The sequence below is a fragment of the Phragmites australis genome, chromosome 4, assembly GCF_958298935.1.
Source record: "Phragmites australis chromosome 4, lpPhrAust1.1, whole genome shotgun sequence".
NCBI classification, from domain to species: Eukaryota; Viridiplantae; Streptophyta; class Magnoliopsida; order Poales; family Poaceae; genus Phragmites; species Phragmites australis.
In genome coordinates, this window is record NC_084924.1 from 41,227,718 (window position 1) to 41,297,759 (window position 70,042).

The window sequence follows — 70,042 nt, forward strand, 5'->3', positions numbered from 1 at the left end:
TAAATATGATTTCGAGCATATGTTCCTACTGCCAATGTTCCTCCCTATGGAATTATCTTCGCTAAACTAAACAATCAATATTGTCACTATCTAATAGATCATCAAGGAAATAAAGACCATCGTGACGAGTTCTAGTATGCACTAATATCCCATTCGATAATATTTTAACTCTTCTTTTTCCAAGCAGTACATTGTAACCAATTGATTCTAATTGAGAAACAGAGATTATATTTCTTCTCATTCTAGGCGCGTATAAAGCATCTTTTAACAACAATTTTCCTCTAACAGGGAGTTTAAGGATATAATTTCCAATTCCAAGTATACCAGCTTTAGCATTAGTGCCTAAGTAGATATATCTATTTCTCCTTGAATTTGTTTGCATGAAAGTAAAACACTTATGATCTCCAGCAGTATGAGATGTAGAACCAGAATCGACAACCCAACTATTTAGAAAAGTAGTAGTAAATGAAGATTTAGTGCATAAAAAAAGCATAATACATACCTCTAGTCGAAGGGTTGCTTTTATTATCACCCGACTGACTGTCCTGCTTCTTTTGATCATTATGCTTATTGTTTTTTCCTGCAGTCAGCTCTGAAATGCTCAATCTGACCACAAATGTGACAAAAAAACCTTCTTGTTCTTACCAGTCCTCTTAAATGAGTCATAACTTTCACGATCATTATGATTGCATTTCCTATTAAGCTTATCTCTAAGATCACCTCTAAACTTCCTCTTTTGCCAATTCCTTTTGTGCTTTTCCTCTCCCAAGTATAACTCAAAATTATTTGAGTTTCTTTCCTTTTCTTGAGAGAGTTTTCTATCTTCCTTCATAAGGAGATGATGCCTCAAATTACACATATTAAGCACACGCTCAGAATGGCACAAAGAAATCTTGAATTGCTCCCATGAATTTGGCAAAGAGCTCAAAATACCCATAACTTACACTTCTTCTTGAAAAAGATAGCATGCGGTCTTTAATTCCTCTACCAGAACAGAGAGTTTATTGATATGCTCATTAATAGAACCACCTTTATTCATCTTGGTAGAGAGAAAACGATTAATAAGACTAAGCATTTTTACGAGAGATACATCACCAAAATCCTTTTCCAAACTACCATAATTTTCCACGCAGTTTATTGACCCTCATACTCGGCAGCTAAAGAATCAGTCAATCCTAGTATAAATATGTGAGCCTTTTATTATCTTTAGTCCAAGTTTCATGTTTTACTATAGAACTTTCTTTTTTCAACTGTAGCATTATTATTTGGCTTTTCTGATTTAGATATGTCAATAGCATAATCAATGTTGTCAACAGAAAGTAAAAACATAATTTTATGTACTTTTTTATCTAAATATAAATCATTCTCAAACTTTTATGCATTTTTTTCTCTTCTGTTCTCTTCTTACCCTTGTCTAATAAATACTATCACTCTTACAAATAAATGAGTTATCTTTTACAATACAGAATAAATAAAGAGCAACAAGATCATTTGATCTACTTTTTTAATCTCTATGTACAAATCTAAAACAACTTATATTTGCAATCAGAGTATATACCTGCCGCCCTTGTTGGCTTGACGTGGTGTGCCTGCCGCGAGGAAACCCGCCGCACCCCCGACGCAGCGTAGGAGATCCGCGTGTGGATCACGGCGACGATTCCCAAGCAGGCTGTGCATGGCGGTGGAGAGATCAGACCGGAGCGCGGCAGCGCAGATGCGATCGACAGAGAAAAACAAAACGTCGTCCGGCTCTGGTAATAATGTAGGGTCCGTGGGTTATACTGTCTATTCTCCGTTCCTTATTTTATTCGTGATATCGCTCACAATATATAAGGTTAGAGGTTAGGAATCTATTCGTAGATTTTACATTTTTTATAAATTGTTAGACTCCTACGCTAGGTTATAATCACGATAAGACAAATCAGTTATATAAATCTTGTGTATATATATATGTGTGTCATATGCTATGATCATATTATGTATAAGATTAATTTCAACATGATTATATAGACTAACAGCCTCTAGAGCAGATCTTGCAAAGCAAAACCAGCTATTCCACTGTGTATTAAGTATATTCAGACTAAAATATGTACGTACATATAAATTCCAATAGAGTATATATTAATCAATTCTATGCACGTACATATAAATTCCAACATAGTATATATTAATCAATTCCTCTATTGTATTCCAGTACGATCGTACTTGGCATCTCAAATATTAATTTCTCAAGTTAAATTCTACATCCAATATTCCTCTTCACATATATTAGTTAAATAAATATTTCCACATTGAGTTAAATAGTCAAAAATCATAATATATATAACGATGAATAAATATTAAAAGCCACATAAAAATCCAACATACTGTACCCGTGCTACACTGCATGTACCTCCAAAGGGTCCTTAGCCTCGAGCAAGGGGCTGGCACCCGGAAGGTGTAGCATGGGACATGTTTAAAAATATATATATATATCAAAATTCAAAAATTATAGAAATTATCATAAATAATTCTATTTTTTATAGGATACTATGATCTAACTCTAAGAAATTCAGACAAAAATATAATATGTACAATGAGAAAACAAAATAGATAAATTTCATTGTACAGAGTCTCATTATACAAGTATTTGTTCAAGTTGAATTTTTCTGAAGAGATAGATCTAGGATCTTACACAATATATTTTTACATTTTTTTATGATTATTTGGATAGTGTTTTGGATTTTAAGATTGTTAGAATGCGGTATTTTTTGGCACCATGTTAATTTTTTAAAGGCATGAGTCTAGGTGTGTCATTCTTCAAAACAGTACCCTTATTTTTGCAATTTCGATTTAAGAAATATAAAAATAAAAAAAATCATGCTCCCAACTCCCATGCACTTCGATATGCCAATAGGCTACGGTACCAGCAAAACAACTAGCGAAGATATGGGCCGACCTCCAAGCCCATGACGGCCTGGCGGTCGTTGCTCGGTCTAAGCCCACTCGCTATGGGCCAGAACGGAAAAAGATAATTCCTGCCCTGCTTCCGGCCTGATCTCACGTTAAGATTAAAGACCAGACCGTTATGGAAGTAAAGCAGCCAGTTGGAAACGATGGGCTAGGCCACATTGCTCAGCCTAAGCCTATAGGCCTACGGCAAGCAGCTCAGTCTTCAACTCGACCGGTTCTAATTCTAATTAGTACTGATTAGGTACATCAGGAAGATATCTAAATCATTCTTTGTAGTCTAAATTACGGACGCTGCTAATTCACCTACGCGAGCAGTCCAACTTGCGCCCTCTTCCAGCAGCCCCCTACAGAATTTTTTTATAGAAAAAATTTAGCTCAAATCTTTTGCGAAAAATTTTAAGAAAAAAATTAACTATAAAAGTTTGTATCCGAACATTATTGAGCTTCTATTGGTCACCTTACTCCGACGTGTGACTTAGGCTGTCACGGGCCACGCGTCGTGCGGGAGCAAGGATTTTAGGCTAAATTACAGTGGTCTTGGTCAGTAGTTCAGTACAAAACCTGATCGAAGCATTACTCCAAAGGAGAAACGGCCATGAGCAAAGCTCCACGCGAAGACAAGGCTCCACCTCAGCACCCAGCGAAAAGGCCTCCGCCCCTAGCGATCAATGCGTGGACGAGCGCGAAACGAAGGCAGAAGAGCAGGAGCCAACCAAACGGCACCTCGGAGCTGAGAAAAGCGGCCATGGATCGATCGGCAGGCAGCCAGTTCACGTTCAGCGCGCGTCTCGACAGCCTGCTGCCCCGGGATCAGCGCCCGGGCAGATGGTCCAAAAGGGGGAAGAGAACGGTTGGCGCCGTTGGGTCCCCCGCTGTCTTCTCCCCTCGCCCACCACCCCTTTCCCGCGGCCGTTTTCGGGTTCGTCGCTGTCCCAGGCCCAGACACCGCATTCACTCTGCTGACCGGCTACCATCAAAAGCAGTAATTACTCTTTTCACTTCAAAATAAGTGTTATTTTAAATATTGATATAATTTTTAAAATATACTAATAAAATATAGAAAATATACTATTATGAAAATATTTTTAGATAAATCTACCGTGTCATTTTTAATTATCTAAATTTAATATATAAAAGTAATGTATAGCTAAAGTTTAAAATAATTAAATGCACGCAATTCAAAACAACGTTTATTTTGGAGTGAAAAGGAGTACTAATTACATCGTGATTTTACTGCATGGTGAAAGGCCATGCAGCCGTTGGAGATAGGAAAGAGAGCGCCGTTCGTTAGTTGGCTCAACGGCTCGGCAATCAATCCCGCATTGAAGAGCGGGCGCTGCATGTTTCACTTCGGTCGTGAGCTGCCATGCCCGGCGGCCATCAGAAACAGCACAGTGCGGAGCGGCGGGGGCTCATCGGCGCCTTCCTCCTCCCATGGTGGCATGGTCCCGTCCGCTGCTCCCAGTCCGTTGCGCCGACCCCCCTAAATTCCCGGCGCTTGCGTGCGCCAGTGCGTCGCACAATCAATGGCACTCAACTGAATAGCTCAAGCTCGCAGTGATGGTGGTGGTACTCCTGCATGGCTGCGTTGCATGTTTCCGTTTGGTACTCTAGGGTACGTACCTTATCATCAGTTATTCTGCCGCCTCGTCAGATCTGAATGTATCTGGTCGTCTGATCATCAACTGGCAGCGGCCACGTTAATCTTGAAGTGCTCATGCACGGACTGGACCAGATTTGTGCATTTCTTAGGCGACACTCTGCGGATAAGATCTCGCTGCCAAATGACAAATGCGATTATGCGAATGCTATCCGGTTTTGCAATCGAACCGGCGGCCGGGCTGGGGTGATCTGCTGGGTCAGAGGTGACCTTCACACAGCAGCGCTAGATATGCTTGCTACTGGTAGTAGTGGTATGCAAGGTTCACAAATACTTTTGGACTCCGAAAACCGTACGCCGGCAGTAACCGTAGTAGCTGCACAGTAATTCAGTGAAATTTAGTAAAAAATAGTCAAAATTTTTATTTTTAAAATTTGAATTTTAGTTTGGTCAGTACCGTTCAGTTTATGAATACGGTGCGGACCGAATCATCCGGTAACTGTAATAACCGAGTGGTTACCGATAATAAATTGAACCCTGGTGGTATGTGCTGAGCGAGTGAGGCATCAAGAAATGATAAGTTTCTGTAGAGAGGAATTTACCTGGATTCCGCGGTAAAATGCTGCGTTTTTCACTTGTGCAGTGGAGGCGACGCAAGAGCTGTTAATGCCGGGTAAGAAAGGGTAGTTGGGTGAGACATGGAGTAGTGCAGTTGGGGCAAGTAATCCGATGTGTTTAGTACGAGAAAATATCTTGCATTTTCTTTGATACACTCGTATGGGCCTGGGACTAGGAGAGTACTCTGTACGATTGCAACCACTGCACACCGCTCACTCGTAGTACGTCTCACTGCCAGGTAGGGATGACAATCTGTACCGTATCTACCGATTTTTTTCACCAAACCCGTCACAAATGGGTGGTGACGCAGGGGGCGGTGGGGGCAATACAGGGCGTCGTCGTCTTGGCAACCGGGTGAGCATGGGTAGGGGGAGGGGGAGGGCGGGGTGGCAGCACAAGACGACGGGGCGACGCGAGGTGAGCTTGGGTGGGATGGCACCGTCCTAGTAGCGGGGTGAGCAGGGCAAGGAGGGGAGGGCGACGCGAGACAGCGGGGCATAATGAGCAGGGTGGGACGACGGGGCGACACGAGGTGAGCTTGGGTGGGGTGGCACCGTCCTGGTAGCAGGATGAGCAGGGCAAGGAGGGGAAGACGACGCGAGACAGCGGGGCATAATGAGCTGGGTGGGACGACGGGGCGGTGAGGGGCGAGCTAGGGCAGGGCGACGGGGATGGGAGGGCAGGGTGGAGGCACGAGATGGGACGACAGGTTGAATATGGTTGATTAGATGTATAAGATGTGCATATGTACGAGGGATTAGGATTTTAGAGGAAAATCTCATCTATCATAGATCTATATGAGTAAACAGGCATCACGAGTATGAGTATATTTTATCTATACCGTAACTATATAACCGTTGAGTAGTATTTTTATCTATAAATATACTTATAAATAACAAATGCTATTTATATTTTATTTTATTAGGATATTTACATGCCTGCTGCCAGTGCAACTCCCAACTTCCATGCCCGCCTCGTCCAGCTCGATTCACACTCACACAGTCACACTACTGAAAAGCTAGCCCCTTTTCCAGCCCATTCAGCTAGAGACAGACAGCACGAGGAACAGAAGCGCGGCTCGAAGCAGAGTGCAGAGCAGAGCAAAGCAGCAGCGGCGGCCAATGGCGTGTTCGTTCCTCTCCTTCATGGGCGTCTTCTTGGCGGCGTCCGCGTGCCTCGCTGCGCCCGCCACGGTCGAGCAGCTTCTGCCCCGGGCCGCGACGGCGCTCTCCTTCGGGGAGGGCTACACGCAGCTGTTCGGAGACTCCAACCTCGTGCTCCACGGCGACGGGAAGAGGGTGCACATCTCCCTCGACGAGAGAACAGGTTCCGTCTCGTTCTTTATTGATCGATTCTTGTCCCTCGACTCTCGTAGTGCAGTATGTTCATCGTTCCTCTGTTCCATTGCAGGCGCCGGGTTCGCCTCGCAGGACGCGTACCTCCACGGGTTCTTCAGCGCCCGCATCAAGCTGCCCTCCGACCACACCGCCGGTGTCGTCGTCGCCTTCTACGTAAGCACCAAAAGAAGAAAAAAAAAACTGCACTTCTTGCGCACGAACCAATGTTGTTTGCGTTGTCTGTATGACGAGATCGGGTGATGCAAATTGCAATGCAATGCAGATGTCGAACGGGGACGTGTACGAGCGGACACACGACGAACTGGACTTCGAGTTCCTGGGGAACGTGCGGGGCAGGGAGTGGAGGGTGCAGACCAACGTGTACGGCAATGGCAGCACGGCGGCCGGCCGGGAGGAGCGCTACGACCTCTGGTTCAACCCCACGGAAGACTTCCACCAGTACGCCATCCTCTGGAGCCGTGACAGGATCATGTAAGAACAACCACCCACATCTCCTCACCCTGATTACTCATGAATCATGATAACGTAGCTAGCATGTATATATTGGTTGCAAATCTCAAACACAGTTTTAGGCTAGTAACAAGATTTTGAGGTACACAGGTAACTTACAGAATTTGAAGTGTATAAGAAATTTTGGGCACTTGAAAGTAATTGTCTATGATTAGAGGATAAAAAGATTGTTAAACCCTTTGATGTCATAGTATCACTTTTTCAGTACTTACTACTTAACCTGTTCTTCATGATGCTAGACTGCTAGTAGTACTGAACGGTGCTGCATATGGGGGTGATCTGATTGCTGTCTCTCTACTGCTGTGTGCTGGAGCAACTTGTAATCTTCATTATTAGCTTGACGTGCTTTTTGTTTGATCCATTCCTACCTACTTTTTTCCTTTCTTTTGGCTCTCATGGATCATGATTGAGAGATATTGGCCTCCTCTTCTTTACAGCTTGTAGATTCCTCTGCCTGTTGCCACTTTAATCATGTAAGTCCCGAGGCCCCAAAATTGAGTAGATGGCATTGCCACAAACGGTATACATCCAAATAACAATGCAGTTGAAATCCTGACGAAATACTATGCCTCAGGATTAAACCTGAATTACCCAATGCAAAAACAGGTTTAGCCAACCAGTGATGATTTCTTTCTCCTCATTAACAACAGTTCTTCTCTGCATTGAGCATTCCCAATCATGTGAAATTTTCCATTGGGATTGTGCATCCATTAAAATGGCCTGTAAAATTTGACAATTGTTTGGCGCTCCAAATTACAGATGCCTTCTGTACTGGAGTACATACATCTATTTTCATGTGGAAAAAAGGTTAACATCCCAAGTGATGAATTTACTCCAAGTTGCAGTTCCCACCAGACCTTAACATCTCTGATCCTCCCACCAAGATGGGCATGCCGCCTTTACTTGCATAGTTGCATTTCACACCTGCCTTTTCTCCTCTATCCTGCAAAACTCACAAGCAACCTTTTGGTTTCTTGGAAGCATGGAGAAGCAAAAAGGCCTACACCATCATCCACAGCTTACTTTTCACCATGCGTTTCCCCATGAACCCTCTCTCTCTTTTCAGGTTCATGCATCCTCCTGTTGCCCACAAACAAGACACATATCAGTCGGCACTCAGTACAATCCCAAAGTCTGAACTTTCTGAAAACTTCATCCAAGTGTCAATCACTCAACTTCAAATGCTTAGAACTAAGAGACTAAACTGTCATATGCATCCAGGGTTCAAAGGCTCAGATTAACTGTTCTCTTTTGTTCAAACTTGCACATTTGCCATGAATATTTCACTCGTAGTCGTAGCGGAAGAGTTGCAGTGCAACGAAGCTTACTTTGATGATGTTAATACCTTTTTGTAGTGCAGCATCACTGACGTTTTTGCTTGTTGTACCACCTGCGCATTCTGCAGATTCTACGTCGACGAGACCCCGATCAGGGAGGTGGTGCGGAGCGAGTCCATGGGCGCGCAGTTCCCGTCCAAGCCCATGTCGCTGTACGCCACCATCTGGGACGGCTCCAGCTGGGCCACCTCGGGGGGTCGCTACAAGGTGGACTACAAGTACGCGCCCTACGTCGCCGAGTTCACCGACCTCGCGCTCCGAGGCTGCGCCGTCGGCCCAGCCTCGGCGCGCGGGGCGCCGGACAGCAGCACCGACGACGCCCACGGCCACGCTTACGAGATGTCGCCCGCGCAGCGGTCGGCGATGGAAGCGTTCCGGGCGAGGTACATGACGTACGGGTACTGCTACGACCGCCTCCGGTACCCGGCCCCGCTGCCGGAGTGCAGCGTCGGCGCGGAGGCCGCGGCTTTCCTCCCGTCCGGCGACGCGAGGGCGTCGTTGCGCAGGCACGGCAAGCGCCACCGGCCCCGCGGCGGCGCGGGCTCCGCCCTCTGACCGGCGCCGCCGGTGTGCTCGAGCGGTGCCGTATGCAACTGTGACGTGATGTATGGTTAGCTTGTGGATTTCTGGCGTGCGCCGCCGTTGTAGGGCAACAGTAACCGGAGTTCCACTGATTATCCCTTCTACTATAGTCTCAGCAGTTTGTTCTTCGCTCAGCACAGAATTCTTCGTAGAGGAGCCGTATGCACGCCATTACTGGAACATAAGCTTCGCCGACGCCCTCAATTGGAGTAGAATCCAAAGATCGCAGAATGGCTTGTGAAATCAATCAGTCATGTAACTAAGCTCAGACTAGCACATAACCCTCAGGGTTTAGGGTGGGCCCGGCCTATGCCGCCTTCAAAAGGGTTCACAATCTGGTGCATAAATCTCGCATAAACAAGGTCAGGGCTTGACAACGGCAACATAGGCACATAGCCATCTTTCCTCCACATTTCAGGTTGAAGGGTAGGTTGCAAGGTTACACGTGCATATAAGTACATCTGTAGACCCAACCATCAGCAGGGAACAATTGCCATCAGTAGTCTGCTACAGATGCATCAAAGGTCACAATGCAAAGTGTTACAAGGACCATCAGCATGCAAGAAGTTCCCTTCGCATTTTTTCCATTTCTGATACATTAGGCTGATAAGATTAAATGTACCAGAAATGGTCTTACTGCCCAAAGAACACATTATGGAAGATCTAGCCCCACATTTTCGAAATGATGGCAGATGATAACTTAAGGCAGCGTGAGAAATCCAGTTTTGCTACAGAGCAGCTACAAAATTTAAGACAGCACTCAGTCTTACGAACTCGACATCGAGGTTTCTTGTCAAGGATAAGAATGTTGCCAATGAAGACCTCAGTAAAGCTCAGCATGCTCCCGCAAAATCACAGTCCAAAAAATTTAAGTTTCCTCGTGTCTTCATTTTGTGTTGTCTATTTACTATACTTTCCCTTCTATTTAGTGGCATTCGGCTGGACCTTGCTGTTCCCAGCATTCTTCATACCACCATTCTGCTGCTCCTTGCCTAAAGTTAACTTTTCATTCACAAAGCTGCCACCACCATTAGAGCTCCCATTGCATTCTGGTTTCTCCTCAATGGTATCGGATCTTTTTGTTAGCGAGTTCTTTGAAGAAAGATTGCCGTTAGCCATCTCCATGCCAGTGCTCTTGTTATGCAGATAAGCAGATGAACCTTGTGGAGAGATAGGTTCAGCATGACCATGAGAAGCTGGCATCATCTGATGAGGCAGTGGGTGACCTGATCCTGGAGGAAGGAAGACCCCTGTACCTGGCCCAGGGAATCGAGGTGGAGCAGGCCTCGGAGTAACTTCTGGCATCCAAGCTGCTGTTGTGTTTGGCAAGGGAACAGCTGGCGGAAAAGGTATGGCGGCGGCAGCAACAGGAGCAGGCGCTACAAATAGTGGTTGCATTCCATCAGATGGAGGGATGTGATGAGGTCCAACGGTTGGTGCTGGAAATACACCACTGTTGGGAGCATATCCAAAGTGTTTAGGACTTGGGGGATGACGCAAGATGTTACCCGGCCTTGATGATGGACCCCAGGGCATAGAAGGAGGTGTTAATGGAGGAGTAAACCGTGAAGCACTTTCAGCTGGGATGTGCTTTCTTGCTACAGACTTTCCAAAATTTAGTAGGACTCGCTGCTTTCGTGTACCAGGAATAGCTCGCTTGGCAAAATCAGCACTTTTCCCATGCAAGAGTAGAAGAGACCTGCAGTTGAGAGAAAAGAGACAATAATGTTCAGGAAGTCTAGTTAACAAATATGTATGTAGTCATCTGATTTGCTCATTCAACTACACTTGCTATGACAAAGCAAACTACCTTAACGAGAACCATGCTTGCTATAGATGCACAACTAAAAGCTAACGGGAACTATACCACACTTATTAATGTATGTTTTGTTACAGAATACCGATTCCATATGATTACAGAGTGCCTATATTTATGTCTTCTATTCCCATTTGACCAATTGAAAAGAAAATGAAAATTATCCTTGGCCCAGCTCAGATTTGCCTTCTTACTAATAAAATGCATCACAAAGTTTCCCACCCCAGTTCTAAGTACTAACAAGCCATATGGATATGTCCCTAACCAGAAAATTAAAATACAATATATCACAGATGGTGAAGGATCAACTATCAAGTAGTGCAAGTCAACAGTTTAAGCCTTTTTGGAGTATCAAGTACGTAACAGGAAATAGAGATTACTGGGGAAAGGTTTACCCAGTTGTGAGCGAGAGCTTCAGAGGACCTCTATGATCACCTCGTTCTCCTGAAATAACTCGGCCAAACACCATATCACAATCTGTCAGGCAGAGCATACAAAGAGGTCTACCATACCAAGGAGGGGAGTGGTGAGGATGAGAATAGTCTCCCTGAAAAGAATCATTTATTGATCAAAACTATGGTCCATTTTCAACCAAAAGAGTCATGAAAGCAAATTACCTCATTGAAGAAGTCGATAGCACAATAATCTGGTTTGAAAGGTATAATTTCCTGCTGAACCAAGCGATCAAAGAGATCATGGAGCAACCCAGGAACCGCTTCCACCCTTGCGTCTGAATTCACATTTAAAGGTACAAAAACATCATCAAAATACGAGACTACCATGAGGTGCTGCAGTACAAGCTTGATTTACCTCTTTGATTTTCATCATCAAGAGGGCCTTCGATGATAGGGACACCCAGCTGAACAATTTCCCTTCCATGCCCCTTCATTGGTCTTTTACCAATTATAACTGTCTGCCCAGCTGTTTTATCAAATAAAAATAATGGAAATGTGACAAATCAGAGAAATAACTCTGGTACATAAAGACTCCAGGCATTTTCTGTTAGCATCAAATGCTGAAACACCAACTCGAGATAAATGGCCAGACTGACCATTGTAGTGCAATATTTCCAGTGTCAGGGGCCTTATGCGTACAGAAAACCAACATTTTCCTAGGTGGCACACTCAACACTGGTTACGCAGATAATCTACTAAGCTCTATCATGGTATGCATTCTACATGTAGATTAAAAATTGGATATGGTGAAAGTGAAACAATAGACAGATATACTTCCACAAGGGACACTGCATGCACATAAGGTCATAAGCACACAAACAAATAACTTTTAATAGACAAGTGTCACCAAAAGGAAATAGCAAATATTTAAAAGTTTACCTTCAAGCCCCACACGTCGGCAAGAAGCTTTTGTTTCATTAACTAAAGAAAGAATCTTATTTGTCTCGATCACATTTACCAACCCTTCATAAACCTTGAGCCCTTCAACAGAATTAACCTAAAGAAACATAAAAAAATTGTTTCATCGCGCCATGGTTAGTATAAGATAACACAGTTATACAAGCTTTTGAGATTCCAGGATGACATGAAAGGGAAAATGAATATGCTCTTCAAAATTCTGATTTGTTGGACTAACATACCGTCTTGCCATCAATGATTTCATTGGTTGAATGCTCTACAGGAGTTGAAATCACTTTGCTGCTTCCTTCAGAAACAGCTTGCAGATTTGGGTGTTTTCCACCTTCTACATGATGTATAATACAAGGACATGGTTTAGCAAGGAGAGTAATTTGTTTGATTCTCTCCCTTTCAATCATTTTTTTTAACTTCATAAGAGAGCATAAGCAGAAATAGGGTAACACAGTTATCTTGTTTGAATAGTAGTTGCTGCTACCTTATGTGAAGCAAGAGAAAGGAAAGGAGGTCAAGCTCAGGTCCTATTTGTCATAAATTGATCTCCTCTCACCCAAAATTTGAGGTTAAGAATTTCAATCTAGCAATTGCTATACAAATGGTCACAATCCAGATGTGGCCGTACGTAATTAGTAAATATAAGATGGACAAAAAAATTGGTGTTCATAACTTATTGGCTTGTAAACCCAGTCATTTGAAAACTGTCATAGCAAAGCAATGCCAGGTCATATTCACATAATGATGTTGGATTAATTAATTCTTTACGTCTATATAAATTGCAATACAAGAGGCATGAAACCAATGGGGAACTGAACAATGGATAAGTTTACAGAAACAACATATAAACTAGTTACTTTGTGTGGATAACAATTGCAGTTTCAGCAGTTTCTTCATCACAGTACTGAGTTGTGGTTGCTAAAAATGGTTCAGTTACCAACAGCTTAAAGCTTGAAATATTGCGAGCCACGAGTTCAGTAGTCTATACACTATCCTAAGGGCACTCTGTTATATACGAATAGAAAAATGGCTTTCCAAAATTAGTAATTGTCCATAGTTATACATGGAACTTTTTGAGCTAACTAGGCAACTTATACCATCTCAATTAATTTTACAGATATATTTTTAGTAAAAACAATAGTGAAGCTTGCATTGGGAACTGTGGAAAGTCAAATAAAGGCCCTATGTTTAGAGACGGAGGGAGTAAATCTGAATCTCATTTTTTCAGCATGCAACACCTTTCCACTGAATAAGTAAAGACTACATGACACAACATGCTACCATTAAACATATGAAAATTTAAAAAAAATGCATGTATGTATAAGTTTGTGCTTGTGTACCATCAGTTACAGGGGAATCCAACCACAAGCTTTTAGTATCGACCACATTCTCCACTTCTTTCAGCCCCTTCCCTTCCTTGTTATGAACTTCACGTCCTAGAAGGAGTCAAGAGCACATGAGAGACTATTTTCAAAACTAATTGCTCATGATTTTGCCACCTTTCTCAAGGTTACATGATAACAGGGGACAATAATGCACAAATTAAGAAAGTAGCATGGTAAGTGCACTAGCATGGATAAAAGGAAGTTCCAAATCGCAGAACAGTCACAGTTTAAGCGCAAACAGAATAATATGACCTTGTCCTTCCAATACAAATGCCTGAGTGTAACATACAACACAAAGTTTCAAACATTGCATATTTACACAAACCACAACTTTGAGCTAACAAGAAACGACAAACTCATTCAACTGTGAAATGAGGATTAGGAAATGCTCGGAAAGATATGGTTTCCCCATGAAGCAACTCTAAATAATTTTCACGTGCCTATACATACCTTAAAACTGGAAAGCTATTTTTGGATAGCATTAGCGGTATCTTTAGGGCCTCCCCGATATGCAATTTCTATAGTACTACAAATGACAGAACGATAAAAGCTTTCCTTTTAAGACCTCAACATTAATTAAAACACAAAGGAGAAAAAATACCAACTATACTTCAGCAACTTGAAATGACCACAGTAACATGTACTCAATGGAGATCAGCATTTTGGCCACAAGCACATCATTAGTGGAAAAAAAAGACCCTCGAAGACATGATAAGCCAATTAGCAAACACGTAACTCAAACACCACAAATGCATTTCATGGATCGTACCATTTTGGGACCCAACCAAGAAAAGGAAAAAAGCATTCTCTTTTGCAACAACAGAACAGACACTGCACTACCACCTAACAAATAAACGAAGAGCACGCTATCACACCAGAGATCTCATCTCACCATCTTTCTCGGATCCAGCCGCCGCAACCGCGCCGCCCCCGCGCGTCGGATCGTGGCGATGGTGACCACCGTGGCGATGGTGTTGGTGGGAGTGGTGAGACGGCGAGAACGCTGGCCGCCGTGGTGGCGGCGGCGGCGGAGGGGACCGCGACGCGCCAGCCCCGAGCGCCTGTGCCGGTGACGCGCGTCTGCGCCACCCGGCCTGCTGGAGCGCGAAGGAGACGTCGGCGACGGGGAAGAACTGCTGCATGTGGATAACGGGAGTCCAGTGGTGGCGGCGCTGCTGCACGGCGGCGGCGACGTGGTCGTACTCCCCCGGGTCGCCGACGGCGCGGAGGTGGACCACGAGGAGGTCGATGATGGCGTTGGCGGCCGCGAACTCGCCGCGCAGCCAGGAGATGAAGCCGTCGCGCTCGTCCATGAGCCAGCCGGCGGGCTCAGCGGCCGCGGCGGCGCCGGAGACGGCGGAGGGGATGACAGCGGCAGCGGAGGCCATCGCCGTGCGTCGTCACTGGGAGGTCGCGCTCATAGAAGGGCGCAACCCAATCAGCAATGCCGAGAAGAGAAGATCTAGGGTTTAATGTATATTTTTCTCTCCAAAGTTGTTTTTGTCTCTGGTGGTGGTGTGGGAACGGAGAAGAGGTGTGTGTGTGAGAGAGAGAGAGAGAGAGAGAGAGAGCGCGAGCAGGGGGGGGGGGGGGGCGGCGAAGGCTCGACCTCGGCTACTGGCAGCAGTACAGGTAACAGTGAGATGAGAGGAGAGAGGAGGAGCCGAGGCCGGCCGACATGTGAAGAGCGAGGAGAGGTAGGCGGATCTGGGCAGCGGAAGATTCCCGAAACTAGAGGCGAGCGGGAGGACGACGCGTTGTCACGGTGGAAACCTAACGACTATGTGGAGCAGCGTGACTGACATATGGGTCCGGCATCCACATGTCGGCGTGCGGGATTGGGAAGTGGCAGGTAGGCGGCAGCTGGAGCCCGGGCGGTTTTGCTTTACGATTCGTGAACTGGTCCGATGCATCGATGCTGGTGGTAACGGGACGTGGAGTTAGTCGTTGGTTCGCCGTTGTCTCCGTGATACTGGGCCAAGGGCCCGCTTGTCAGAGTCCTGTTAGTGTGATTTTGCTGCGTGCTTCTGCTTTAGTATTCGTGCTGGCGAGACTATTTCGCATTGAGAGATAGGGAAAAGCGGAACAGAAAAACCCCTGCCGTTACGACCTTACGGAGCAAGGCAGCTATTGCCAGTGCCTGTTCACTTCTCATCGTCCGACACGTGGGTCATCCCCAAAATTGACTTCTTCTTCGCTCATCAGCGACAGCGCACAAGGGCCAGCCAATGGGCGTCGACCGCTGCGGCGGGGGCCAGGGGCCTTGAGATCCTCGTCGCTCGCGACGAACGGCAGATGCCTGCCGAGCCCGTGGTGGGTGTCGGTTCAGCGGCCCCACATTAATGCGGCGGGTAGGTGCGAGGTGGGGTACGTACGGGGCACGGGACGGGACGGGTGACCCTATACGCCACCCGCCGTCTCACATGGCGGGCACCCCACCCGTCAGCCACGACGAAAGCGCGCGCCCCCATGCTGAGCAATAGGTGGAAAACGGAGCTCGTTTCCAAGAGACCAAGAGGGAGAGAGGGGGAGAGGAAATTCCGTGCTGACTCGGGCAACTCGGCCGCGTCGTTTTCTCCTCCTCGGTTTCGGTTTGGCGCGTTCCCGTCTGGGCCCTCCGCGACGGCACGTCACGTCGCGCGGAAACCTTAACGAGCATCGAAACGGGAGCCCGTCGGTCCGATCGGATCAGCAAGCGACTCGTGTCATCGTGTGGGGTCCACCAGAAACAAATAGACGGTCAAGCAGAAATTCTACCCCGTTACACAAATAAGTTTGTGTAACTGACCAATAAAAAAACTATGTTAAAAATCCAAAAAAAAAATAATAAAAATATAATGGTACAGAGTATGCTATCACCTTATAAATTTTAAGCTCAAACAATAACTTGTACTGTATATAGAGTTTTGGTGCGTTGATTCGTAGAATTTTTCCAAGCAGGTGTGTGCTCACGCAAACCTGGTGGCGGTGGATTCGTGTACGATCCGTGAACAGGACGAGCTTTTCCTCAGCAGGGGCAAGGAAATCCTCGGCACGGCAGATTTGGCACGGTGGGGGGTGGCTGCTGCCTCTGCCGGCGATGAGTGGCACCTTTGCTGTGGAAACTGGAAAGCGTGGTGAGGTTGCTTGAGGAGCAATCTTGTTTTCTCGTTTGCTGAAGATGCACGGAACGGAGCGGAAACCTTTTGTTTTCGGGGTGTCGATCGAAGTCAACTTTTTTATGGGGTCATCAAAAAGTCAGTTAAGTGACTGCCATTACTGCCGTGCAACAGATGTGGGCATTGACTGGTGCCGAGAATGGGTTGAAAGATTTGCCAGTCCAGTAACGTCGACTAGTATTACTGATATGGATGGCATTCAAAACACATGCTTGCAGACTTGCAAACAAGTCAGATGGGAACGTACCTGAAAAACGAGTTTGCTACGAGTGCCAAGACTGCGAGACACGCACGCGTCGGAATGCGACGTGGCGTTACCCGCTCATACAGTCATACTACCTGTTTTTCTGTTCAACTGTTCTCCGAATGGCGACGTAGGAGTATACCGTGGTCTTTGATTGTGGCCGAAACCTAAACATCCAGTGAGGATTAACCAGGCACGCTGCTTTAATTTGGTCCTAAAGATGCTTTGTTCGTTGGTGGCTGCTCTCGTTACTGCACAAGTGCACATAGAGAAAGTTTCGGTTCCTTTTTTTTCTGAAGCCTATCTGGTTTTAGAAATGTTAAAGTGAGAACTAAACCAGGTGCGGTGACCACGGCTGGTACTTAGGTACATACGTATGTCGCATGTGCTGCTAGGCTCCACACCAACATTCGTTGATTCGAAAACTGACCAATGTTTCTGGCCTAATGCATCACGAGAACAGATCAAGAACAGGGGAGAACACGTTGCCGAGAGAGAGATGATGATGATGACTGTGTGTCCAACCGTCGAGTGTTGGGCAGGGAGGATACATGCCATCGTCCTCCACTTTACATAGCTACACTAGCAGAATGGACATAACCTTAAGCAGTATGCCTGAGTAACGGGATACCCAATAGCAGTAACCACATATATCCACATGGCTTTGGTCCTAGGATGCTTGGTGAGTTAATGGCGGCAGCATTACTACACACCAAGAAAGTGTCGGGCCTTTTCTTCAGTCCTCAGGTTTGGGGAGGACTGAGATTGATGACACCGCGGCAAGAAATCAAGTATGATATCGAACCCAAAAATGGCAACACGCGTGTGACAAAAATCAGAACTAAACCATTCACAGTCCACTCTCCAACATGCAAAGGTGGGCTGAATTCAAACATACGCGCGCGCATGGTTCCACATAGCATGGACAGTTGGGCTCCATGCCTGAAGAGCGATGCTTCGAATGTTGGGATCCTTGCCCGCAATTAGGGGTGCCAATGGGTGAGCCACGTCGTTAACCCTCAGTATCAGCCTGTATCGTAAACCCACATGGGGCCGCGCAGCAAATCGCCTTGTTGGAGCGGTTTTTGTGAGCACAACCGTGGGACCCACCGGCGCCGCAAGCAAGCAAGAGCAACCGAGCAACCTCGAACAACCGTCATTGAAGCACAGCAAGCCCTGGCTATGGGGCATTCTGGCTGCTGCGTCCGGCACCACTCCTGTCGTCCACGCTCACACCACTTGTTGCCCCATTATTCATGACCCCGCTGTCGGCACCCCCTCGTCCATGCGTTCTGCTCCTCGGCCCGCTCTAGTGCAAATGGAACAAATCAATCCGTGAGCAGCAGACAGCCTTGAAACAGAGACGGCGACAAGTGAAGACAAGGAGAGCTCAATCGTCTTCCATCCCCTTCCCTCTTTTCCAATTGATTGAGTAGTTTTCTCAATTTTGATATTTCTTTCCAACATAGATAAAGAAAACTCTACACGCAGTAGAATACTAATCTAATGCTAGTCTGCTAGTAGTAGCAGATGTAGATTTTTGTTGGCATTCATTTTTAAGTATTGGTTGAGTTCTTGTTTGGGGGAGAGATTCTTAGAGAAGGCAAAGACGAAATAGAATTATGATATGTATAGATCACCTTGTCTGTGGCAATGCTTTAGCGGGCTGCCACGAAGCCCACAAAATGCTTGCGGTGGCACGCGGGCTATCGATTGAACCTGCATCAGTTAGAGCATCTAGCCAAGTTGCTAAGCTGCTTGATATCGCTAGATGTAGCGATTCGGGTTAAAAAAACAGACTCCAATTGGTTCTTTACCCCTCGTCATTTTCACCGACTCGCTATCTCCTTCACGCCGTTCATCAAATCTAGAGACTGCAAACGAGCTTGCCAAATCGGGTGGGTGGGAGGAGACAAACCACGAGAGGGGAAGGTTGTGGCGGGGGATGAGGCGAATAGGGGGCAGTGCCGTGTACCTCTCGACTCTCCTCATTGACGATGTCGAAATTAGGATCATAGACCTGGTCCCCACAGGCAGCACAAAAGAGCTCTGCATGGTCAATGTCGACATCGATCTAGTGGCAGGAGGCGTAAACGGAGGCGTGGAAGGGGCAGAAGACGATGGCACAGGAGAGGCAGGTGTAGAGACAAGAGGGCGAGGAGGGGGAGGCGGCGACGCAGGGCGAGCAATGCAGGAGCTCGCATGAGTCACGACAGATCTCGGGTGGCCGAGCAGGTAGACACGAGGAGAGGCGGTGCACGACAAGGTGTGGACAGGACAACGACGCAAACGAGGTGGACATCGATGAGCAATAGCGGATGCAATGAGGTCTGGGAGCTCGATATTAATAAAATATAGATGAGTGAAATTTATAAAGCTAGATTTGAAAAGTCAATTAGAGCATGTAGATAAAAAGAAAGAATCTTTTAAAGACTCAAGAAGCAAGGTTTAGAGAAAGGTCGAATATACTCTTAGGGCATGCTTGGTTTTCTTGCCCGCGTCGCTGGCCTTGCTCACCCAGCAAGGCTAGCCTTCCTGGAGCAAGAGAGCCCAATCGGCTTGCCCGAGCGAGTGAAGAAAAAACTTGCTTTCACACACAACGAGGCAACCGGCAAGAAAGACAGACACGCGTATTCTTGGCTGATGCGCCAGCAAGAGATCCAAAGGCGCTCAGGCCGAGCTGGGTTCACATTGGGCTTTGAAAAACCTTACCAAGAATCTGCAAGTCCGAGCCCAGACATATATTTGAAGCCCGAACCCACCCGAGGCCCGACGCATGCAGCAGAATCATGAAGCGGTACCTTATTTTATAGAGCAAAATATAGCTATGAGATTTAAAATTCTGCAGAAATAAGCATATGGTTCTATCACAGTGCACAAAATCACAACTGACAAGTTGAATCCATGTCACAAGTCAAACAATTCACAAGTACAGTCAGCGGTTGATCTAAAAAACAAAAACGAAAAAAATATTGTCATCGGTTTGTTCCACGTCTCCAACTCTCCATGTCCCAGTCACATATTCGTATGCTGGATCAGTGATTGATGACCTTGTAGTTGGATCTGAGACCTCGAAATGGAGCTCGTGTTGGGTGGGTGAGCGGCATGCGTCAGGTGGCCGAGCGACAGAGAAGCCAAGAGCGCAGGTCGAGCCATCGTCTAGCTAGGACTACAGGAGGCGCACTCGACTCGCCTAGTCGGAGAGGATGACGCCCAGGGTTCGCCGAGCCGCACACGTCGCAACGATGGCTAGATCTAGTGGCCGCCATAGCCTAAGAACAACAACGTTGGAGTGGAGATTGGACTTCCGAGAGTAGTTGGGGTTAAGGGGAGAGGACTAGAGGAGATTGGTTTTGTATGGCTGCTGCTGCGGGGGAATGGGCCGGGCCACCTTAGGCTGATTCCAGTGAGTTTTTTATGGGCCGGACCACGCTACCCGAGGAGGCAACTGGCCTAAATGAGAACGCTAGGAAGGAGTATAAGTGTATGCTAAGCATGGCAATGTGCACAGCTTACTAGTGAGTCCGCCGCTAAAAATCTTAATGGGTGTGAGGGTAGGATATTAGGGTGTGGGTGTGAGTTTGGTATTAAACCTAATAGGTAGAGAGAAACAGGGCATAAAATAATTGTACCTGTGCACGTTTTGGGTCTAAGTGCGGGTTTGATATTAAACCTAATGGGTGGAGAGAAACAAATATAAAATAGTCGTACCAGTGCCCGTTTCGGGTCTAGGTGCTGGTTTGGTATTAAACCCAACGGGTAGAGAGAAACATGCATAAATTAGTCATACCAGTGCCTGTTTTCGCTCGTGTACCCGCTCTAAACATCTGACATGTGAGCTCAAACTATTTTGTGGTATATAAACTAGCAATCCTTAGAGTTTGTCTCGGCTCATTCCAATCCTCGGGTGCCACACCTCCTGAGCCACCATCCCCTTCTTCCTCTCCACCTCTATCCGTAGGTCGAGTAGCCCCTTCTTTCTCCACAGCTGTAGCTCCTCCTTGTCTCAATCCATTGCAGATCGAGCCGCTAGGGTCTCCTCTCTTGGCTTTGGTGGTTGGCTTGCCTTTTCTCCCGCCTGGAGCTCACCGTGGCATCCATCTTCTCTAGTTCCAACCACGACCAAGCTATATGTTGAAGCCTCTCCGCCACCACCAAGCTCCCTAGTGATGACCTCTCCACCACCACCAAGCTTCCCCACTAGCCACCATCGGCACTCTGTGCCTCGATCCACATCCAGGTACCCTCACCTCACTGGCCACCATCGCCCTCATCCAGGTACCTCACATATAAGCATGCTCGCTAGTATGTAATGCCCGCGGGCGACGGGTGTGCTAGCTCTTATCCGTGGTGGGTAATAGGTGCGAGCGCGGGTTCGAAAATTAGCTTGCGGACACGAGCTTGTATAATTTCTACTCCTAAGTATTGTACATGTTACTATCCCTACTGTATGCACATACGAACTCTCAAATATCAAAAATAGTGATTCATATAAAAAAGAAGTATCTTTCTATAGATAATAGGGTTCTAGTGGTATTATGATTCCAATGAGTTTTTTAATTTATTTTTATGGTATTGTTGGGCTATCCACACTACCCAAGAGGCAAATTATAAGACCGAGCTCGTCTCTAATGAGAATCATAGGAAGAAATATGACTGTATGCGCATACAAACTTCCAAATATCAGAAATAATGATTCATATTAAAAGGAAATATCGTACTATAGATAATAGTGGTTTCAGTAATGATTAGACTTTCGTTGTAACTGCATTATCTTGTCGTGGTATTCTTGCTAAGTGTGGAATAATAATGTTAACCATTGGATCGAGCGTTAGACTTTACATGACCTTTGACTAAATTAAACTATAACTCTAAGAGTTGCATAGCTATTTATATAATTAAGCATTAGTTAACTAATGCATCTTTGTTTGGAGGGCTAAATACAAAACCGGTTAGGTCCTAGGAGGGCTAAATACAAAACCGATTAGGTCCTAGGTCAATTAACGCTATATGAAGTGGGGACAGATCTACTACCTACGGCTTAATCATGTCATTAGCATGGGTTACCTATTACCCTCAACAAAACACTATTCAAAATTAATCCGGAGAGCGTATCTAAAGACCAATCCACACCGTCGGAGATCTCCCCGGATAATGATCAAGCATCTTCACCGATGAAGAAGAGGATGGCTTCGCATAATTCAAGTTCTTATTACTAATTCCACTGTAATTAAGCGCTGTTCTGCACCGAAGTTTTAATCCTAACACCTGCATCGCTCCTCCTCAGGGGTCCCACCCGTCGGTCTCCCCATACGTCTCCCGCCATGGCCACTACCACCACCTCGACGCCGTCGACCCCCGCCGCCGCCGCCGGGAACCACCCGCGCCACCTCCTCCGAGGCTTCCTCTCTCCCGAAACCTGCAAGGTGCACGCCCTCCCCTCAATCCCTCCTCCTCCTCCTCAGCCACTCAAAGCGCTAAACCCTAGCTTGGTGCGGTTGGAATCGTTTGACTTACGCGATGCGTGCGCGCATCAGGAGCTGGAGTTCGTGCATCGGAGTTGCGGTGCCGCGGGGTACCGCCCGTCGGTGCTGTCGACGTCGCTGCCGCACCTGGCGGCCACCGGCTGCGGCCACCTCCTTCTCCCCTTCGTGCCCGTCCGCGAGCGCCTCCGCGACGCCGTCGAGTCATTCTTCTCCTGCCACTTCGATCTCTTCATCGAGTTCACCGGGCTCATCAGGTGCTCAACAATCGTGTTGCGTACATGTTGCATCCTTTCTGCTCGATTCTAGCAGTTTAACATAAGCATGGAATTGATGCCTTCAGCATTTCAGTTAAGAGTAACGAAGTCGTACTTGATGTAAGGTTGGGTGGTAAGTTGCAGCTAGCTTAGTTTAGTTGGTCTAAATCGACTTGTTATTGACCGGATTTGTGTGGAGGGACAGCAAAGGGGCTGTGTACACTTAATTTCCAGGTAGCTGATGGCACCAACTATCAAGTGGAAATACCACTTTGGACTTATAGATTCTGACTAATATGTAGCATTGGGGTTGCAGAGCCAAATGATTTGATACCATGCCAATTCATTTGAGCGTTATCATGATAAGTTTCTTCAATGTACGATGGTTTGTATAATGAGATTGCATGATTTACATGTGCAACTGCATGAGAATATATGTTATATCATCGCCTTATTAAGAGTACATAGGCATCCTTAAAAGTTGGAACATTGCATATGAACCTCCTTATAGTAGTTGACACTACATGCTCCCCTCATTGCATATGAACCTCCTTATAGTAGTTGACACTACATGCTTCCCTCATTGAAACCCTGTATGTTTGCTATGCAGTTGGTGCAAGGGAGCGTCTATTGGATGGCACAGTGATGACAATAAGCCTTATCTTAGGCAGAGGGCATTCACAGTGAGAACCTATCTTTTTTTTCCCTTGGAGTTCAGTAAATCCAGCATAGTTTATTTATGTTTATATGTTGAATTTATTATGCCTGTAGATATTTGTGAAACTTCATGCTGAAGTGCTTAACGTCTCTGTTATCTGGCAACTTCTGCACTATGTTTCAGACTATGTCTGCGCGTTGCATATATCTAGGCATCCAATGCAGCGTTATGTCATATATGTACTTCGCGATTTTCTTGTCATCTTCTTATGGGGGCTCTTCAAAAACCTAAGTAGATTAAAGTTCACTGAAGGCCTTATGAAATGATGTAGCACTGCATTTTAAAGCTAATTGAGATACTTCAGAAGCGTCTAATGCAAGCTGTCATTTTTGGGACTTCGGTTCCTGTGAACAGCTTGTGTGGTGCCATTACATGCAATGGTAGATGATACAATTCCATGTTATATATTACCTCAAGCAATCTTCTTTAGGAGGAATAGCTTGTCCCAGTTTGCAAGCCTATTCAGTTTGTTGAAACTTGAAAGCTACTTTATTGTTTACCTTTCTTGAATAATCTACTTAGTATTTTACCACCTTAATCACTAGCTCTTTCTTGTATTATTTCGTATAAGTCTACATGTAAACTTTCTTGTGCTCACTTAAAAAAAAAAATCAATTTTTCATCAAATACATCATTTTCATCTTTCACTCTAAAGGCAGTTTGCTACTTGAACGATCATGGAAAGGACTACGAGGGTGGAATTTTGCAGTTTCAGGATGGTGAACCTTCCTCTATTGTTCCAGTTGCTGGTGTAAGCAAATCTATTTGCACTTTTCATGCATGAATTTTCAGGATACATTTGTTTATGACGCACATATAAGTTTTTGACTGGTAAATGAATTATTGGGTAAGTTCTTAAGTTTTATGACAACTAGTTTTGTTTTCGTTTCCAGGATGTCGTCATCTACACCGCTGATAGTTGTAATGTCCATTGTGTAGATGAGGTACATTTCTATTATCTGCACGGGTCAGATGATTGTTATATATTTTTTATTGATATTTGAATGATACCGATTCTTCTCACTTGCATTGCTATTTTTTTGTTAAACAACAAAGGATTTCTGTTATTATCAGTACTTTCATTTTCATGAGCTGTATTGAACAGGTAACTGTGAACTAACAACATTTCATTATCAATTGTTATATCTTAAATTCTCTGCCTTTGCTTTGTGCTTTTTTTTTGTGTGTGTGTAAACCTCAATTCAGCCATGTTTTTATCTCATCAAGGATTTCTAATCTTTGACTCTTTGTGAAGTTTCTCGCATGCCCTTTCATGTTTACCAACAAATTACAGTGTGCTTTTACAGGTGACTGAAGGCGAACGGCTAACTCTGACTCTTTGGTTCACCAGAGACAGTGCTTATGATGAGGATCCAAAGCTCCTTACTTTTCTCTCTCAGACGTCAACGAGCTATGAACCATCTGATCAATACTCTTACATTCCTTTGCCAGCCTCTGACAACATGTATTGGTTTTCCTACGATCAGTCTGGTTTTGACATACGATGGGCTAGAGTGCATGTTCTTGGATTTAGTTTCCACACAAGTAGTAGTGAAGACAGTACATGCGCGATACCAGCTGAAGATGACCCAATAGAATTGCTTGGGAAGCAACTGCGGCTCAGGAAGGGAGATTATGTCTTTGAGAAAATATTCGCTAACAGTTTGCATGCTCTTCAGGTATCCTTCATTTTTTTTGAGTGACCTTAATGTTTGCAGTCAAATTAAAAGCATCACAATTATATTTCTATACTAGTCTCTTCTGACCACTCCCAATGCGGACACCACAATTATTTTAATATTTTCTAGGATTTGATGTGTAAAGTATTACTTCTTTTTTGGTGTTTGTTTGGTAAAGCGATAACCATAGTTGCACGATAATGCCATGACATCTGACATGTCACATGTCTGTGGTTATCCTGGAGAATAACATTATCACAAATATGACAAACAATCTTTTTTAGAATATAGACCAAATGATTGTGCCTTTAATATTTCAAGTGGTTTGGATCCTGTTCTGTTCTGTCAACTGAGTTGCATCTATTGCATTTCTCGTAAATAGGTGGTGCAATTCTACTACTGGAAAGCACCTGAGCTGGCATCAAGGAGGGGACAAACTAATGGTGGTTCAGAAACTGTCTGCCATTTCGTTATACACCATTCAAGAGGAACAGAACTACCAATACCATGCAACCATGCTCTTGCACAAACCATATTCAGATCATACAACGATGCAGAATTTGCCTTTGAATGGAATGATTTTGCATTAGCAGTTGCTATGTGGGAAAATTATTCAGAAGAATTGAAGAGAAAGTTGTCAGCATTTTTGCCATACTGGCTCTCCAATGAAACAATTTATGCTGTTGATTCCTCTGAGCTCCAGGTATGTAGCAAAGGGATGTAAGGAATGGTTTGGTAAAGTGGAAATGAAACGATGTACTTGGCATGTCAAGTTGCTTTCCTTGAGTTCTTTCTTAATCCATGAACATTTGATGTTAGCTATTGGATGAGGCGCAGATTCCACACAGAAATTTTGCCTCATTTGGATAATCTCTCTTTTAAGAACGGGTTTTCTGGTAGCTAACGATAAACATTCTGGAAACCAGTTCTTGATATTTGCTTCAGATAGCTTTCATTTGGCATCATAAAGATTCTCTTATCCCTCTCTTGTGAAGAATGTACAACGTGCCATTTGAACTTTCATCGTAAAATTGTTCTGTTGGATGTAATTTTCATGCCTAAGGTAAACTTTTTTGCAGTTCTTTCATCCAAATATGAAACTGCAGCTAGCATAGATGATGGCCCAAATTTACCGGAGTGCCTGTTAGAAGAATATCTCAAATGGGCTGAAGCATTGGCAGGCTATTGGTTGATTGTTTTTGGAAATAATAGTTAAGTACCAGTCAAAAAAGATATCATTCATCTCTCTCACTGTCTCATACAAACACAAGAAAGCACATGGTCCTTTATTTGTGGAATCTGTAGAAATAGTCTTACAGTCGAATCCTGAGGCCAGTGTGTAGAGATCACTACTTAGATACTAGAGTTGCCTCTCTCTTTTTTCCCTAAAAAATTATATATTGCATAAATACTTTCCAGTGGCTGATATGTTGTGAATCAGAAGGCAAAACCAATGGTCCTTGCACATTCACACTGAACATCTCAACCACTCTATGTTTCTTTGGCAGATGAATCACATGCCATACTTAAATACTAGCATATTTCCTTTCTAAACCACTTTTGCTGCTTACCACAATGTCACAGTCAAATTTTATACAGAGAGCTCAACCAATCTAATTCTCCAGTGGTGGTTTGGATCTGCCTCATTCTTCGGTGACATAGCTGGGGTGCTGGAGGTATGTTTTTCTCAAGCTCCATTGGGAACACTGGTACAATATATTCCCATCGACATCGTAAAAGATGAAGTCAGCTTGGCCCTTGTGTAACTGGAGGGATGTGAACCCTTGCCTATCATAAAAGAACTTGAGCTTATCTTCATTTGGCTGGAAGACTCCTCTCCATGCTTTGGAACCGCCTCTGCTTCTGAAGTATTGTATTGGACTGGAACAACAGAAGCGTGTGCACTATACAGGTTAGACAACTTCACCTGGTGTGCATATATTGCCATGCATGTTCAATTCTAAATTACTGTGAAAATCGACTTTATCTCAAATGGATGTTAACCTGTCTTTGCTGCTAATGTGTTCCAGGCAGTGATCATGCCCATTGATGTAGAAGTCGATGCCGTTGACCTGGAATGGCGTGAAATTATTATCAAAATATCATTTTCTTTTTGTATATTTTCGGAGGCTAATATTGTGGCTACTTCTGAGTTACCTTGAGGATCGGAAGTAGATGCAGAAGCTCGGTGGTGTCACCATGGTCACTGACACTCCTCATGTTATGGTGGCCAACCCTTGCATTTTGCAGTTGATTTCTTCATTGTTTCGTCCAAATCCTAGATTGTAGAATCCACAAAAGAATATTGAAATAATTTTGGTAACATAATATATTTGTTTGTCACTGATGAATACCATATATTAAAGCTCCAAGAGTTGGAGGGATTCTAGGTCAGGGCACTGTAGCTACTGTTCATATGGGTCCTACGTATGTATACATATGTATATACATAGATACGTATATGTGTACATATATGTATATATATGTGTATACATATGTATATATATATGTATGCATATACATATCCGTATATTTACATGTATAATATAATTTTTTGGAAATTTTAGAAAAATAGCGAAAGGTATAATAGTTATATTGATAAATCGATTGAAATAATCTAAAATGCACCGAAAAATATCTAAACTCAAAAAATATGAAACAAATTTTGTTAGGTTCGTATTATTGCCGTTTACATATTAAAATTATGTGTATACATAAAAATAATACTGTTTTCTTTATAATTAAATGAATGTGTTAAATATTAATATGTTTATAAATAAATATTGAGATGTCCAAAATTGATAAATCTAATTTTTTTAGTCTTTTTTTTGTCATATCCTGTAAAAAAAATAGACGTGATGTAGGTGCACCAGTCCCCCTAGTTCATTCTAAATTTGCACCTTAAGCAAGTTGGCTATGTATTTGTCTCGAGGTGCTACTCCTCTTCAGTAATTATGATCGCCTTTAAGGTGAGTCCAATACTTGAGATGGAGTGGTGCCAACAAAGAAGAAATCCACAATTTCTGACAGGATCAGGAGTGATGTTAGTGTTGTTGGAATGATGCAACGTAGATCTATTCCATATTAGATGTACAAGGTATATATGTAGAAAACCCCTTCAATTAGAGGGAAAAATACAAGCTTCAAATACATGTATCTAACACTACCTTTAAACGTGGATCTACAACACTGAGTTTGGAGAGAAAATAATTATGTTGTGTCCTCATCTATGCTTTTCGTGAAAAAATCTGCTAATTGAAGCCCTGAAGGCACATAGCAAAGAGAGACAATCCCGTGCTGCACATGCAATCTTATATAGGAAGCATCAACTCCAATGTGTATGGTAAGTTTATATTTTACGGGATCCCGAGCAATAGTGATCGCACTGATGCTATCAGAGGAGAGAGGAGTCGGTGCAGTAACCGTCATACCAAAATCCTCAAGGAGCCATCGTAGCTAGGTGACCTCAACCGTCAGCGTTGCCATAGCCTATAACTCAGCCTCAGGACCCAAACGGAAAACGACTATCTGCCTCTTGGTTTTCTAGGCAACCAAAGAGGATCCAAGGAAAACACAATAGGTAGAGAGCGAACGACGATATAAGTGATCACTAGACTAGATCGTATCAGAGTATGCCTGAAGCTAGAGTGAGCTGTAACGAGGAAAGAAAAGATGACGAGAAACGGTGCCATGAAGGTAGCGTAGAACACAAAGAATGTGGGTGTAGTGTAGCTGAGTGGGAGCAGAAACAAACTGACTGAGGATGTGAAAAGAGTGAGAAATATCAGGACGAGTGATCCCAAGATAGACAAGACTCCCATCTAGGTGGCGATAGCGAGTGGGATATGCAAGAGACTCACCGGCAATGAGCCGCAAGTGAACACCAACCTCCATAGGTGTCTCAGCCAGTGGCGGATCCAGACAAGCAAAGTAGGTAGGGCGAAATTTAAGAAGAAATTAAAAAAATACCTTAATTAAGACAATTGGTAGGCGAGGCGAAAAGATCCCCAACATAAATCGATAAAACCATATGAACCTGCAAGATGAAAAAGAACCGAAGGTAAATATATATGCAATTATGCAAATATACCAAATATAACCAAAGACAATAGAAGTAATTAAATATAGAAACTTACGGAAACACAACCACTAATTATGTCTAGAACTAGAAGGCTTAGGCAAATTCATCTTCCTTGTTTCCATGTCTTGAAACCGGTTTTTAATGGCATTAGAATCTAGTCTTCTGGATAAATCCCGCTCAATATAACACAACATCAAGTCATTGAGCTAATCATCGCATATCCTGTTGTGCAAATCATCTTGATGATGTTCATGGCCGAGAAGACTCTTTCAACAGATGCTGTTGCAACTGGTAGCACCAATGCTAACTCAATAAGGTGGTGCACCAATGGAAACACAATATGTCTTTGGGTTTCTACCATTTTCATTGCTAGACTTGCAAGATCATGACAACCATAAATCTTCAACTCTTCGAACATGAAGAATGAATGTTTCAAGTTGATCTTTTATAACTGCACGATCGCTGATGGAGAAATCTATGTCATATATCTCCGTAAGTCTAGTAATCTTGTGCACATCAAACTTTGAGAAACTATCTCTTGGATCAAGACAAGAAAAACATATAAGCAACTTTGAAGATAGCTCACTGAAACGATGTGTCATCTCTGTGTTTATAGCATCAAGAGCTACATAAAAGGTGTCAACACGATAATGATGGTCTTGAGTGACACTGATCTTACTTCGCCTTGATTGGCCCCATCTTGGTACTATTTCATCCATATTTGGAATTGGTATCTCATTTTGTTTACAAAATATTTTGACTTCCGTAAACAATGGCTCCCAACCATGATTCCTCAAGTTAAGCAAACGTGCTTTCACATCAATCAGTAATGATATGGCCTCAACAATATTTTGGTCCTTTCTTTGCAAGAGTAGAGATAACTCACTTGTAATATGAAAAATTTTCAACACCATCTTCATAATGAACACAAAGTTGAAGCTCTCCATTATTCTCATCAAACCACCCACTGATGTTGGATTTCGGGCATCTTCCTGCACAAGCCCTAGCACCTCTATTATTGCAACCCACATGGATTAAATACGGATTAAAGTTTTGTAATGAGAACCTCATCTAGTATCCCCGGGTCTGGCCAAGTTAGTTTCTTGATGTTTCTCTCTCCCAGAAAAAATATCACTGCTATCTAACTTGGCCAATAAGTTCTCATGGTGCTTGCTAGATAATAAATCCTTCCTCTTGCAAGATGCACTAGTTGTGGTCACAATCATATTAACATATTCAAAGAACTCATGAATAGATGTGCAACTACCTACGACAGAAACGACTACCAATTGCAATTAATGTGCAAAACAATGGACATAGAAAGCATATAGGTTCTCATCTCTAATGAGTTTCTGAAGACCATTGAATTCACCTCTCATATTCGAAGCTTCATCATACCCCTGCCCTCGAACTCTTGCAATGTCCAAACCGTGTATAGAAAGCAACTCAAATAAAGCTCCTTTCAATGCATCTGATGTTATTTCTGTGACATGCTTAAGACCCAAAATTTTTTCCATAACCTTTCCTTCCTTATTCACGAACCTGTGCAACATCACAAACAATTATTACAACATCAGTATATCACACACCCCACAATATCACAATTTAACAAATAAATAAGATCACTAACCTCACAATCACGGCCATCTGCTCCTTGATTGATATATCACGAGATTCATCGATAAGAATAGAGAAATAACCATCACCAATCTCTTTCTTTATCTCTTTGGTTATCTCCTGTGCACAACTCTTTGCAAGGTCCTTTTGAACTGATGGTGCAAACATACGAACATTTTTAGGATATAACTCCTCAAATGCAATCCTCACTTCCTCATTTCTTTTTTTTACCAATCAATCATCTCTAGAAAATTGCCCTTGTTCGATGAAGAAGAAGATTCATCGTGTCCACGGAATGCATGATCTTGCATTAGGAGATAGCTTGCACAATCTAAAGATGCAGTCAAACGGATTTCATATTTGGCTTCTGATTCCTTGCTATGAGTCATCACCTTATATGACACACTAGCCTTTTGATTTTTGAAATCTTCGCATGCTGTTCTAGCTTTATTGTGGGCACTATTAGGCCCACCAACATGTTCAGGTAATGATTTATATGCATTCTTCCAATTTCTAAATCATACTTTTGAAAATACATCATACCCAAAATGAGACTCTGAGAGATCATATCTAAAAAGATTGCAATAGAAATAATAAGCTGCATCCTTCTCCACACTATATTCTAGCCAATCATATTTAGTAAACCATGCTACACAAAAAATCCTTAAATCTTTACCAAACTATTTTTTGGGGAAAGTATGTCCAATTGGTTGAGTCGGACCTTTCAACACATAAGCTCTTCTAACTTCATCTCTAATATCATGATCAAATTCATCTATTAGAACACGAAGTCCCAGATCGGCAATAATAAACTCCTGCCTAAATTCTTTAATACCTTTGTATTCTATCCGAGAAGTTACAGGAGCAGGAGTGACAACTACTATTTCATTTTCTGCATCACAGTCTTCACTAACTCTATTCTCCCTCGTACTTTGGGTATTCAAAGATGTTGGTTTGAAAAATCTCTTCATTATTTATATCTTGATAGTCTGCGAAAGAAATGCTGATGTTATTGGACAAAAATACAAAATGGAATTCACCTCCATGGCTCAATTAACCTAAATGGCTCAATATTAAAATCTCAATTCACCATTTCTTTTCACCTCACTGTGCTGCCGGCCGCGGACCACCCCTGCACTGCTGCACAACGCCTGGCGCGGTGGCCTGCCCGCCCGCCCGCCCACACGACCTCATGCACGGCCGCACGCACGGGGCACGGCCGCAGCCCGCACGCACGACCGCAGGCCGCACGGCGCACGCACGGCCGCAGCCTGCCCGCAGCGCGCGCGCTCGCCCGGCGCCCACCGCGTTCACGGCCGCAGCCTGCCCGCCGCACGCCTGCCACGCTCACGGCCGCCCGCTCGCCCACCGCGCGCCTGCCCGCCACGCTCCCGCCTGTCGCGCTCACGGCTGCCGCGCCCTCCCGTTGCGCTCCCGGCCGCCGCACCCGCCTGCCGCGCGCTCGCGAGTCGCGGCCGTCGGCTTGCCCTTCGCGCGTGACGCGCCTGCCCGCCCGACGCCTGTCGCGGCTGCTGCGCCTGCCCGCCCAGCCCGCGCCCGTCGCGGTCGCCGCGCTCGCGCTCGCCCTCGTCGTGGCCGCCGCGCTTGCGCCCCGCCTGGCCGCCCACCGCCGCAACACGCACACGCCCAAACAACCAAATTGGAACACCATAGCAGGGAGATTAGGGTTGCATTCATTTGCATTTGTGGGCTGCGAATTGTGTGGGCTTGGGCCACTCGACCAGTGGGCCTCACGGGCCAGAACAACACCATGCTGGGAGCTTGGGCGGCCGCCCAGGCTCGCCCTAGCGGTGGATCCGCCCCTGGTCTCAGCCATGCGACGATTGGTGAGAGCAGCACGAGCAAGAAGGTCTTGAATGTACGTCTCTCTCGAGAGGTAGATGCCATTAGGCGTTAAAGAGACCTCGATCCCAAGGAAGTAGTGAATGAGGCTCAAGTCAGACATCAAGAACTTGTCATTGAGATGCTTCTTCACAAAGTCAATGAATCGAGAGTCATCATCCGTGATAATCATGTCATCAACATATAGAAGAAACGTGCAACCACGAGGAGAAGTGTGAAGAAAGAGAGCTGGGTCGTGGTTGCTAGGCTGAAAGCTAGCGTCAGTAACAATAGAAGGGAAGCACTCAAACCAAGCCTGAGGAGCCTATTTGAGACCATATAGAGAGCGATACACACGACATACCATGCCATCAGGAGTAGAGTATCCTGGAGGTGGCTACATGTAGACCTCCTCACACAGCTCACTATTGAGAAAAACATTCTTGATGTCTAGCTAAGAGATGGTCCACTGACGAACATAGGCAACAAACAAAAGATTCCGAATAATGGTCATGCGAGCAACTAGAGCAAAAGCCTTATCATAGTCACAACCGTGTTCTTGCTGAAAACCACGAGCCACGAGATGAGCTTTATAGCGCTCAAGAGAGCCATCAAAGCGAGTCTTGACCTTATAGACCTACTTGCAAGTGATGGGAGTGACATGAGATGGAAAATGAACAAGATCCCAAGTGTCAGTATGCTCTAAAGTAGCAATCTCCTCAGCCATAACTTGCTGTCACTCCTGGTGAACAACGGCCTCTTGGTAGGTCATGGGCTCGGTAAGACCAGCAACTGTGAAGCAATAGCACTCAGATGGCTGAATAGTACGACGATCACGTAGATCATACCGAGGTGGAGACTCCGGAGCAGGTTCGAGAAGGGACCGAGAGGAATCAGGTGGTGGAGGATGTCGCGGACGACCGAGCGTAGAAGTGGGTGATATCACGAGAAGGAGGCACCATCAGAGGAGGTGGTGAACCAACTGAAGGTGGAGCGGAAGGTGGTGAGCATGAAGATGATGGTGGCAGTGACAAGGGAGCTAGGGAGAGTGGTAACGGTGTGGAGTAGGATGGCAACAGAAAAGACAAATCAGGAATGGTCAGGAAAGAGAGAGATTCTGCTAAAGTGGATGGAGTACTGGTGGAAAAACGGGGATAGTAAGAATGGGATTCGTCAAAGGTGACATCTCGAGATATCCTCATCCGACGAGCAACAGGGTCATAACAACTATAACCCTTGTGCTCCATATTGTACCCAAGAAAAACACACTCAACTGACTGAGTAGTCAGCTTAGTGCGCTCACGAGGTGAAAGAAGAACATAGCAAACACAGCCAAAGCATCGAAGATGACTATAGTCAGGAGGTGTGCCATAGAGACGCTCATAAGGAGTACATCCCTGAAGAACAGAGGATGACTGCCTATTAATGAGAAAGACAGCCTCAACCCGCAGCTTAAGCATCACCTCATCAAGTGATGGGCACAGACGACGAGTCAGGAGCTGTGATCTAACGGTCTCAAACTCAGGGTGAAGCCAGGAGAGGAACTCGTGAAGACTAAGAGTCTCTCTCTGACTCCTGTGACAGTCACAACACCTACAAGTGCCAGCGCCACATAACTCTGCACCGAAACTATCCAAGCGGTGCCAAACTACGAGCATCCGATGATGGAACTCCTCCACAGTGGAGTCCAACTGGCGAAGTGACTGAGACTCCTCCACAATAGCAAGGTACATCGCCTCATTACAAATCTCATAACTACAACGAAGGTGAGCCCACACCAGCTGCATAATGGCAAGACCCTTGGGGGACATCATGTGGTCAACCTCAATGCTCGTAAGCAAGATGGCCTTGGCATAGGCCTCCTCACACAGCCAAGCCTCGTAGACGGCGAGATCAGATTGGTAAGTCTCTATCTCAGCCTCAAACGCTACGAGAAGAGTAGTCTTGGCATCATCATTAGCATTCGACGAGTGATTGGGTGGAGTCGGAAGAGCGGGACAAGAAGGACGTGCCCGCTCACCAGTGGATCTCCATGTGGAACGCAAACTTCCCCTAGTTGGTACTATTGAAGATGATCGGGCACCAGGGAATTGAGACTACACCCAGTCTCGCCAAAGACGCCATGAAGACAACTGAGGTGGCACCGGCAGCAACAACACACTCTCTGTATTTTTTCAACACACTCACGCACAAACACAACAGCAGGCGGGTGGCGGCTTAAAGGAAGCACAGGCCCGACACTCCGATGGTTCGCACGTGTGGGCCCGCGCCTAGGCAGTACCCTGCCGCCTGGCTGGGTCGTGAGCAGAGGCGAGCAGCGATGGGGGCCGGCGGGCGACAGGTAAGCGATAGGCAGGGGATCTGGCGGGCAGCAGGCGAGCGACGGCTCAAGACGCGACCCGGCGCATGGCGGCACGCACGAGCGGGGCCACGCTTGGGCAACAACCCGCCACCCGTCGCTCTAGTTAGGTCGCGAGCGGGGGCAAAGGCCGGTGGAGAAAGGAAGAAGAGGGGAAGGGGTCGACAGAGGGAGGAAGAAGAGGGGAAGATGGAGTTACTAGAGCCACCGGCCAGTGGAGGCGCACTGGCGGGTCACTGGCGGCAAGGGGGCAGCAACGGCCAACGAGGGGCACGAGATTGAACCATGAACCCTAGCTCTGATTCCATGTTAAAATGATGCAACTCATATCTATTCCATACCCAAAGGAGCTAGATGTATAAGGTACCTATACAGAAACCCCCTTTAACTTAGAAGGAAAGTACAAGGTACAAATACATATATCTAACAAATGTTACAGGGCCAGTGTTTTCTCATTACAGTTTTCATGGGCCTAGTCTCTTCCTTCATTCCAAACAAAATATGATTTTGTACCTGCGTTAACGATAAACGATAAACGATCTCATGCAAATGAATCGGTTGTCCATCTTTCGCAATACTGGGCTAAGTTGTGCTAGCACATCACCCTTGTAGTCATGATTTCCCAGAACTGGAAAGAAAAACGTGGACAAGTGTTAGTACATGTACATACACGTATCACATAACATAGTTCATAATCGTATCAAGAGGAACGGTAATATCAACGCAAGTGGCAGAAAAAACATGGGTAAAAGCGTACCACGGCACCACGGCTTCTGTAAGCAAATCTGACGGCAACAACCGGCGATCTTGCCTGCCAACCACCGGACAGGTTCTTTCGTTCCCACTCCGCTTGGGGGTTTCTGCTTTCTGATTGCTTTCAGCTTTTGGGGGTTCCACACTTTCACTTCCGTGTCATCTACAGGTGCGCTCGCGTTCTTTTATTGGAGTGGGTGAGCCCGCCAGCCAACCTGAGTGATGGGCGGTGATAGCTGCTGACTTGGATTCCTGCTGCCTCCCTCGTGTTGCTCGTGTTTGCGACATTCCTGCGCTCTACTGAACTCCCTGGTCCTACGGGCAGGTGAACGGCGTTTTTGTGAGGTGGTGACAGCAGACTTTCACAGTCGATGTAGATATTTTACTGTTCATAAACACCGTAACATCTGCGATTCAACCGCTCACGTTGGAGCGAAGTTATGGTGAAGTGAAGCTAGAGGATCTGTTTGTCAGAGTTTTAGGACAGTTTTTTTTATTAGAATTAAAATAAATTTTGTTAAACAGTAGTTTTTAGTTTTTAGTTTTTTATGTGAAATTTGTGAGAGTGATTATCTGAAATGAACTAGAAGTTCGGAGTTAAAAAAAACAGCTTCCATTGATTTACTTTCCGCAAAGAATCAATTCCTCCATTTATTTTATTTTAGAGAATCACTTTCAACTACAGAATTACTTCCTCTAGAAAATAATTTCCTACAACTACAGACTCACTTTCAACCACAGAATCATTTCCTTAAAAAATAATTTCCTACAAAAAAATTTAATCAGAAAAAACTCACCAAACAGACCTTAATACCCTTTGACGTCCCTGGTCTCACCCCAACCTCTGTACTCTGTACTCTGTACTCGTGTAAGCTAACTAATCGCTGGTTCGCCTTGAGCCTCATGTTATCGTGTGTAAGTACCACACCTCGTGATCAATGCAAATGTGTGTTGAATCCTAAACTTTCAGGTCGAGTGCCAACTTGCAATCAATCACAGCAATTTGGAATTTTCTCGCCATGCAGTTGTAAATCATCATGTGTTTTGTTCGAATAAAAATATGGGCCACCATGTGCGGACCATACGAACATGGACCATATTTTGTACAGCAGGGCATATCTCCTGCCTATGTTTACCAATTAAAAGGTATTACGTGGATACACTGAGGAAGGTTGCTGTTATCTACGTCAGCGTCAGCATGTAAGTAGAATGTTTTTAGACCTTTTTAAAGATGTAGCATTACTCGTAACCCTTGTGCTCCATGGGGTGGTGAGTCTCAGTTGGAAATTGGCGACGTTTTATTGGACAGGTCAGGTAAGAACTGGCGAAGGATTTGAACTTTCATCATAAAATTGTTTTTGTTGTATGCTTTTTCTTTATATGTTACTTTTCATGCAAAAGGTAATATTTTTGGGCAGTTGTTTCATCCGAATGCATACAATCGCAGCCTCCTCCAGAGGCCTATGAAACTGCAACTAGCAATAGATGATGGCCAAACTTTGGCAGATCATTGATCGATTGTTACTGGAAATAAATCTGTAGAAAATAAAGATAGTCTTACAGTCGAATTATCCTGAGGCCAATGTGCGGAAATCACAACCCAAATACTCCTTTCCCCCTAAAACATTGCATAAATAGATGCCCACTGACTGGTATGTTGCGATTCAAGTCAGAACATACGGACATCACACATTCACACTGAACATCTCTGTTCCTCTGGCAGAAAGTTTACAGCCACTCTATGTTTCTCTGGCAGATGAACCACACGCCATACTTAAATGCTAGCACATTTCCTTGCCAGATCACTTCTGCCACTTATTACAATGTGCCATTCAAACTTTACACAGATATGAGGTAGCTGAACCAATTTATTCTCCAGTGGTGATTTTGCATCGATCTGCTTCATTCGTCGGTGACATAGCTGGAGGGCTGGAGGTGGCTTGTTTTTCTCAAGCTCGTCCGTGAATACTGGTACAATATATTGCCATTGACATCATAAAAGATGAACTCAGCTTCGTTCTGGTCCAGCTGGAGGGACATGAACCCTTGCCCATCATAAAAGAACTCGAGGTTATCTTGGTTTGGCTGGAAGACTCCTCTCCATGCTTTCGAACCGCCTCCGCTTGTGAAGTATTGGATTGGACTGGAACATCAGAAATGTGTGCATTATGGTTAGGCTAGGCCCCTTCTAGTGTGAGCATTTTGCCATGCATCATTTTCAGTTATAAACTACTGCAAACGATTAGTTCGTATCAAACGGATGCTAACCTGTCTCTGCTGCTAATGTGTTCCAGGCAGTGATCATGCCCATTGATGTAGAAGTCGACGCCGTTGGCCTGGAGGACTGGAAGAAGTAGTTGCAGAAGCTCCTTGGTGTCACCATGGTCACTGACACTCCTCATGGTATGGTGGCCCACAGCAATCTTCCACATTGCAGATGATTTCCTCATGGCCTCATCCAAATCCTGGATTGTTTAACCACACGCACGAAAATAAGAAGGATTGGAATAATTTTGCTTTGAAGCACCATAGCTTTAAAAAAAAAAAAAAAATCATTGATGAACTCAGGATTCAAAATATGCACCTTCAGCAAACTGGCTATGTATTTCTCTCGAGGTGCCACTCCTCTCCAGTCATAATGGCTTTCTTTGGGGTGAGTCCAATACTTGAGTTGAAATGGAGTGGTGTCGATAAAGAAGAAATCCACAATTTCTGACAAGATTAGAAATGATATCTTACAGCTAGTCCTTTCCCCCCCTCATCACGGTTTTCTCAAACCTAGTCTCTTCCTTAAATCAGAACAAAATATGATTTTGTACCTGCGTTGACAATAAACGATCTCATGCAAATGAATCGGCTGTCAATCTTTCGCAGGACTGGGCTCAGCTGTGCAAGCACATCACCCCTGTAGTCATGATTTCCCAGAACTGAAGGGATGTACAGGTCGCCTCAGTACAGATACATAGTTACACATAGCATGTATCAAAAGAAAAGATCGATATTGCAGCAACACGAGCTAGCGAGGGACATCATAAGGAAAACTTACCAAGGTACCACGGCTTCTGCAAGCTCTTTGCCGTGTAGATATCTGTGAAGGATTGTTCAAACGCCTGGTCATCTACGCCCGTCAGGCCGTTCTTGTAGAAGTTGTCCCCCGTGGATATGACGAAGTCGATGCTGAGCTTCTCCCCGATCCTTCCCATCTAAACGGAAAATCACTTATTACATATCGTCCAGTACCAGTTAGTTCGCAGTAGCGGTTTTGCTCTTGGATATCCAGGCCAAACATGCGAAATGCTCCATTTCCAAAAGAAGACGGTATCTCATCAGATTGGCCAGATCAGTAAGATTCGGCTCTTTGTTTCGTAGTATTCGACTCCAATGTATACCCCAAGTCATACTCTTCCGATCCATTTCGATGCATTGAACACAAACAAACAAGGTAGTTTCTTGAAAAAAACAAACAAACAAGGCTGACTTCCGCCCAATAGGAGATCGACTGTCACCAGCCTCACCCTATCCCCGGTTTACTTCGATGCATGCTCTACCTCGATGATCAGTGGATAGGAATCACGACTGGTCGTGTGCTTGTTACCTGGTCCGCGACCCTGGACTGGTTGTACGTCCCCTTGCGGCCCCAGTCCCCGACGACGAGCAGGCTCAGCGACCCGTCGTTCTTGGCCGGGTTCTCCAGGCGGGCGAGCTCCGCGGCGGCCGGCGCGCACAGGAGCGCGGCCACGGCGAGCAGGGCGAGGGCCCCAGTCATGGAAGCTCTGCTTTTCGCCATCGCCCGCCGGCACCCGGGGCAGGAACGAACGAGATGCCACGGCCGCCGATATGCAACAGTGTGTTGCACGCGACGGCCAGTCGCTTGCTGAGGTGTGTTGCACGCGACGGCAAGCCCCCGCTTGGTTCGGTGTCTGGCAGGAACATAGGCAGGCAGCTCTTGAAGGGAAAGGGGAGCTGGTCTCCTATCTCTGTCCGTCCAATGGGCAGGGGCGCGTGAATGGGTGACACGTCACGGCCCCACGCACGCACTTCTCGGGGCCGGGGTTTCTGCTGTCTGATTTCTGTAAGTAAATTCTATATATCTAAAAAATTATCGTGAAACTTCATTTACATCATCTATTCAGTAATCAATAATTAGATTAAAGATGAAATAAAAAATAGGTATACATTATTATATATAAAAGAATCTTTTGTAGAACAGAATATTATAGAATTTGTTTTTCTGATTTCCTCAAAATCTTTCTACTTGGTGTCATCGTCCATGATGATCGAGCCAAAATGTGATCCGTGGGCGTGAGGTGCGGTTGCATTATTGGAGCCGCGTGCGGAGTGGGTGAGCAAACTGGAGTAAAAAAAAGCATCCTCTATCTTATCGGGTGAGACGAGGCTCTGTTAATCTGTTGTACATCGGCGGCGCTTTCCTGGTGGGTCAGAGCTCGGACAGGTAAGAACTGGCCAAGGACATGAACTGGCAGGATTGCCTCGATTAGCCTCACGCCCTAACTCGCATGTGCCAATAGGTTTTATAGTTCTGAGACCGAGATGTGCACGCAATTGGGAGCTGAAGCTCGAGCTGCCAATATATAGTGATCACTATTGAGAGTAATTTGAATTGCAAAGTAGGTAGTGGACAGATATACATTCAAACTTTAATCTTTCATCGATGATTGTTACAAATATATATGAGTAGTTTGTTTGAGAAGTTATCCCTCTCAAACAGACACCTATTCGATCAATCAACCGTTAGGAGCAATTATTTGATGGTTAGGCAAAGATGACTTGATTTCTAACACTCATCTTTGATTGATGCCGGTCCATATACTTATATATTTTGTCTTGAAAGTTCCTTCAAAAATTCTATAGAAAAATATGAGGAGAGTAGTAGTGATATGCTGTTAAAAGTCATTTAAAAGTCTAAAATGCAAATTAGCATTAGGTAACAGTTTAGTGGCATGTGGGCCAAGTAAACTTGGGCTGAGGTCCAATCGGACTTTAGGCCCATTGGCCCATGCGAGCGAGCACATGCGGAAAGGAGGTGGCCATAACTTGGGTCTGGGCCATGGCAGCCTTTCGACTGGCCTAGAGGGGGGTCGCTCGCACGACGTATAAGACCGGCACAGTGCGACAATTAGGCTTACACCCCCACTTGCCTGCCACGCCACGCATGCCAGCGCCGCCACTGTGCCTTGCTAGCTCCACTATCGTCGTGCTGTCGAGCGGCCATGCTGTTTAGCGCGGCGTGTACTCCTCCCTGTCAGAGGAGGAGGTTAGTTCACTTATGCCGCTGTCGATGTGGGCCCCGAAGCAAAAGCTGAAGGACGACGGGGTCCAAGATCCTGGGTAAAGGACGGGCCGACGATTCGGAGGACGCGGCCAGTCGGAGTAGAGGGCGTCATTGAGGTCCCTTCGCTTGCAGGGTTGGTGGAGCCAACACCTCGTGGAGGAAAGCTGCCTCCCGAGGAGCATCCGGCCACCACAAAGGTGTTGAAGTAAGGGGGAAGTCCTCGGCAAGCCACCATCATACCTCCAGGGTTAATCGAGGGCGTCAACATGAAGTCACGGGTTGTCAGCAGGAATCACGCTAGTGAGGGTGCATCGCTGCTGATGCAGCGCACCATAGTGGAGGCGATACGGCTAGGGCAACTCAGCCCTGGAACCGTCGAAGCTGTCGGCGTAGGTGTTAGGGACGGTGGCGCCGAGATGACATCAACGAAGATGTCAACCTCCAGTGGCGGCTTGGTGGTCGTACTCACGGTTGGTGAAAAGGAGAACAACGCAAGGACGTGAATTGGGCAAAAGCCAAGGGTGCAAGGAGGTGCGAGGTCGCCACCGTTGGCTGTGGTCAAAGCCGATGACGGGTGGCCCGGGCTGGCGTGGTACCTCACCACCGGAGAATAGCGAGACATGCGTGGGACACGGCCACCAGGTTTGTGAGAGCGGTGGCCATGGTGGCTACGATCCAGAGGAGCACGGTGGCAATGCCATCGACCACCCGTGTGAGGGCCATGACGGTGACGATCGAAGTAGGGGCGACGATGATGATCTTGGTGCAGGACACGAAGAAGTGCAGAAGCAATCGAAGGTAAAGTCCATCTTGCCATTGCTCTCACCTGTGATGGAGGCCTTTGTGCCTCCAACGCTTCTTCGTTGATCACTCAGTGGAGATAAAGTGGCTGATAATGTGTTGAGAGTAATTTGGATTGCAAAGTAGATAGTGGACAAATACAAATTCGAACTCTAATCTTTTATTGATGATTGTTACAAATATATACATCTTGATGATGTGTTCGTTCGAGGAGACATCCCTTCCGAACGAACACCTATTCGATCAATCAACCGTCGGAAGCAACTATCCAATGGTTAGACGAAGATCACTTGATTTCTAACAACCACATCATATAGAAAAGGAGGTTTCCCGCTGACGCTTGTGGAAATGCCATGTGCGTGCGTTGTCAGCTATATGCTCTGTCTACTCTGCACTTTTGGAAAGTGCCATATATCATTCATCCTCTGGACTGAACGCTTTTGTTGCTTATAAAAAAAGGCGTTGCTATATTTCGGTCATTTGATTCTTTTCGTTTTTTTTTCAGGCGACGTCTTCAGCCGTTCGATCGGCATCCAACAACTCGCAAATCTTCTTCAAACTCCCGCCTCCCCTCGATCCCCCGTCTCGCCCGCCTCCAGCCGTCTCCAACAACTCTCGTGCCACCGGATATGCTCCCACTGCTTGCCACCATACCAATCTAGCTCCGTTGGGTCGCATCCTTACCTCCCTTGCTAGTGGCACTGCCTACCGGCCATCCTCCTCCACCCATAGCCGGCGGTGTCCCCACCACCTCACTCTGCTCCCACGCCCGTCTCCTCTGCTTGACCGGTTTGCTTTCCCCGAAGCTTATTCTATGCCCATAATCCATGGAATCCTCCCAAACCCGAATCCCGAAAATCCCTCTTCCCTAACTCTGGTCGGTGGTAAATGTTGCCTAAAATTATCTTATTTTCAAGCATATGAAGATTAGGAAGCGTGATAAAAAAAGGTAAAAAGAAATACTTGTGTCGCTTACCACGATTCCTGTTTGAAGAGGCGAGCATATTGCTTCCTAGTCCATTGGGAGAACGAAAGGAGCCTTACAAGGCCGGCGCAAGCTTACATGTGTTGGACGACACAGAGGTGAAGAACAGCACCTGAAGCAAACTACAGCTACAAATTTGCGTATTGTTTGCTTTGTTTGGCAGCAACCCCCAGTCAGCTAATGCTGATTATCCATCCTGGATTGAAGAGAAGATGACTCAAGCCGGACGCCTTTTTCCTTAGACAATTCGCCTTCTACTTTCTTTCCTAATATCCCAATGTCACTATTTCACATTGTGGTAATCCGGACGCTTACCGCAATTTGAAATCCAAATTTTTACAAATAGTTTAATAACAAGCTAAGTTTCCAATCGTGATTTGCATCTCCCTCATTCTTCAGTGACATAGGTGGAGGGCTGGAGGTGGTTTCATTATACTTGAGCTCCACTGGTGCAGGATGAGCCCAGAAACGTCATAAAAGATGAACTGAGCCTGGTCTTGGTTCAGCTGGAGGGACATGAACCCTTGCCCGTCGTAGAAGAACCGGAGCTTATCTTTGTTTTTCTGGAAGATGCCTCTCCATGCTTTCGATCCGCCTCTGCTCGTGAAGTATTGGATTGGACTGGAACAGCAGAAGCAAGTGCATAAGGTTTAGAAACTTGAAATTTATTCTAAAATTTTCTTAAAAGGAACCCCATATTAAATGATGTTAAACCTGTCTCTGCTGCTAATGTGTTCCAGGCAGTGATCATGCCCGTTGATGTAGAAGGCGATGCCATTGTCCTGAATGGTGCAAAATTATCGTCGAAAACAGTTTTTCTTTTTCCCGAGAACGTGTCAAAAAGAGGTTATTTATTTATGAGAGAGCCCTTTTGGAACTAATTGAAGCTACTTCTGAATAACCTCGAGGACTGGAAGTAGCAGTTTCAGAAGCTCCTTGGTGTCACCATGCTCACTGACACTCCTCATGGTATGATGCCCCACAGCAATCTTCCACCTTGCAGTTGATTTCTTCATCGCCTTATCCAAATCCTGCATCACAGAATCCAAAATGAGATTGAGGCAATTTTGCTTTAGGTGTAGCGTTTCTGGCAATGACGGCAATTTCTTTCCAAATGTGCACCTTCAACAAATTAGCTATGTATTTTCCTCGAGGTGCCACTCCTCTCCAGTCATAATGACTTTTGCCAGGGGTGAGTCCAATACTTCAGTTCAAATGGAGTGGTGTTGACAAAGAAGAAATCCACAATTTCTGACAAAATCAGGGTTGACGTCACAGATTCAGTCTCGTTTTCCTTATTATAGTTTTGACAAATTTGTATTTTTTTGCAGTTTGATCAAAATATGGTTTTGTACCTGAGTTTTTTAGAATGTTTTGTACCTAGTTAACAATGAACGATCTCATGCAAATGAATCGGCTGTCGATCTTCTGCAAGACTGGGCTAAGCTGTGCTAGCACATCACCCCTATAGTCATGTTTTCCCAGAACTGGAAGAAAATTTGTTAATCTTAGGCTAACTCCAATTTTGCTAGGTGTATCCTGAGCCCATGCCCATGCATGTAACGCTGGTGGTCTCGGGCAGAGACTCGGTCGCACGTGACGAGACGGCGGCATGTTCTCGGGCAGGTCAGGCCGAGCTTACAGCCCGGACAGGTAAGAACCGCCAACGACGTGAACCGGCAGACCGCCGAGCCCTCGACCATATCTAACCATATTTTCTTTATTTCGTTCTTTTTTTAATTTTTTTTCTCATTCATATTTCCTTTATTTTCTCTCATCTTTAATAGCTTTCTCTTCGAGTGTAATCGTGAAAAAAAAAGAGAGAATCTCATTCTAAAATGAATGACCTGAGAATTCTTTCGTGATGAAAACCGTAAAAGAAAATCGTTGAAACGCTAAAAAAGATAAAAATCCTTTTACAACGAGATTTTCACCCGCGACAGAAATTCCGTAGGCATAATCTTACTCTTGTATTCTGGAGGGAGCATCGGAGAAAAGCTTTCCCGTCGACGACGCTCGTAGAAATACTGTTTGCGTGAGCTGTCGGCTGCATAATCTGTCTACTCTGCTGTTTTGGATAGCGCCCGTGTTGCTACTTCACGGTTCATCTAACGATATACACAAATTTATATGGAGTAGTTGATATTAATAGATTTCTAATAATTTTTTTTCACCCCAGTGTGCACCATCCAATCTACTTGTAGCTTCAACCCCTGGTCATCTTTCATGCTGAACGTTTATAATCTGTTGCTTGAAAAAAAAGAGAGTATATATATACTACTAGCAGACTAAAATTCAAAATTAGACAATATACTCGATCATATTTCTCGAAGTAGATAATATATCATCGTATTAAAATTTTAGCATTTATATTCGTACACCGTATGAAAAAAATATGAATCTGACTATATTCGGTACATAAGGTGCCGAATATGTTATTGTAGCTTATATTTTATACCTCATATAAATAAATCAGGTGTATTTAGTATACAAGATGTCAAATATAACACTGTAGCCTATATTCAACACCTCATATATCAAAAATCAGTTATATTTGTCACATGAGATATCGAATATGATTCTTACCAGCACATAAGATTTTCGACATAAAATAATAGCATCAAAATACTTGCAGCTGGTACAGGCTATATTTGGTATACGAAATATCGAATACGGCATGGTAGCTCATATTCGACACATCATATGTTAAATACACATGATTTTTGGTATACGACTAAAATTATAAATATAACCATATATTATCTATTTTAATAAATAGGATTGTTTCATATATGTTAATTTAATTTAGGATTTTAGGCCTTACTAGCAAGTAGACATGTTCTTGCGGTCCTCCTGTGCGAATATTCGAGGTGCACGTTCCGAGGGGTCGTTTGATCCGTTGGAAATTCTTGGGTACCATGACGGGCTGCTACTCCCTAGCAAGGTTTCATTTACCGATCCGAGCTCGGTTACCGAGCTCTGGCGGTAATCGAAAATGCGCGATAACCGCGGTTACCGGTCAAAAATTCAAAAAAAATCGGAGAAAATTCATTCGGCAAATTTTAAATTTTTGCGAAAAAATCATGTTTTTGCCCTCTCGGTAACCGAGCGGTTTGGATCGGTTACCGAGCGGTTTGGGTCGGTTACCGAGCGATTTTCTCGCATTTTTGATTCGGTCGGTTACCAAGCGGTTTGGGTCGGTAACCGCTCGGTTTTCTCGATTTATCGAGCGGTTTTATCGAATTTCAGCGCAGTTCAACAAAAACCTAAAAAATGGTTCAATCTTGTAAAATCAATAACTAATTCATCCGAGCTTCAAATCAAGTGAAACAAATTTTGTTGGCTTCCTTGTAACATGATATACATGATAAAAGTATTTATACTCATAAAAAAGTTCAAAATTTTCTGTGAGAAATTTTATTTGTTAAACCAAGGTAAATGCATAGTTTACTCTTTGCTAATCCAAAAATCATGAAACTAATTTTGTTAGTCTTCTTACATGATCCTATATCTTTTAAAAATATATTAACTCATGAATTAGTTATTGTAACATGCATGATTGTGTAAATGTGTTACGACTAGATTAATTCATAATTGACCCATCACACCTTAAAAATTAGTGAAACCACTTTCATTAGCTTATTTATATTATGATTTACGTAGAAAAAATAATAGTAGACATGAAAAAATTAATTACAGTGATGTTTCTTAACATATTCACTTTATGCTTGTGAACTTTGTAAAAATCATATAGAATTTAATAAAACTCTAAATAAAGTGAAATCAATTTTAAAGATTCTCTTAAAATACGTTTTATACAAGAAAAATATGTGTTTGCATGTTACACTTTTCCTTAACGTGAGTTAATAATTGAGCCGCGCGCTTCAATTTTTTTTCATTTTTTTCAAACTTTCTCCCTATAGAATATGATGCAAACGACATTATTTTTGAAATTTTTTTTCACAGAAGTTCTTAGAATTATGTCTAGTTTTTTTTAAGATTTTTTTGAATTTTTTTGAATTTTTTTTTATTTTTTTGAATTTTTTGAATTCAAATTTCGGTTACCGAGCGGTTTTTGAAATCGGACCGGACCGGGAAGGTCGGTAACCGCGATTTTTGAACGGTTACCGACGGTTTTTTGAACCCTGCTCCCAACGGAGTAAAGCTCACGATGGTGCACGCTTTTGAGGCCTTGGGATGAATCCTACCTACTCACAGTCAGGCCATGCGATGGTTGCCTAACAAGTGCACACTCGAGTGTCCCTGCTACATGGAGTACTAAAAAGTGCAGATAATATTTTTTATATCAAAATCCTACAACATAAAAAAATGATTTTGGATTTTAAAATATCAGTTTTTGGACTTGCAAAAAACATATGATTTTTAGAGGAATTTGGAAACCTCAGATAAAAATATTTTTTAAAAAAAGTATAACAAAAACGCATATTACACACTCCGCATAAAAGAAGGGATTGAAACTAATCCCAAATGATACTGAAAAAAATACCCTATGCGACACAACCGAGTGTTAGTGTCGATCACTCGGGTAGGCAAGCCTGCCGGCACTATCACCGACCCAGCGGCTTCGCATTAGATAAGAAGGCTTGGGTGGTGAGCGGGTTTTTTTCAAGCGCGTGTGTGCGTTATTTTGCTCACAGCGCCCTCCTTGATAGGCCTAATTTTTATTTTTGAAATTTTTTCTCAAAAAATTTTTCAAATAATTTTTTTAGCAATTTTTTTTCAAAACTTTTCTCGTCAATTTTTTCAAAAAACTTATTTGGAAAACTTATCTTGACAAATTTTTTGAAAAACTTTCGAAAAAACAAAATTATGGAGATAATTTTTTTCTAAAAATAAAAGTTACGAGTTACTTATCAACACATGCGGTAAAATAGCACAGTCCCTTGGTGGTGTTGTTGTCAAGGCGTTTCTTTCGTTCTTTTTTAGGGAATGTGTAAGGCCTTTCTAGGAGAGTGGGCCTCAAACGGGCTGGCTTCGCCTGAGATGGTACGTACGTGCAAATCGAGCATATGCTGGAGTTGGCCCAGTAATGGCCTAATGCCTTTTCCGGCCGATTGGAAGCTCAGTACCAAACTACTGTGCTGTATCAAGGATTCCAATTTCGTTTTACATTTTTTTTCACAGTGAAAACACCAAAATTTATGAGGTTTCATTGAAATTTTAGTTATTTTTCGTCCTCTGCTCTACGAGTCTCACGTGTTATGAAAAAATTCTGGAATTATATTTTGTTCCCTCAAAAATTCAAAAATTCACAAAATTTCTCGAAAATTTCAACAAAATTTTAGTCCTTGCATGTAACTGCTCAAGCTCAAAGTCCGAGTCGTGACAACTGCGCTAGTTCGGAGAGGGCAGAGGATTAGAGGAGAGAACGTGCGCGGCCGTGCTGGTGCCACCGGAGTGCTCCCCTGGCGGGTGGGAACTGGGAGGAAGCCTTGCGGGCGTGGTGATGGGGTGCCCGGCAACTTCCGTGTGCAGCTCGTGACACGGAACTACGTACAGGGGTGGATGCGTTCCAGCTTCCTAGAGTTACGTGCCGCACGCTACGAAACCTCCGTCGTTCCCTCTCCCATGCAGGTTTGACTTACCGTTTGAGAGTCGGTTACCGATTCCGATCGGTAATCGAAAATACGCGATTATTATGATAATCGTTTAAAAATTGGCTAAAATTTATACAAAATTTATTTGTTAAAATTTAAAATTTAATCAAAAATTTATCAGAATCGTCTCTGGGTAACCGGTATATATTAAGGCACTATAAGTTATATCTAGATGAGAGGCATGAAAAAGATTCCAAAAATTCAAGGACTCGAAAAAGCAAAAACAGACGCAAAATCTGCCTTAACTTTCAGTTTGTGACGCGGACCGGTTATCAAGCGATTTTCTCGATTTATCGAGCGGTTTTTTTAAATTTTCTGTATTGTTGGTAATCGCTCGGTTTTCTCGATTTTCAGTGAAGTTCAACAAAAAATCCAAAAATTAGCTCAATCTTGTAAAATCAATAACTAATTCATGTGAGATTCAAATCAAGTGAGACAAATTTTGTTGGTTTGCTTGTAACATGATCTACATGATAAAAGTATTTATACTCATAAAAAAGTTGAAAATTTTCTGTGAGAAAATGTATTTGTTAAACCAAGTTAAATGCATAGTTTACTCTTTGCTAATTCAAATATAGCAAAACTAATTTTTTTAGTCTTCTTACATCATCCTATGTCTTTTAAAAATACATAAACTCATGAGTTAGTTATTGTAACATCCCGGATTGTGTAAATATGTTGCGATTAGATTAATTCATAACTAACTCATCACACCTCTAAAACTAGTGAAATTATTTTTATTAGTTTATTTATACTATGCTTTATACAGGAAAAATAATAGTAGACATGAAAAAGTTAATTACAGTGTTCTTTCTTAACATATTCACTTTATACTCATGAACTTTGTAAGAATCATAGAGAAATTAATAAAAATCTAAATAAAGTGAAATCAAAGATTCTCTTAATATACGTCATACACAAGAAAAATATATGTTTACATGTTAAGTTTTTTCAAAACATGAGTTAATAACTGAGCCGAACGCTTCAACCTTTTTCATTTTTTCAAACTTCCTCCCTGTAAAATATGATGCAAACAACATTATTTTTGAAATTTGTTTTCACATAACGTCTTAGAATTGTCTTTATTTTTTAGGATTTGTTTTTATTTTTTTGAATGTTTTGAATTCAAATTCAGTTACCGTTCGGTTTCTGAAACCAGACCGAAGTGGTAAGATCGGTAACCGCGAATTTTGACCGTTACCATTGATAAATTGAACCCTGCTCCAATGTCGCTCGGCTGACGGACATCAATTTCACCCCCGCTCGATCGACTCCACCGTCCTCCCACGACGTAATTAAGGTCAGATCACGCAGCCTTTAATGAAGATACTCACTCGCTGTGTCTCTGCTGGATATGTGTCGAATAATTTATATGAAATTGATTATATATTGGATTTAGAGTTGTATTAGCAGTACATGATGAAATTAGAATAAAACTCTTGTAACCTGTTCTCCGTAGGACCGCTATTATAACAATGATGACATAGTGAGAGGTTCGCATGAGATGGCGGCGGTATTGTCGAGACCCAGAGCAATCGATGTCAGAACTATAGGGAGGAGTGTCTGTAGTTATGCACCGGGATGTAGGTTTCGGTGGAACCTTGATAGCAAATATCGTGTCCCTAGGGTCGTATGTGATTTCGCATGTGTCATCTCGATAGATCAATCCGTTATTTCTATAGCTATTTTTCTAACAGTCTCTGTCGTCAGTAACTTGATACGCAATCCCATTGAACCCTGTTTTAGCACCACGAAGGCACTGACTGATTACTGATTACTGGTCAGACTGGCTATCTGATTGGCCGACATAATCTGTCAGTTATGTTAGTCTATGCACAGCCAATCCGACAAAACAAGAAAATGATTAAGAGATATATGTCGTTAGCAGATCCATAAAAACGACAACGGCGAAGGCTTAAATTAACTCGCATGATTAGCTCGGGAACTCACTTACTCAACTATGTTCTTTACTCAACTATGTTCTTCCTGTCACCACCAACTAATGATCTGATGCAAAACTATCCCCTCATATAGAGTTAGCTGAAGCACATAGTTTATGATCCAATCTTCCTAACTTTAGAGCCCAAATCGCTGTTCCTGTCGCAGGGCCACGGTCGGCAAATGCCAAGTCCATTAATGGCAAACCTTAGGTGCAACTAGACAACCACAGTGATGTGTCTGATGCCACCTCAAGACGGCAATAATTTCGGTTATTAACTAACTCGGCTTGTCTTCACCACCCTCATCCTATGAGCGACGAGCGGCGGCACCGATGGACGGAAAGAGAAATAAACGACTCGGTAAACAGACGACTCTGTATGATATGCTTTGTATCCAACTTCTGTCAGACAGGCATGACAGAAGCAAGTGGTGGCTCCTGCCAAAACTATTGCCCGAGATGCTAAGCTAGTGATGCAACTTGACGAGTGACATTGACCTGTTGAGCAATGCCTCCTCCCAGGCCCACAGTGAGCATACTGAGATGACCGCAAGAACATACAGAAAAATCATGATGGATTGCTATGACAGAATCAGCAGAGTGAGCAAGTAGAAGCTTCAGGGAACACAGGACCAAGTAACTGTGAGCTAAGCCATGGTCGTAGTGCTCTCCAGAACTTACTGAGCGTGGTGCTCACGACAAAGACAATCATGCGCATATGTAACTATCATAAGCTATGGTCTTATGTATCAGGAACTAATATACCTTAAAATCCACCAATTTATAAAAAATTAAACCTGCCAACAAAATTAGCTGATCGAGAACCCTTCTTTAGGATCCATTTCTTCGTTTAGTTGAAGACTGCACGTCGTCGCTTTTCAGTGATACAGATGGAGTTCGCTTCCTCCTTCCCCGCCGTCGCCCCCCCAGCCCGTCATCCACCTTCCAGCCGCCGCCGGTCCACTCGACAACCTCCTCACCCCTCTCCCCCCTTGCTCCACCCTTTTGCCCCGGTGCCACCTCCACGGGAAGATCCAAAGTGCAGCGATGGCTACACGACTTCCCTCTTTTGGTGTCCTCTGCTGGGTTCTCGCCATCCCCTGAGATCTCACACTTGCCGGCTACTCTCAAAGGCAAATCCGTCCTCCGTGATATGGAACCTCCCCTTCCTCATCTTGCTCCCACCTCTGGTTTCTTGGCCACCGCTAGGAGGGTACCGCCGGTCCTTCCTACCCGCCCCGCCCCTAGCCTGCCCGCGCCAACCCCTTCACTCCCACACCCATCCACAGCTGACGACAGTGGTTGGATTGCAGTCACGAGGAAACGTCGCGCTCGAGGGTCAAAGACCACCACAGGTCGTCTGCACTTTGCCCCTCGCGCAAGTAGCTTCCTCTCTGCCCTCGACGGCCGCTGTCTTAACTGCTTATCTTCTGCTCATCGTCGTGCGGACTGCCTCCTACCACCCAAATGCTTCCGTTGCAGAGGTTTTTGGCACCAAGCTAAAGACTGCATGCATCTGCGGCCTTCGTCTTCCAGTTCCGAAGATCTCGGCCGCCGTCATCAATTCCGCCATGTCTCCTCTAATGGCTCCACTCTGACGGGTTCGGTGGCTCGAGGCACCATGCCACCTATCTCTGCCGGGTCTAGGCAGCTTGGCTCGTCGCTGACCCTCGGTCTGGGCGACTGAAAGTGCATCTAGCCCCTATGTGTGGTTTTGGTAATTAATGACAATACATATGGACTAACAATGTTGTTGAGATTGTTAGTAGGTTGTTCAATAGGTGAAGCATAGGTGAAGAAATATGTATGAGCTCTAGATAAATGAGGAGATTGAAAATGCATCAAGATGCATGAGTCCTAGGTGATGCTCGGGTAAGTGATGACAATGCCTATGGGCTAACAATCATATTGAGAATTGCTATTAGGTTATTCCATAGGAGATGCATAAATGATGAAGCATGGATTCTTTGAGAAATGCCATGAGTTTAAAGAATTGCATCAAAAGTCATTCAGATTTTAGTGATGCTCATAAGAAGAAGAAGAAGCTCAATAAGATTGGCAATAAGCTTGAAGGCTAAGTTACTTGTGGAGATCAAGTAACCAAAGGTATAAATATTGTCATTTAGGTTTTATGGACTAACCCATATGCTTTGTGCTTGAGAGTGAGTTGGGGTTAGGATCTATAAGAAGGCATAAGTTGAATTGAAATCACATATGCCAAAAGTGAAGAACAAGAGTGGACTCCATATATGAAAAAGTGAATTCCTTAAAGATGTCGAATACAAAGTGGTTTTCTATGGCAAGACGGTGAAGGGCAAGCAAGACTCGGCTGCGATGGACCAACCGTGGTGAAGGGCAAGCAAATGGCTTGGCGCCGAAGGACCAAGGCGGTGGTGAAGAGCGAGTGAAGGCTTTGCGCCGATGGACAGTGCGAGGCTATGGGAAGCTATGGATGATTCACATCAATCATATGAAGAATCAAAAAAGAGATGGAGTGAAGAATATATGGAAGTTGGCAACCCTCAAGGTTTGAAAGAAAAAGAAGCGGTACTTGAAAGTTTTCAAATGCTCAAAGTGGTTCAAACGAGTTTTATCTTTGAATTTGAGTATAGGTATGCCGCACTATTAAGAGGGATGCAATGTGAGCTAATTGTCGTGTCTCAGTGCTCAAGAGTTCCCAACCAAACCCAAAGTGAGAGTTTGTTGTTAAGAGTTCGGAGCGGAAAGTGGGGAAGTGTCCAAAATAGGTTTTGGAGTGTTCCTAATTTAATCCTATGTGTTTTAGGTCATGAATTCAGTTGGGATGTGTAGCCCTCTGAATAAGCTTTCCATAGAGTCCAAAATCGTCGAAATCGGACTCCGGAATCAAAAGTTATCGCCATTTTTCGGAGGTCAGCTGTGCTGTGGCCGGAGACTCCGGTGTAGGTCGGATACTCCGGTACCTGGAAAGGCCGGAGACTCCGGTGAAGTCCGGATACTCCGGTACCTGGAGTGGCCGGAGACTCCGGGAAGTCTCCGGGGCTGTTTTCTGGGTTAAGTGCCGACCGGAGACTCCGGTGTAGGCCGGATACTCCGGTAAAAGTCCAGAAAAGAGCGTAACGGCTAGTTCTAACACATTCTGTGACCGTTCTGACGCCGTATTTGGATTTAGGGCCGGATACTCCGGTGTTCACCGGATACTCTGGCCAGTTCTATCAAAAACAGTAACGGCTAGTTGTTTGGAGTGGGCTATTTATACCCCACTCACCCCATCCTTTGGGGCTGCTGCAAGGGCACGAAAAGAACATCCTCTAGAGCCAAAAGAACTCCCTCCCACTCCATTCTAGTGTGTGATTTGAGAAGAAAAGAGAGTTGGGTTGTAAGATTGGAAGATTGAGTGCATGCGAGCTAAAATCCAATCTTGAGCACTTGAGTTCTCGGCAAGAAGTTCGTCGTCGTGTTTGTTACTCTTGGAGGTGAAGCCTCCTAGGCGGCTAGGCGTCGCCGACGAGCACCCAAGGTTGTGGGTTGCCGCGGAAGTTTGTGAAGGGCTCGATTTCGCCTCCGCAAGGAAAGAAATCAAGAGTGGATCGAGGAAAGCGGTTGAAAGAGACCCGGCTCGTTGGAGCTTCCTCAACGGAGACGTAGGATTCACGGTGGTGAATCCGAACTTCGGGAAACAAATCTTTGTGTCTCCTCTCTTGTTTCCTTACTTTTAAGTTCTTGCTCAAATCTTTGTGCATATTGCTCGATATACTTGTTTGTGTGTATTTGAGTGTAGGTTCTTCGTGAATCTACTTGGAATCATCTCCGGGAATATACGACATCACCTGGTTTGAGCTAGAACTCTCTACTCATCATTTATATTCAGTTTCGGGCTCAGTTCTGTACAGAACCCGGAGAATCCGGCCTTTACCGGAGTTTCCGGACCTGTACACACCGGAGTATCCGGACTACACCGGATACTCCGGATGAACAGTAATTTCAGGCATATAAACAGTGTTTTCAGCCTTTTTCAATTTAAGTTTTATTGCATATCTCTTGCTAGAATTGAGTACTTTTTGTCACCTTAGGATTGTAATTTCCACACTTCTTTAGGGTGATTGTGCACTAGTTGAGCCTAGCATATTTAGGTTTTTCTCTTGTGAAAAACTCGTTAGTTTATATTCCGCTGCAAGTTTAGGCCAATGGTAGAAAGGGTTGAATTTTTGTAAAAACGCCTATTCACCCCCCCTCTAGGCGACATCATTGTCCTTTCAGCGACTCCACCCCCTCCGAGGCCACGGCTCTCGGGTCCACCCCCTTTGGATCCCCTTTGGTGTGTGCTAGGCTTGCCTCGCCACTGACCTTCGCCAGGGAGGTCCTTGTTCCTACCCCCACCACGGATGTTCCGCGTTGTGTGGTGCCTTGGTCAGACGCATTCTCTGTGAACTAAGGCCATCTCTGCTGGGCTCTCTTGGCCTATATAGACCAGGCCCGACAAGGTTTTCTTCCGCCGGAGCTTTCCAATTTCATTACGATGGCTCTGGGTGTTCCGACATTGGACTTCAGCGTGGTGGTGTTCTACCTCGACAATTTTTTGATCATATACCAGTCACGAGCTACGCGTGAGACTATCCTCGCCGCTAGCGGCATGCATCTGTATCCGGACACATTATGGTTCTTAAGGCCATGGACGCGACTTGCTCATGCGTACAGTGGTGCCTTGCCTTACCATGTCATCATCTTGCTCCGCGACGTCCCGCCGTGCACTTGGTCTGCTTGTACAGTTCAACATCTTTTGGGCAACCATTGCTGGATCGAGAGGCTTGAAGACGAAGCGGCCCTTGCAAACAAGGCAAACCTTGTGGATCTCCGTGTTGTTGCTTGGTGTGATTCCCTGGAGAGAATTCCAAGCAATGTTGTTATGGAGGTCTCGGAGCCTGGACGCTCGGTGCACTACAACGACCTTGTTATGCACGAGCTCTTCGGAGGCATCTGACCATACATCACAAACGTGGTGACCTTACGATACGATGTTTCCGTCCAGCTCCTCTCCGTGGTGCATTTTCAAACACCATCCTCCTTCGGCTACAGTGGCGTGTTCTCTTCTGATGATGAACTTGGCGAGCGTGGCATGAGTCGTTCTGGTGTCCCGAGGAGCCACATGACATTCCTGCTGCTATCGCTCATGTCGGCTGGTTCGGGGCCATCACCGGTGCGCGGCCATTCCCACGGAGTTCGGTGGGCAGACGTCCTTGTGTCGTCCTCGTCGTTCGTGCCTATTCGCTTCGGATCCTTCCCTGTCACGTCGCCCGAGGAACGACCTGCTCACATGCCTCTGACAGGGGGCGTAGGAGTGGTGTCGTTGGCTTTCGGCACGCTACAGTCCACGGGGCTAGATCCATCATAGTCTACACGCTTGCCCATGACTCCCTCCCGAATTCCTTTGACCCTATGATAGAGGAGCTCGATCGCTGGACCACCAAAGTCAAGCATGGTTGCGTGCTTCCGATCGGGGAGCTCGATCACTGTGTCATCAAAGTCAAGACTGGTTACGTGTTTCCGGCCGGGTCTCAACGCTTTGGCTTGGTCTACACCAGGCGTGCACACCGTGCATCGCCTACTCCCTCTATCGCTGATGCCAGTCTGATGGGCCGCCTCACTTGAAGCTCTGGGCCGCTCCTACGATGGGCCACTTTCGCTGGGCTGTAGGCGCCTCTCCACCCCGCACTCTGCTCGTTGGCCCCCCTCTCAGTATTCGGGCTCACGTCTTCTCCATGGGGCCCGTTTGCAGATGAGCTACACCGCGCCCCGACAACAGGCGAACGGATCCCCTCGTCAACTCTGCGATGACCCTGATATCCTAGATGCTTCGCCAAGTAACTTGGTCGAGTCTGTGGTGGCATCCTTCCTCAATAAGTTGTCCAGGGAGATTCCCACCCCCCTGGCGGTTCTGACCTGCCATTTGACCCGCTTGCCGCGCTTGGAGCGTGCTCCCTGTAGGAGTAGGTGGTTGGCTGCGCAGGACGCCATCTATTCGATCAGACCGGCCAAGCGGGGCGAGGTTCTGCTCATGCAATGCCTTGGCCTCACCAAGGACGTGAACCTATCACGACTCAAGCTCGTAAAGCTTACACAACGCTCTTTGATGAATCGTTGTCCGAACAACATTTGTGGGCTATAAGGGAACTCTTTCACGGCCATGACCTGCTTGCAGCGGCTGCTGAACAGGCGGAGGAATCCCCTGCTTGTTAGGCACCTCCACAGTCTCTTGTTGTTGCCATTTCCATGGATAACTTCAACATCCTCAATTGGAATGTCCGCGGCCTCAACCTCAAGGCACGCCATGACGCTGTCCGATCCGTGATCACTAATCACTGTGCTTATGTTGTATGTTTGCTGGAGACTAAGCTTGATGCTGTTACTCCTTTTCTTATGAATGAGATATGCAGCAACGCTGTTTCAGGCTATTCCTTCTCACCTTCCACCGACACTAGCGGTGGCATCATTGTTGCCTGCCGCCAACCTTTTGCTTTAACTGCTTTTCAAGTTCTGCATTACTCAGTTAACGTTCGCATTGCTTCACCATCAGATAACTCTTTCTATTTGATAGTGGTATATGGTCCCAATGATGAGAGCCTGAAGGAGCCTTTCCTCAGCGAGCTTACTACTGTACGCGTGCTGATGCTGGGTCCATGGCTGCTGTTGGGGGATTTCAACATGATCGCTTCTTCTGCGGATAAGAACAACGGCCACCTCAACAGGCGGTCCATTGCCAGGTTTCGGCAATTCATCTCAAATTCTCAAGTGAGGAGCTCAAGGACCTCCATCTCATTTGTCGTTGTTACACTTAGTCCAATGGAAGGGCCTCCCCCATGCTTGTAAGGCTGGACAAAGCTTTGGCGTCCTCAGAATGGGATGACATGTTTCCAGACTATCTCCTACAAGCCTTACCTTCCGACAATTCGAACAACTGCCCACTCTTGCTTTCTTCTTCGGTGTGCTCACAGAGGTGCAGACGGTTCCACTTCGAGAGCTTTTGGATGAAGCTACCGGGGTTTCTTAAGGCCGTCCAAGATGGATGGGTGTTGTCTTCGGAGGAGCTAACTAAGCCGCCGCTCTTTAGGCTTGACATCTTTCTCCGATGCACCCCCAAAATCGCTTCAATGATGGAGCAGCAAGTACATCGGTAGCATTCGGGATCAACTGCTCATGGCACACGAGCTTGTTGGTCATTTTAACGCCACATAGGAGAGTAGGGTTCTCTCAATTGTAGAAACTAAGTTGCGTAAGCACCTCAAGCTTCGTTATCTAGGCCTTGCCTCCCTTGAGTGCTCTATTGCGAGCAGTCGCTCCGGGATAGCCTGGCTCCAAGAAGGGGATGCCAATTACAGACTCTTCCACTCCTTCACTAGTTTTCGGGTGCGCAAGAACACAATCTCCTGCTGGGCAACTCCAGAAGACTCGACCTTTACCCACAATGATATGGAGAAGGCACTGCTAGACCACTTCTCCTCCATTTTTGGCACTAATCCTTCGAGGCTGCACTCCATGGACCTGTCTACCCTTGGCATCGACTCTCTCGACTTGCAGACGCCCGACGCTCCATTCAGCGAGGAGGAGATTTTGGGGGCGATCAAGCGTATGCCGCTTAATAAGGCGTGGGGCAACGATGGCTTTACGATGGACTTCTACCACATGGCCTAGCAGGTCATCAAGTATGATGTCACTCTTGCAATTTCTGCATTCGGCATTGGTGACCGTAGGGGACTCAGCGGGCTCAGCTGTGCTCTCATCACGCTCTTGCCGAAGATGGAATGGAAGGGGCCACCTTGGCATCAGACTTTTTCCCTATCAGCCTTATTCACAGTGTTGGCAAATTGATCACAACAGCTTTGGCCCTTCATCTCGCTCGACGACTTAGCTCTATGATCAACAATAGCCATAGTGCGTTTATCGCTGGCCTATTCATTCATGACAACTTCAAATTGGTTCACTCCATGGAAAGGTTGTTCAAGAAAACCAAAAGGAATAAAGTTTTGTTCAAGCTCGACATCGCTAAATCATTTACTCTGTGAGCTGACCCTTCCTATTGGTTGTTTTGCGGGAGTGGGGCTTTGGTCCTCGATGGTGTTCTTGTATCGAGACAATGCTGGGCTCCTCGTCCACGTGCGTTCTCCTAAACTCTGTTTTGGGGCCGCCCTTCTACCACTCGCATGGGCTGCGTCAGGGGGACTCCTTGTCTACGTTCCTTTTTGTCATGGTGTTGGACACTCTAGATCGCCTGCTGTTAAAAAGCAGGGGAGGATGGAATCATAGAACCGACGGGACACGCTCTGTCCGTCACCGTTGCTCCATTTATGCTGGCGACACCATGATATTCATCTCACCAAATGTGCGAGACATCTGAGCGCATCTGCATGTCTTGCAATTCTTTGGTGATATCTCCGGGCTGGGAACTAACTTGGAAAAATGTGTGACCATCCCTATTTGCTGCGATGACCATGATCTCGGTGTTATTAGTGAGAACCTTCTGTGTCAGCTTGTTGCTTTTCCAATCCAATACTTGGGAGTGCCTCTAATGATCGGTCTCCTGCGCAGACATCATCTTCAACCCCTTGTTGACAAGCTTGCCACTAAGCTGCCGACATGGTAGGCCAGGATGATCTCTAAAGCTGGCCGTGCAACTTTGGTTAAAATGGTTTGGTCATCATCCCCTCTGCACACAATGGTCTCCATTCCGGTCCCTCCTTATGTCATCAAGGAAATCAATAACCTGAGGAAGGCCTACTTATGGGCTTGCGATAAAGAGATGACCGGTGGTCATTGTGCGCTGTCTTGGGAACATGTGTGCCAGCCACTTGTTTACAGTGGGTTGGGGATTCAGGACATTCGGTTGGCCGGCATTGCTTTGCGTATTTGTTGGCTCTGGTGGCAGCACTCGGACCCTTTTTGACCATGGGCAAACCTCCCCTTGAATCACGAACATGACGTCGTCGCCCTTTTTGACGCTTCAACTTTTTTTGAGGTCGGCAATGGGGAATTAATCTTCTTCTGGATTGATGCGTGGCTCCAAGGAAGTTCTATATATCTTTTGGCATGAACCTCTTCGGTTGCATCACACCCTCGCGCCAAACATCCAAAACGGTGAAGGACGCCCTGCTCAATCGTGCCTGGGTGCGCAACATCATTGGACCGCTCACCGTTGCCGCACTCACTCAATTCTTGCACCTATGGGCCAGGCTGGAGTTCGTCCATCTTGGAGACAGGCACGATCACGTGATCTAGAGGTGGTCTCATTCGGGAGAGTACACGACAAGGTCTGCCTATCACCTTATGTTCCAAGGTTCAACTCATTTCGCTAGTGCAATATTACTGTGGAAGGCTTGGGCCCCGGTGAAGGTTAAATTCTTTGCCTAGCTAATCCTCCATGATCGCCTTTGGACTGCGACTCGGAGGAGATGCCATGGGCTTCAACAAAATGATGCGTGCTCATTTTTTTTGCAACTCCCAAAGACGGTCCATCACTTGTTTTTGCATTGCTTTGTGGCACGCGAAGTGTGGTGGCGGGTTCTGGGGGTTCACGCTCCGGTCGATGATATCTTCTTCCTTGACTAGTGGTTCGACGTCCGGGCGCGCGCACACAAGGAATGCCGCGGGGGACTGGACTCGCTCATTCTGCTGTCTTGCTGGCGCATCTGGCTTATGCGCAATGACATCATCTTCAACGGACAACGCCTATCTTCCGACAGCTTACTGGCCCTCATCTGGGAAGACGTCGAGCATTGGTGCGCCACCGGAGCAACGAAGCTCTCCGCCGCTTTAGCTAGGCTTCGACGTTGGGGCTCTCTTTTCTAACAGGCACCCTTGCTTGATCCTTCGGTTGATAAGACCATGTAGTAGATTGTACATGTTTTTCTATCGTATGATGCTATAACAGACCCTACCATGTCATTATATAAGACTCAATGTCTTTCCTCTTCTTAATACAAAAATACGTAGTTCTCCTGCGTTTTTGAGGAGAAAAATTAGCTGATCAGCCAAGATGTCTGAACATTAGTTTCTCACCGGCTAGATTGTGACTAATTTTAGAGATTACAAATTCTGCTGTGGTAACAACTAACAAGTTGCTCCAGCGATTGCGATCGAATTTGTTTTCTTAGAATGGCCGACCGTGTTGTTCGGGCATGATTGGAAGCGCATTTTGACCTGGAAGCCATTTGAACTCCCAGAAACAGATTTCCGGATTAATGTGAACCCTACTCAACAAATTTGGTCTAGTTTGAGCCGTGCTAGTTAAAAATTGGATAAGTTAAGAGACAATTTTGTTAGTTAATCCATGGTATTTCTTGTGCATCAGTAGTATATGTACAAGTAGAAGCTGTTGGTACTTAACCTGTGATAATTTTCTCTCTGGGAAGATCGAAATAGATATGGTAGGCATCATCACTGGCAACTTGCTGGGTTCCAAATTGCTGTTGCTTACTCCTCTTCTGACTAAATACATATTCCAATTTGATTGGTTAACATAACAAACAATGCGCTGTTTTATTGACCGCTGAAGCACGCAGCACAATAGTTTTAGGCGTCTCTTGATATCACACATGCCAATTCTATTCGCAACTTGCAGTGAAACCATTTGTTAATCAAGTAGATATCTGGCTCGCACAACTTCATGAGTCACTTTCATAAATATCTTCGAGCTTCTCCGACGTGGATTTTGGCCTTCTCTGATACAGTCAAAATGGATTGGTGAAAACGTAGTCTTTGAAACAATTTTTATCTAATTTGATTGGATTAGGAAGATTAAAACATTAGCATGAGCTCCTTTTGGATGAACTATTAATTCTCCAGAAAGAAACAAATACATCATCATGCTTTTTTAATAGAGATGTGGCTACATTTCGGGTCATAACTAAAGGGGATTTTGTTTCAAAAAAAAGTTAAAAGAAATACAGCTGATTTAATGATTTCAATTACTATTTGTGATAGAGGCATTGTATTTGCTGAATCTTTAGTTGTCTGTATGTCTTCTCCGATCAATATATTATACAAACCTTGCTGCTCCCTGAATTGACTTTCATGCGCTATTCATTGGATGCAGGTGGATCCATTTATCAATAGTTCACAGGAACTTTAAGGTAAGACAAGGCTAGGGCATCTTGCAGGCCTTACATCGATGCTTCTTGTAAACTTCTATAACTTGTGATGATGTGGCGCCAAGAACAATATGAAGCAACCTAATTCTGATATTTGCACATCTAATCCTACAAGTACCTAAAATCTTGTAATAGTTTGAAACAGAAGTGACCACAATGAAATGTCATAAGAAAAAGATATATCATATCTGGCTAACAAATATATATCATATACCGTGGAGTTCCTACCAGGGAGAAAAATTGAAGTTTAGATGAGGTAAGAAAAATACTCAGCAGTGTTGAAATTAGCTTTTGTCAAATTTGTCCACCTATATTTCAGCTGTGGTCTCGATCTGTTTATTAGTTAAAGATGCATCCACAAGTACGTACCTGAAATGGACAGCCTTATCTTCCTACTCCTTAATAAGGTTGCAGGTTCATTTGTGCATAACGGAAACACTTGCCCAAATTGCGACATGACTCAATCATCTACCTGCAAAATTAAGCACTTTTTTGTTCATAAAAGAATGTAATAATTGTCTATGTGACACAATGCTTTATGTTACCTAATACTGAACTGAATCTCCTTTTCTGAATTATTTGCTGAAAGTTACAAAAAGGGATATCACAAAAGACATAAGGGATATCTCGCAGTCCTGGGTACAATGATAATTCAGAAACTGACACAAGCATAAAACAGTTGCAGAAAGAAACGAGCAATAGATTGAGCTCTCGCTTTGCTCTAAAAAATAGAATGGGCTTTCGCCGAAATATATACAAAGGGTATTAACGAGGAATCGCCGTACCCATGGGGATCATTATGGTCACTAATGATTCCCCTTTATGTATTAATTTACAATGTTAGTTAAATCCTTCGTAATCATTGTATAGCTTCTGGCTACACGTCAAGATACATCTCCCTTCTCCCACCTGCGCTTGCACCTTTTTTCTGTTCCGAACAATGATATGCCGGCTGAACGACACTGAACAAGCTGAATGAAACCGATGGACAAGAAGGGCTAAACGAAGATAGCTCAGGATCAGATGGAGGATGCATGGTGTATGAACTGTAGCAACTCGTTTCTCTGATAGAAACTCAACACCACCCTTCAATTTGTATTTGCAATATGTCAGCTCAGAAACTTTTCCCCCCAGGGAAGTCTGAACTTACTTTGCTCATCTGCATTGTTCAGCAGTTCTCAGGACTGATGTACCATTATGCAATGCATTTACCACTGTAAAATCCAAATCGAAGATCCTCATGTTTCCATAAAAAATCCAAAGGAAATACTATGTTATTTGAAAGATTTAGATAAGTGAGGAAGGTAGGCATATTCCCTGATCAGATTTCCACTGGGGAATCAGCCATGAGTTAGTTACGCAAGGAATTAATATATTTTTTTTATCCACATGGGACCCTAGCCAATTCTATCCTATTGTCAGATTAAGGTTCTATACAATCTATTGAGGACTATTTATTTTTTTGGAGATCCTTATCTATATGTTTTAAATTAAAGCAGCATCAAGCCTTTCTAATTGTCATTTTTCTATGATATGCTTTGTATAATTTCACTTTGCTTTCTTTGTTCATAATTGTGACAGGAATGAGCTATGGAAACAACTGAATTTAAAAGGATGGATGCTTTTTAAACAAAAGGGACAGGTAATTCTACAATGAACTACAGTTCTATACTGTATTTTCTTGGTTTTATGTTGTTTATATTTTATAGAAGCATATGTATTTTTTTAATAAAGCCACAAATACAACCAATTCGAGTGATTTTTGTATCATATTAAGATAAGAAAATTCAAGCTGCAAAGTATAATTAATGTCAGTGCACACACGAAAATATTAATACAATAGCCGATAGCTTCCACTAGAACATCGTAAACAAATTTATCTTATAGCAGAGGAAAGGAGACAAAAGCATAAGCAAATTTGATAGACGACAAGAAAGCTGCTGCTTGTCGAATGAGAGTATTCTAAAATTCAAATTGATGTATGCAATGGGAGAACATCGCTACAGGAGGAGTTATTAGGTAGTATAATTCATTATGTTTTTTTTTTCTGTCAGTATGCATGCATCAATCCTGCGAGTTAGCTGGAAGGCTACATCGGCACAGTATCTCGGAATCGCATCCAAATTATAATGGATACACCATGTACATTGAAACTTGAAGGCATCCTAATGGCAAATACATTTTGCTTTGACTTGCTAGTCTACTACATCATCTGGGGACCATACATGTTTTTTCATCAGTAAGTACACCGTACGTGGACTTATGGAACTAAGTGGCACGTATAAGTAAAATATTTTTTTCCTTTTTATGTGTTAAATGATACATATAAACTTAAGTCACACAGTTGATAAAAAATTAACGCGGCCAAGTTAAAATTGAACATTACAAATTTAAGAACATAATTGAGATAGGCAGACGACGAGTCTGACGATGCATGATGTGATATATTCTCTATCTAACGTATATTCATTGTGCGGCACCGAACACAAGTTGATCAAGTTGAACCTGTAGACCTCAACCTCCCTATCCTGAGTCTATATATATTAGGATCCAATACTTAAAACACGTGCTAGAAAATAGTTATACGTTTCTAAAAAAAGGTACAACAATATAGGTAGTTGAAGAATACAGAAGATACACATTTGAAGCCATCCACATACCACACTAAAAACTTTTTTTGGCAAAAAAAAAAAACGAGCTTGCTAATCAAACTGGTCCACATGCCACTTCTGCCTCGACATATAGCTCGAAACTGCAACATTTACATTTCAAATACGTACACTACCACTTCTGCCTGCCCTACATAGCTAATCTAATTTTGCTGTTGGAAAAAATAGAAACGACTTTTGTAAAGAAATACATGCACCATGAACTCGAGTTAAATGATTTAAGTGCACCCGTTGCTGAACAGCTTAGCAGTCAAACCGAAAGACAAAGAGGCAAAGATTCCAAGCATCCCTCTCTTCCCCTGCAGACAAATCACCCCGTCAACGCCGTAATCCCACTCTCCCACCGCCTACAGCGTTCAGAAGGCGACTTTTCCTTTTTTTTCTTTTCTTTTTCCTCCATTGTCACTGCCACCCTCCCCTTTTCCCCTCACGGTCGTCTCTCTCACCGCAGGCACATGCACCATGCAATGCATGCACCAATCCATCGATGTTCACCCAGCAAACTTTTTTTCTTCCTTGTGGTTCATCCTCTTCTTCCTCTTTCATACTTAAAATGTAAGAGAGGCCTCCGCCGCACAGTGGATCCACCCTTGATCATGCATGAACATGCGCGCGCGCGCCATATATTTGTCTCCTGGCGCCTTGTCCAGTTGTGGCTCGGCGCCTATTTAAGCCGCCTTTCCCTTCCCCGTCTAACGTTTCCTCCTCTCCTCGACCCTTGCCATCTTCTATTCTTCTTACCGGTCTGTCACCGCCCTATACGACGACCACGAGCTAGGGCCTACGCCTCCACCGTGCTCACCATGCTCGAGAACCAAAAGCAAGCGGAGGTAGGCCAGCTGCGAGCCGCACGCACTCTCTCTCTCTCTCTCTCTCTCTCTCTCTCTCTGCCTGCTGTCTCCCTTCCTTGTCTAGCTGGCGAGCTAGCTAGCTCCGACAGGCCTATGGCTGTACGTGCGAGCTAGCTAGCTAGCTCCGACAGGCCTATGGCTGTACGTGTATGTGTAACTAAAGCTGTGGTGTATGCACATGGATGGGGCTATAGGTTCTCTGGCCGAGGCTGGTGGCCGACAAGCTCTTCCGGAAGACATCGGGCAGCCACGCCTTCGTCGCTGACTTCCCCGTCGCCGAAGACGTCTTTGTGGCGGAGTTCGACGACGGCGGATGCAGCCCCGACGCCGACGCCCGCCGCGGCGTCAAGCGGCCGCGGCCACAGGAGCGGAACAAGGCCCTCAAGTACAAGTATGCTCCTTCTCGACGCCGACCTCACCATGCACGCGCGCACCAACCATTCTCGTCTCGATCGACTGCATATCCGCTAAATTAATCTTGTGTTGTTTGGCCACCCGATCGATCCACCTGTAGGCTGTTCGCGAGCACGTGGAACGTCGGCGGCGTGGCGCCACCGGACGACCTCGACCTGTCGGACTGGCTCGACGCGAGCAACGGCCCCTACGACATCTACGTACTCGGGTTCCAGGAGGTGGTGCCGCTGCGCGCGCGGAACGTGCTGGGCGCGGACAAGAATCGCATCGGCATGCGGTGGAACGAGCTTATCCGCGCGGCGCTGAACCGGTCGTCGTGGGCGTCCCGCGAGCAGAGGGGCGTGGCAGGAGCGGAGGCCAAGCAGGCGGCGCCGATGAAGGTGCACCCGGTGCGGGACGGCGGTGGCGGCGAGCTGGCGAGGGACTACCGGTGCGTGGTGAGCAAGCAGATGGTGGGCATCCTGCTCACCGTCTGGGTGCGCGGCGACCTCGTCCGCTTCGTCCGCCGCGCCAGCGTCTCCTGCGTCGGCTGTGGCGTCATGGGCTGCCTCGGCAACAAGGTGCGCACCGTACTTGCCCTGTCTTAGCCACTAGCTAGGCACGGCGGCACCAGGGTACCTCACTTTCACTGCTGAAGTCGAATCCGGGGCGGGGCTCGTGGCTAACGCAAACCGAATGGCGCTGCAGGGTGCCGTGTCCGTGAGGCTCTGGGTGCACGACACGAGCTTCTGCTTCGTGTGCTGCCACCTCGCGTCGGGCGGGCGGGAGGGCGACGAGGCGCACCGCAACGCCGACGCCACGGAGATCCTCTCGCGGACGACCTTCCCAAGGGGGCACGCGCTCAACTTGCCACACAAGATTCTCGACCACGAGTAAGTGCATGCGCTTCCTCCACATACCCAGTTACCCGGCCAGAAAACACTCCAGGTTGCACACATAGGTCCGGGAAATACAACTCCTATATACTTACCCACGCACGAACTATCTAGACCATCTGTTTCTAATATAGGATACTTTTACGTTCGTTGATTCTTTTATTAATTTTTTTATCTATCTTTTTAATACGAATCTCAACACAAATTATATTATATAAACTCGCATGTCATATGGGTCCGGATCGACCGAAGAAACTGCGTAGCGTGCTGCAGATGATCGAAACGCGAACGAAAACACACCGCTGTCGCTGGCTGAAGCGCTGGGGAATAAAATAACACTGAGCGCTGACACGCACCAACGACGTCTGAACATTGCGACGACCCTTCTTTTTTACTACCCAAATCGTATTTAATCTGGTAGTTGGACCGTCCACGGTACAGGTAAATCAAGAGCAGGTATCGATATTGCGCATCTGGGATTTCGTTACAAGATAATATACCATACCACCAGTAAACATGTTCATTGATCGTGTCAAAGTGGCAGTTTAGTGTCAAAGTGTAAACATGTTCATTGGATTCAGCCGATCGTGGCAGGTCCGATCAACCGCCCACCTCCCTGTTTTATATACCGACGCCGGTTCCTGTACAAAGTGTAAAATAGTCAAATAAAATCAACCAATCACGAGGCAGGCTTTGCCCGGTTAATAATCTGATGTTGTCCGGGATTTTTTGTTCATGCGTGTGCAGCCGGGTGATCTTGCTTGGGGACCTCAACTACAGGATCTCCCTGCCGGAGGCCAAGACGAGGCTGCTGGTGGAGAGGCAGGAGTGGAAGACACTGCTCGAAAATGACCAGGTACGAACCCCAAAACGTCTCAAAGTTTCTTTTTTTTCTTTTACCAAGTCTCGCTACAAGAATTCGACCTCCGGAGACTACCTTCTTCGTGATCGATTTCCGCAGCTGCGAAGCGAGGTGTGTCGAGGCGGCGCGTTCCAGGGCTGGAACGAGGGGGCCGTCACGTTCTCGCCGACGTACAAGTACTACCCCAACTCGGACACGTACTACGGCTGCTGCGCCCACGGCAAGAAAGGCGAGAAGCGGCGCGCGCCGGCATGGTGAGCAGCTCAGCTCAGCTCGCTCGCCGTTCGGGAAACGGAACAGAGACTACTCGGATCTTTCGAGTGCGCTGTGCTGACTTGTGATTTCCGGGTTGCAGGTGCGACCGCATCCTGTGGCGCGGCGCGGGGCTGAAGCAGAACCGGTACGACCGGTGCGAGTCCCGGCTGTCGGACCACCGCCCCGTGCGCGCCGTCTTCACGGTGGAGGTGGACGCGCCCCGGAACCTCAACTCCCTCAGGAGCTTCTTCATGTCCGAGAGGTTCGACAGGGTCAGGACCTCCGCCGATCAGCTGCTCCGGAACGACGACGTGAACTGCGCCAGATTCGGCGACACCGTCTGACGCAGCCGCGGACGGACATGTAGCCAGACAGGGCCCTGATCTGGCTTCGAGGAGAGGATGAAATTGCCAGTCCAAATCTCCAACTGTACGCAGCCAAAAGAGAGTATATATGATTATTCTGTTTCTGAGTGTCCATATGATCTTGTCTACAGCATGCTAGGATATAGATGTTCGCCCCCCCCCCCCCCTGTGCCTGACTTTCTGTAACTGCATTTGTAATCTCCTTGATCCAATGACTATGAGTTGTCACAGATTTGTTGCGTTGGACAAGCTAGCATGATTAGTTATCACTGTAAAGCGTCAGAGGAGCGGAGTTTGTGGCCATAAACAACTCCAAATGTACCTTTTCTATTCGGCATTGCTTTTGGCTGCTTCAGACTGGTAGCTTAAGCAAAATGCGGTTGACAAAAAAAAAAAAAAAAAAAGAACCAAGTTCTTCCTTTCCCTGAAAACCATTTTTTTCTTTTAAGAAAATGGAGAAAGTATATTATGCTCTTATTTCTGAATTGAGATGTATGCAGAACCACAATTTAGCAGACCTTGATAGCTTGTGAGCCTTGAATGTTTTACCTGGTTTTTGTAAGTATACAGTAACCCTTCAGAAAGATAACAATTGTGGGCACTGCAGCAAGTGTTCTCAAAAATAAAATAAGCTATACTAGGGTGCTTCGAAGTCATAGTAGTTGTTCCTTTGTTCGGATCTAATGGTCCAAAATAAAAGGTATCTATTGGAAGGTAATTTAAGTTGTGAACCGGTACCTTAAAATGGTAGTTAGTTACTAATGTGAAAGGATAGATTAGTAATTTTCTTCCTTCAATCAAATTAGAGAGGAGGGTAATCTAGTACTTTCATATCTATGGTTAATGGTTCATCCTTTCTTTTTTCTTTTTCTTTTGTTTTGATGGGAACATTCATCCTTCTTTGCCAATCTTTTTTCTTTTTCTTTTTCCTTTTCTTTTGTTTTGATGGGAACATTCATCCTTCTTTGCCATGGATGCCGGTGGTTAAATCCGATGTTCATCCATCAAATTGAACCCGATGTGCAGCTAGCTTCCTGGATCACGGCTGCTATTTGGCGTTGATGTTACTCATCTTTTTTCCAATGTTTTTCTGACGTCTGCATAACATTGCAATGACATTTTTTATTCACGTAGGGGGAAATTTTCTTGGAATCCAAAACAATGTTGGGATTGGAGGGTCGGTTCCATGACATTTTTGGAGCCACACGGTGTGGATTGGTTTGTTTTGCAGGAAAATTTGGTGCATCACAGTTCCAAAGGGAATGTTAGTCTGTACTACCTCATTCCTGGTAACAAACAAATAGCTATATCCGTGGTCAGGTAATGATTGTGGTTAAATGTACTACCTGAGCCCCAATTGCTGCTGGGAACCAGACAGTGGTGGATCTACCATTTTCAACCTTTCCGAACTCTAGTAGCACTGCTTGGTGCTTTTCGGTCGATCGCCCGACTAGGTATTCCACCTCCACTTCATGGTGCAGCAGTACCATGTCCTAAATTACACGAGTAGTATATGCATTTTTCGTGTTAAGAGTGATGATTCAAGGAAGGCCAATGATTTAGTTCTTCTTTTCAAGAGTGACGCAAAAGCAGCTTATGAAACAATGTCCTAGTGAACCTTTTTCCAAACTTAGTATTCCACTTTAAATAAGAAAGCTACTTTTAGTATGCCCCTCTGCTTTCTTCACTCCAAAAGCAATATGACCTAGCAGCTACACTCTTTGCAAGACAGAAGCTGACTTCTACATCCAATAAATGGATCAAACAATCTACAGTCCTAGACAAACAAACAGCTGCATGTAAAAAATTAAAAAACAACAACATAGGTCAAATACAGTGGCATTTAAAGAAAAGCCCTTTAGATGGCCCTTCTCATCAATCAAATATTTGAAGAAAAAATCAGGATCTCTCTTCTGCCATGCCTTCATCTGACAGATCATAGATTGAGCATCACCTGCACCAATTGTTTCCTGCTTATACTGGTAGCAAAAATTATATACATCCCTTGATATACATCCGACATTTTTATATACGCCACACTGCATTTCCAAAATATTCATTATTTGGTGGTTACAGATTCCTGCTATTTCCATCTCAATGATGTCGGTCTTCTGCAATCGTTGATCCCTCTATGTTAACGCATGAGACTAGCAAGGTCTAGTGTGGCCAAAGGTGGTTGTGTTCATCGATGAAATCCTTCGCATACCAATGGCATGTTTTCTTGCTGAGTGCAATGATCATTTTGGATACACACCCACAACGACTAATGTTCCGTGGTTTCC

General features: G+C 45.0%; 5 protein-coding genes and 1 long non-coding RNA gene across 19 annotated transcripts; 4 read left to right on the forward strand and 2 right to left on the reverse strand.

The window, feature by feature from the left end:
* Positions 1–6,116: 6,116 nt before the first annotated feature.
* Positions 6,117–9,091, forward strand: LOC133916557 (probable xyloglucan endotransglucosylase/hydrolase protein 28). Its single transcript, XM_062360272.1, has 4 exons — positions 6,117–6,496; positions 6,581–6,681; positions 6,791–6,999; positions 8,444–9,091. Exons 1-4 carry the CDS (start codon positions 6,292–6,294, stop codon positions 8,928–8,930), a joined length of 1,002 nt encoding a protein of 333 aa, XP_062216256.1. The 5' UTR covers positions 6,117–6,291; the 3' UTR covers positions 8,931–9,091.
* A 251-nt stretch (positions 9,092–9,342) lies between these two features.
* On the reverse strand, positions 9,343–15,283 carry LOC133916556 (RNA demethylase ALKBH10B-like). Of its 2 annotated transcripts, XM_062360271.1 has the most exons (9): positions 14,415–15,283; positions 13,478–13,573; positions 12,368–12,471; positions 12,108–12,225; positions 11,584–11,694; positions 11,391–11,503; positions 11,169–11,320; positions 10,466–10,656; positions 9,343–10,336 (listed from the first exon to the last, which is right to left on the reverse strand). In XM_062360271.1, the coding sequence occupies exons 1-9, from the start codon at positions 14,908–14,910 to the stop codon at positions 9,879–9,881; spliced, it is 1,839 nt and encodes a 612-aa protein (XP_062216255.1). In that variant the 5' UTR covers positions 14,911–15,283; the 3' UTR covers positions 9,343–9,878. The 2 variants fall into 2 exon arrangements, with proteins under 2 accessions (XP_062216255.1, XP_062216254.1); XM_062360270.1 differs by having other exon boundaries at positions 9,343–10,656; positions 14,415–15,282.
* Positions 15,284–21,978: 6,695 nt separating this feature from the next.
* Positions 21,979–27,412, forward strand: LOC133916558 (uncharacterized). 12 transcript variants are annotated; one of them, XM_062360274.1, is made up of 11 exons: positions 21,979–22,129; positions 22,212–22,350; positions 22,462–22,664; positions 23,275–23,347; positions 24,038–24,133; positions 24,276–24,326; positions 24,690–25,061; positions 25,444–25,764; positions 26,687–26,737; positions 26,892–26,973; positions 27,092–27,412. In XM_062360274.1, the coding sequence occupies exons 2-11, from the start codon at positions 22,249–22,251 to the stop codon at positions 27,109–27,111; spliced, it is 1,371 nt and encodes a 456-aa protein (XP_062216258.1). In that variant the 5' UTR covers positions 21,979–22,129; positions 22,212–22,248; the 3' UTR covers positions 27,112–27,412. The 12 variants fall into 12 exon arrangements, 5 of the variants coding, with proteins under 5 accessions (XP_062216258.1, XP_062216257.1, XP_062216261.1 ...); XR_009909512.1 differs by lacking the exons at positions 21,979–22,129; positions 27,092–27,412 and adding an exon at positions 26,141–26,272 and having other exon boundaries at positions 22,155–22,350; positions 26,661–26,737; positions 26,892–26,965; XM_062360273.1 differs by lacking the exon at positions 21,979–22,129 and having other exon boundaries at positions 22,155–22,350.
* A 9,777-nt stretch (positions 27,413–37,189) lies between these two features.
* On the reverse strand, positions 37,190–39,651 carry LOC133916559 (purple acid phosphatase 3-like). 2 transcript variants are annotated; one of them, XM_062360280.1, is made up of 6 exons: positions 39,309–39,651; positions 38,760–38,916; positions 38,533–38,640; positions 38,313–38,425; positions 37,982–38,178; positions 37,190–37,856 (listed from the first exon to the last, which is right to left on the reverse strand). In XM_062360280.1, exons 1-6 carry the CDS (start codon positions 39,498–39,500, stop codon positions 37,616–37,618), a joined length of 1,008 nt encoding a protein of 335 aa, XP_062216264.1. In that variant the 5' UTR covers positions 39,501–39,651; the 3' UTR covers positions 37,190–37,615. The 2 variants fall into 2 exon arrangements, with proteins under 2 accessions (XP_062216264.1, XP_062216263.1); XM_062360279.1 differs by having other exon boundaries at positions 38,298–38,425; positions 39,309–39,649.
* A 3,416-nt stretch (positions 39,652–43,067) lies between these two features.
* Positions 43,068–44,254, forward strand: LOC133914410 (uncharacterized). Its single transcript, XR_009909243.1, has 2 exons — positions 43,068–43,431; positions 43,533–44,254. It is a non-coding gene; the product is annotated as an uncharacterized LOC133914410 (long non-coding RNA).
* A 20,387-nt stretch (positions 44,255–64,641) lies between these two features.
* LOC133916560 (type IV inositol polyphosphate 5-phosphatase 9-like) lies at positions 64,642–68,123 on the forward strand. Its single transcript, XM_062360281.1, has 7 exons — positions 64,642–64,968; positions 65,184–65,380; positions 65,504–65,963; positions 66,091–66,275; positions 67,026–67,134; positions 67,240–67,394; positions 67,496–68,123. The coding sequence occupies exons 1-7, from the start codon at positions 64,735–64,737 to the stop codon at positions 67,737–67,739; spliced, it is 1,584 nt and encodes a 527-aa protein (XP_062216265.1). The 5' UTR covers positions 64,642–64,734; the 3' UTR covers positions 67,740–68,123.
* The last annotated feature ends 1,919 nt before the right edge of the window (positions 68,124–70,042 follow it).

Bases quoted from the DNA above. Each gene is read 5' to 3' on its own strand.
- LOC133916557 (XM_062360272.1), top strand. From the start codon at position 6,292: ATGGCGTGTTCGTTCCTCTCCTTCATGGGCGTCTTCTTGGCGGCGTCC. The intron at 6,497-6,580 runs GTTCCGTCTCGT...GTTCCATTGCAG, and splicing joins CTCCCTCGACGAGAGAACAG to GCGCCGGGTTCGCCTCGCAG. The intron at 7,000-8,443 runs GTAAGAACAACC...CGCATTCTGCAG, and splicing joins TGGAGCCGTGACAGGATCAT to ATTCTACGTCGACGAGACCC.
- LOC133916556 (XM_062360270.1), bottom strand. From the start codon at position 14,910: ATGGCCTCCGCTGCCGCTGTCATCCCCTCCGCCGTCTCCGGCGCCGCC. The intron at 12,472-13,477 runs GTACACAAGCAC...TACATCATGTAG, and splicing joins GGATTCCCCTGTAACTGATG to AAGGTGGAAAACACCCAAAT. The intron at 11,504-11,583 runs GTAAATCAAGCT...ATGTGAATTCAG, and splicing joins TGATGATGAAAATCAAAGAG to ACGCAAGGGTGGAAGCGGTT.
- LOC133916558 (XM_062360274.1), top strand. From the start codon at position 22,249: ATGGCCACTACCACCACCTCGACGCCGTCGACCCCCGCCGCCGCCGCC. The intron at 24,134-24,275 runs GTAAGCAAATCT...TTTCGTTTCCAG, and splicing joins CTATTGTTCCAGTTGCTGGT to GATGTCGTCATCTACACCGC. The intron at 26,738-26,891 runs GTATGTTTTTCT...TTTGGCTGGAAG, and splicing joins ACATAGCTGGGGTGCTGGAG to ACTCCTCTCCATGCTTTGGA.
- LOC133916559 (XM_062360279.1), bottom strand. From the start codon at position 39,500: ATGGCGAAAAGCAGAGCTTCCATGACTGGGGCCCTCGCCCTGCTCGCC. The intron at 38,179-38,297 runs GTGCATATTTTG...TAAACAATCCAG, and splicing joins ACATAGCCAGTTTGCTGAAG to GATTTGGATGAGGCCATGAG. The intron at 37,857-37,981 runs GTTAGCATCCGT...CTGATGTTCCAG, and splicing joins CACATTAGCAGCAGAGACAG to TCCAATCCAATACTTCACAA.
- LOC133916560 (XM_062360281.1), top strand. From the start codon at position 64,735: ATGCATGAACATGCGCGCGCGCGCCATATATTTGTCTCCTGGCGCCTT. The intron at 65,381-65,503 runs GTATGCTCCTTC...ATCCACCTGTAG, and splicing joins AACAAGGCCCTCAAGTACAA to GCTGTTCGCGAGCACGTGGA. The intron at 65,964-66,090 runs GTGCGCACCGTA...ATGGCGCTGCAG, and splicing joins TGGGCTGCCTCGGCAACAAG to GGTGCCGTGTCCGTGAGGCT.